At 56.7% G+C, this 66,915-nt stretch overlaps 6 protein-coding genes across 24 annotated transcripts; 3 read left to right on the forward strand and 3 right to left on the reverse strand.

Moving 5' to 3' along the window:
- Positions 1-300: 300 nt before the first annotated feature.
- PAOX (polyamine oxidase) lies at positions 301-9,381 on the forward strand. 2 transcript variants are annotated; one of them, XR_002338879.2, is made up of 7 exons: positions 301-529; positions 1,037-1,523; positions 2,235-2,434; positions 4,269-4,521; positions 6,507-6,619; positions 7,046-7,280; positions 9,039-9,381. XR_002338879.2 is itself a non-coding variant. In XM_021073958.2 (7 exons), the coding sequence occupies exons 1-7, from the start codon at positions 346-348 to the stop codon at positions 9,180-9,182; spliced, it is 1,539 nt and encodes a 512-aa protein (XP_020929617.1). In that variant the 5' UTR covers positions 301-345; the 3' UTR covers positions 9,183-9,381. The 2 variants fall into 2 exon arrangements, 1 of the variants encoding a protein (XP_020929617.1); XM_021073958.2 differs by having other exon boundaries at positions 7,123-7,280.
- Positions 9,382-12,032: 2,651 nt separating this feature from the next.
- MTG1 (mitochondrial ribosome associated GTPase 1) lies at positions 12,033-24,048 on the forward strand. 18 transcript variants are annotated; one of them, XM_084997674.1, is made up of 11 exons: positions 12,033-12,326; positions 13,198-13,262; positions 15,289-15,393; positions 17,766-17,846; positions 18,103-18,387; positions 18,547-18,637; positions 20,254-20,315; positions 20,705-20,801; positions 21,094-21,175; positions 23,325-23,437; positions 23,626-24,048. In XM_084997674.1, the coding sequence occupies exons 1-11, from the start codon at positions 12,065-12,067 to the stop codon at positions 23,757-23,759; spliced, it is 1,377 nt and encodes a 458-aa protein (XP_084853800.1). In that variant the 5' UTR covers positions 12,033-12,064; the 3' UTR covers positions 23,760-24,048. The 18 variants fall into 18 exon arrangements, with proteins under 18 accessions (XP_084853800.1, XP_084853801.1, XP_005671644.1 ...); XM_084997675.1 differs by having other exon boundaries at positions 18,331-18,387; XM_005671587.4 differs by having other exon boundaries at positions 12,033-12,176; positions 13,198-13,336; positions 15,204-15,393; positions 18,547-18,742.
- A 139-nt stretch (positions 24,049-24,187) lies between these two features.
- On the reverse strand, positions 24,188-28,047 carry SPRN (shadow of prion protein). Its single transcript, XM_021073966.2, has 2 exons — positions 27,937-28,047; positions 24,188-27,084 (listed from the first exon to the last, which is right to left on the reverse strand). The coding sequence occupies exon 2, from the start codon at positions 27,067-27,069 to the stop codon at positions 26,623-26,625; it is 447 nt and encodes a 148-aa protein (XP_020929625.1). The 5' UTR covers positions 27,070-27,084; positions 27,937-28,047; the 3' UTR covers positions 24,188-26,622.
- LOC146397162 (uncharacterized) lies at positions 27,390-32,346 on the forward strand. The gene is made up of 3 exons (XM_084997510.1): positions 27,390-27,400; positions 27,551-31,769; positions 32,213-32,346. The coding sequence occupies exons 1-2, from the start codon at positions 27,390-27,392 to the stop codon at positions 28,473-28,475; spliced, it is 936 nt and encodes a 311-aa protein (XP_084853636.1). The 3' UTR covers positions 28,476-31,769; positions 32,213-32,346.
- Positions 32,347-32,836: 490 nt separating this feature from the next.
- On the reverse strand, positions 32,837-33,772 carry LOC100620717 (olfactory receptor 6B9-like). Its single transcript, XM_021073722.1, has one exon. The coding sequence runs from the start codon at positions 33,770-33,772 to the stop codon at positions 32,837-32,839; it is 936 nt and encodes a 311-aa protein (XP_020929381.1).
- Positions 33,773-64,574: 30,802 nt separating this feature from the next.
- On the reverse strand, positions 64,575-65,666 carry LOC100154128 (olfactory receptor 6B1). Its single transcript, XM_001926646.3, has one exon. The coding sequence runs from the start codon at positions 65,664-65,666 to the stop codon at positions 64,575-64,577; it is 1,092 nt and encodes a 363-aa protein (XP_001926681.1).
- Positions 65,667-66,915: the final 1,249 nt, after the last annotated feature.

Genomic DNA, 66,915 nt, shown 5'->3' on the forward strand with positions numbered 1-66,915 from the left:
CCTAATCCCTTTCCTCCTCTGGCTCCGCCCCGCAGCCCTAAACTCCAATTCGCGACCGGCCTTCCGCCCGGCCTCGCGCCCTCTTCCACCTCGGGCCCCGCCCCGAGTCCAGTTCCTCCTCTGGCCCCGCCTCGCGCCCGTAGCTCCACCCGCAGCCCCGCCTTCCTACCCGCCCCGCGCCCTAGCTCCACCTCCAGCCCCGCCTTCCGCCCCAGCCGCGCGCCCCACCCACTTCTGGCCCCGCCCTGCGCTCCCGCCCCGCGTCCTCCGCCCGCCTCACGTGTCTTCCCTGCTCCCGGCACGTCGGAGCGGCTGGGCAGCGCGGGAACTCCCCGGGACGGCGCGATGGAGTCGAGTGGCCATCAGGCAGAGGCCCCAGGCCGCGGTCCGCGGGTGTTGGTGGTGGGCGGCGGCATCGCCGGGCTGGGAGCGGCGCAGAGGCTCTGCTGCTGCTCCGCCTTGCCGTCCCTGCGGGTTCTGGAGGCCACAGCCCGTGCCGGTGGCCGCATCCGCTCGGAGCGCAGCTTCGGTAACAGCCTGCCCCGGAGCTCCTTCCCGGAACTCCTTCCCGGAACCCCTTCCCGGAACCCACTCGGTGCTGCGGGAGCTCTGCCGTCTCCTGGCTGGGCCTGCTTCCAGGGTTATGCGACCCGGAACCGTTATCTAGCCCCGTGATGGAATCCTCGCCGCGCCTCCCTTAATTAGCCAAAGTTCAGTGGTCCCGAAACTCAGCTGCCGTCATTGAGCAGGGGCGAACGGGGCCCAGGGCTCTACGCAGTTACTCTGGTTCTGTCCCTGCAGGGAGCTCCCCCTGTGGCCTTCGTTCCCCCATAGGCACTACCTCCAGGTGTTCTCCCAAGGCAGGTGCAGGCCAGCCCCTACCTCTTGGGGGTCTGCCTGGAGAGTCCGTTGTCCTTAGGGACCGTGTGGCCCTTTGGCTGATTTTCAGAGCATGTTGGGAAGGGCAGAGCTGGTGTGGTACTTGAGAAGGGCTGGGGGAGGGAGCCTCGAGGTGGCATCTCTTGCCCTCTCCCAGGTGGTGTGGTGGAGGTAGGTGCTCACTGGATCCATGGGCCCTCCCAGAGCAACCCCGTCTTCCAGCTGGCTGCCAGGTATGGGCTGCTGGGGGAGAAGGAGTTGTCCGAGGAGAACCAGCTGGTGGAGACCGGGGGTCACGTGGGCCTGCCTTCTGTGACCTACACCAGCTCCGGGGGAAGCGTGAGCCTTGAGCTGGTGGCGGAGATGTCCAGTCTGTTCTACAGCCTCATAGACCAGACCAGGGAGTTCCTGCACTCGGCCGAGGCCCCGGCGCCCAGCGTTGGGGAGTACCTCAAGAAGCAGATCCGGGAGCACGTGGCCAGCTGGGCAGAGGGTGAGGGGACCAAGATGCTCAAGCTGGCCATCCTGAACAACCTCTTCAACGTGGAGTGCTGTGTCAGTGGTACCCACAGCATGGACCTGGTGGCCCTCGCGCCTTTTGGAGAGTACACAGTGCTGCCTGGGCTGGACTGCACCTTTCCTGGGTATGTGCAGGCTCCACGCACCTGGACAGCCCTCCACGCCCCCAGGGCCCCCCTCCCTGTAACTCAGTCAGTCTTTGGGTAGAAGGGGCTGGGTGGGAAGTACAGGGAGCTGTTTGTCTTCCTGTTTCAGAGATTGGTCATTTATGTCCCTGTTTTGCTGATTCATGAAAAAGAAACTTATTTTCAAGAAAAAATGGGTAAAAGAAGGAAACATATCTTGGAATCTTCTGGTGCTTTGTCCTCCCACGTTTAGGTGGCCTCCTGCGTGCGTGTAAGCGCTGTGTGGAGGCTTCAGCCTCAGGCAGGCGGTGTCGGGGGAGCTGCTCCCCCACCAGCACTCACAAGACTCTCCAGGACTGTCCTGCTGGACTTACTCTGGTGCCACCTCTGGGCCTGTGGCCCCAAGGCTCCTGCACAGGGGCTGAGGGTGGGCACGGTGACTCAGTCGACCCAGACCTGGGGCCCAGGCCAGCCGAGGAGGGACCTGTTCTCCACCGTGACCCGGCCCGCTTTGCATCCCTTCGCCCACTTGACCCTCTGGGGGACCTGGAGGCGCGAGACCCCTCTCTCCCTGCCCCCCTCCGGGGCTGAGCCGAGCCCTCGGGCCGCGCCAGAGCCCCTGCAGCTCTGACCTGGTGTGAGCTTGGAGGGCTTGTTGCAGAGACTCATCTCCAGGCCTGGTCCTAAGCAGGCCACACCTCTCTCTCCCAGGGGCTACCAAGGACTCACGGACCGCATGGCGGCCTCCTTGCCCACGGACGTGATGGTTTTCGACAAGCCCGTGAAGACCATTCGCTGGAACGGGTCCTTCCAGGAAGCCTCTGCTCCTGGGGAGGCGTTTCCAGTGCTGGTGGAGTGTGAGGATGGAGGCTGCTTCCCAGCGCATCACGTCATCGTCACTGTGCCCTTGGGTAAAGCCCCCCCTGCCCGGCAGCGTCCTCCAGTTCCCGTCCCAGGGCCCCCCTCTGGCTTTCTCCAGGCTCTCTGGCTCTGGGGCGTTTTGTAAACCCATGTTTTCATTCTGAATTTTGGGTGGAGTTCCTCTGTTGTGCTTTGTAGCAGTCGAGTGCTTTGGAATTCCGTCTCACAAAGAAAACGCGGATCAGTGGGTGTCTTGCTCTTTTTGGAGGTAGTTTATGGAAAGGTCGGGAGCCTCCGGAGGCTCGCCAGGCCACTTGCTTAGAGGTGGGAAGGGCGAAGGCCAGGCATCAAGTCTAGGTCTGGGGGGTAATTGAGGAAGGAGTCCTGTGTAATCCTGTGCAATCCAGACCCGATGCTTTAGATGGAGTCTTGGCGTGGGAGCTGGCTGTCTGGTAGAAGGTGGAGGTGGCTGAAAGCAGGTTGGGCTGCTCAGCTCATTCGCTCCTCCTGGGACACACCTGCCCCATCCCCTGAATGACATATGCAAACAGACACAAGTCACTTCACTGCCCAAGTTCACAAAGCCAGCAGGTGCCAGAGCAGAGGTAAGGTGAAGGCAGGGAGTTCCCGTCGGGGCTCGGGGATGGATGAATGAATCTGACTAGCGTTGATGAGACACAGGTTCGATCCCTGGCCTCACTCAGTGGGTTAAGGATCTGGCGTTGCTGTGAGCTGTGGTCACAGACGTGGCTCAGATCCCGCGTTGCTGTGGCTGTGGTGTAGGCCGGAGGCTACAGCTCCAATTCATCCCCTAGCCTGGGAACCTCCATATGCTGGGAGTGCGGTCCTAAAAAAAATAAAAATAAAAGATGAAGGCGGGAGTCACGGCCCCACCCCCCATGGCCTGTGGGTCCCCGCAGAGGGTCCTGGGTGTAGGTAAGCTTGTTTAATGTGCAGCTCCTTTTTCCCACGACGGAACCACACCAGACGTGGTAACATGGTTCTGCTGCTGCGTGGTCTCTGGATCAGCGCCGACAGGTCCAGCCTGGCCTTCGTTCTTTCCCACGGGTGGCCCCATTCCCGCACGGCTGTGCGCATGCTCACGAGGCTGCTGCTGGCAGCAGGGGCGTCACTGCGGCTGTGGCGCCGTTGTTCACAGGGCCAGGCACCTGTCATGTTTGTTTTTACAGCTGCCCCGTGTCTTCTCCATGGAGGTGTCGTGACGATATTGATGGCAGTTTGGGTTGTTGCCAGGTGTTCTCTCGCACGCAGTGTGTGTGTGTGTGTTTGAACACGCTCGGGGCTATAAGTGCAGGATTGATTCCAGCAGCAGGAACTGCCAGGCTGAAGGTCTGCCCAGAGAGGGGGTGGCTGCGGGCGGCTGGCCCTCTCCTGGACCCTCACAGCCGGTGTCTAGTTTCCTGGTGGGTTGATTGTCCTTTTCTTACGGGCCTGCAAGATGGGCTTGTGCTGTGAGTTTCGTCCCCTTGTGGTTTGGCTTTGGGCTCAGCACCGATTCTTTTTTTTTAATTCAATGAATTTTATTATGTTTATAGTTGTACAGCCGTCATCACAACACAGTTAGTTTTCATGTAGCTTCTGGATAAAGCCTGTAGATTTCACTGCTCCTCCAAACGAATCCTGGGCAGGCTGAGAGGCAGAAGGCCCAGGAGTGAGCTCTGTCCCTGCCTGGCCAGGTGTGCAGGGGCCCTGTCGTGTCCCTGCACCACAGTGCTGGCCTCCGAGGCCTGGAGCCCCGGCGGCCAGCCCGCCTGGGTCCCAGATGCCTCTTTCTCTCCCTCCTCTGACGGGGTTGGGGCACGTCTGGTGCTGTCGCTTCCAGCAGAAGAGGGTCACGCGGTATAAGTCCTCTTATGATTCCAGGTTTTCTTAAAGGACATCTGGACACCTTCTTTGAGCCACCCCTGCCCCCTGAGAAGGTCGAAGCCATCAGGAAAATAGGCTTTGGGACCAACAATAAAATCTTCCTGGAGTTTGAAGAGCCCTTCTGGGAGCCAGGCTGCGAGCGCATCCAGGTCGTGTGGGAGGACCTGTCTCCCCTGGAAGACGTCGCCCCTGAGCTGCAGGACGCCTGGTTCAAGAAGCTTATTGGCTTCTGGGTCCTGCCTGCCTCTGGGTATGTGCGCATCTCGAGTCTCTCCGAGGAAGCCTTGGCTGTGCCCCCTGCACGGGCTCCAGCACTGTGTCGGTTTCCTGTAGGGTGCTTCTGGAGGGGGTGAATGGGTGGGGATCCCAGGGCCCCCTAAGGCGCTGGGGCGGGTGCTGGGCCAGCCCGTGGGGCAGGCGGAGGCCTGCCCAGTGCAGCTTGTTTGCGTCACCGGGGCTGGGAGCGCCCCGGAGCTGAGAGGCAGGTTCAGCCGGTAAGAAGGTACTTGCTGAAATCCTCAGAAAGTGGGGCCGTGTAGTCACAGAAGAAATGTGAAGCGCGGGTGTGTCTGTGATTGCTGTAACAGACACACCCGCTAGATTGTTTGGCCAGCCGCACAGCACAAGTGAGGAGGCGCTTGGTGCTGAGTCAGACGGAGACCTGGGTGGTCTGGGGAGGAGAGCGATGTTTCCGGCAAGATGCCTGTGCAGCGTCTTGTGCTCAGCTGGCAGATGTGACTCCAGGTTTCCACTCAGAGGCGTGGCCGGGTGGAGACCCGTTGTCAGCGTGGAGGGTCAGGGCAAGAGGGAGGCCCAGGCGCCCGCCAGCACGGCTCATCCCTGACAGCCACAGGAGCAGGGTGTGTGGCTCCTCCAGCCTGTGGGAAGTGAGCAGTGCCTGGCTTGGCCACCTGCTCTGGGCTCTGGATGTCAGTGGGGAGGATGGTCCCGGGAACCGTGGGTGCCTTCGTGGGACACCCCATGGCCCAAGGCAGTGGCTCCCACGCGGTGGTTTTAGGACGCTCTTCTCAGACTCTTAAAGGTTATAGAGGAGTTCCCGTCGTGGCTCAGTGGTTAACGAATCCGATTAGGAACCATGAGGTTGCGGGTTTGATCCCTGGCCTTGCTCAGTGGGTTAAGGATCCGGTGTTGCCGTGAGCTATGGTGTAGATCTCAGACGTGACTCGGATCCCGAGTTGCTGTGGCTGTGGCGTAGGCCGGCAGCTACATCTCTGATTAGACCCCTAGCCTGGGAACCTCCATATGTTTCGGGAGTGGCCCAAGAAATGGCAACAAAGACAAAAAAAAAAAAAAAAAAAGGTTATAGAGTATCTTGGAATTCCCTGGTGGCTCAGTGGGTTAAGGATCTGGCGTTGTCACTCTTGTGACTCAGGTTACTGCTGTGGTGAGAGTTTGATCCCTGGCCATGGAACTTTTGTATGCAGTGGGTATAGCCAAAAAAAAAAAAAAAAAAAGAAAGAAAAATAAATTGTAGGAATTCTGGTCATGGCGCAGTGGAAGCCAATCCGACTAGGAGCCATGAGGTTGCAGGTCCTATCCCTGGCCTTGCTCAGTGGGTTAGTGGGTTAAAGATCTGGCTTTGATGTGAGCTGTGGTATAGATTGCAGACGCTGCTTGGATCTGACGTGGCTGTGGTTGTGGCTGTCGCCGGCAGCTGTAGCTCTGGTTCGACCCCTAGTCTGGCCTGGGAACCTCCATATGTTGCGGGTGCGGCCCTAAAAAGCAAAAAAAAAAAAAAAAAAAGTGTCTGCCAGATACCCATGCCCGAATACCAGTTTGTCTGTCCCCCGTTCTCTTGAGAGAAGAAGCGGCGGTTTCCGGCAGCCTTTTCGGGGTCCGCGGGCTGTGCCAGGTCCCCTCTGGCTCCCACACGGGGTGTTAGGAAGACATGCACTCCGGGTCAGGGCTTGATCTGATTAGTGACCTGCTGCCTCTCGGGGACACCGTCCGTCGACGGGGCGTTTTCCCACAGGTGGCCGGTGGGGACACCACCGGCTCCGCCCTAGACTTGTGCGAGGCCCTGACTCTGCTGGGGGCGCCCTGCCCGCCAGCGCTCCTGAGACACGGCAGGGGAAGCAGCCCAGCGTGCTGGCCTTGCAGACGCCGGGCCGAGGTCCCGGGGTGTCTGCGGCCACACTGCCGGAGCCGCTGGCCCGAGGGGAGGCCGCGGGTGGCGGCAGGGGGCTGGTGCCAGCACTGCTCCTGTCCGCGCAGGGCCTGCCACGTGCTCTGCGGCTTCATCGCCGGGCTGGAGTCCGAGTTCATGGAGACGCTGTCGGATGAGGACGTGCTCCTGTCTCTCACCCAGGTGCTCCGCAGGGTGACAGGTACTGACCCAGAGGGCCGCTGCTGCTCCCACCCCGGTGGCCGGTCTGTGACGGGAACCACACCTCCCACCAGCGAGGGGCCGGGTTCAGCTCTGAACCTCCAGGGACTTCCCGCGATCTCGTCTCGGAGGGTCTGCGATGACTCCGCTCTTGTAAAATCTGCCCGGACGGGCATCTGTGCGGTTGTCCCCACCCAGAGCTTTACAGACAGGGTGTTGGGCCCCGGCAGACAGCGGTGGTGGGCGCATAGCACCAGTCACAGCTGCTGACATCCCCACTGATCCCACGGGGGTCTGTGTTGGGGCCCATTGAGCGCTTGGCGGCAGACACGGGTTTTCTAGACAAGTTGTGAGCGGAGGGCGGGAGCCGCCTGGCCACACTCTCTGGGCCTCGCTTTTCCTCCCACGCCGTTTCTCCCACGTCCAGCTGCTCGGTCTGGAACGCGAGAGGCTCCTCGGGCCATTCCGGCGGGATGCGGGTTAACGTGCTCGTCTCTGGTTCAGGGAACCCTCGGCTCCCCGCGCCCAGGAGTGTGCTGAGGTCTCGCTGGCACAGTGCCCCGTACACCCGGGGTTCCTACAGCTACGTGGCCGTGGGCAGCTCCGGGGACGACTTGGACCTGCTGGCTCAGCCCCTCCCTGCGGATGGCAAGGGGGCCCAGGTAGGACGCCCAGGGCCCTGCCAGGGCGGGGGCTGCTGGGTGCAAGGGACCCTGTGACTCAGAGTCCACTTTCTTTTTGAAACCAAGGGTAACTTTAAATGTGTTATTTTTATCAGAATTATATCTACACGTAGCTTAACACATCAGAAGATTCTACGGGCCGGCTAACAAAATAAAATAGGAACAAAATATAGCACTGTGGTGGGGGGCCCTCCGCCGCCCCCTTCCCAAACTGTTCTGGCAGATTCTGATCTGTAAATGACGGGCTCACGCTACTACCTAAAGAATTTTTTAAAAAATTGAACTACAGTTAATTTACAATGTTGTGTTAGTTTCAGGTGTACAGAAGAGTAGTTCAGTTATGCACACATTCTTTCTCAGATTCTTTCCCATCATTCATTATTATTATTACTATTTTGTCTTTTTTGTGCCGTACCCGTGGCACATGGAAGTTCCTCGCCGTCGGAAGCCCATCCAATTCCTGGAGCCGGATAGACCCCTTTCCTATGAGGAGTGTCCGAGAATTCAGAGCCGTGTAGAAGCACACGCCGGGCGGGCCACGCGCGAGCTGGAAGCCACACCCTCAGGGCTTCGAGGATGTTCTCCATCGGCAGGGCTGGGACTTTCATTTTTCTTTTTCTTTTTTTTTTTTTTTTTTTTCGGTCTCTTTGTCTTTTTGGGACCGCACCCATGGCATAGGGAGGTTCCCAGGCCAGGGGGAGAACTGGAGCCGTGGCCGCCGCCTATGCCACAGCCAAAGGATTTTCTTGAATTATCATTTTTGTTTTGTTTTTGTTTCTTTCCTTTTTTGGCCATCTCTGTGGCATATGGAACTTCCTGGGCCAGGGATCGAATCCAAGCTGGAGCTTTGACCTACCTCACGGCTGCAGCAGTGCTGGATCCTTAATCCACTGCGCTGGGCCCGGGGATTGACGTAGCATCTCCACAGCAAGAAGCCGGACCATTTACCCACTCCGCCACAGTGGGAACTCCTCATCAGTTTTCTATTTTAATTTCCTCTTTTTCTGGATTTCTGTCGTTTGGATGGTGGACTTCTGAGCTGGCCCTTGAATTTTCTCTTTTCCCTCCTAATTTCCTTTGGTTTTCTTTTGCAGTGATTTTATTAATGATAGCAATGTAGTGGGGGGTTTTTGTGGTTTTTTTTTTTCTTTTTTCTTTTTCTTTTTAGGGCTGCATGTGCAGTATATGGAAGTTCCCAGGCCAGGGGTCCAATTAGAACTGCAGCCGCAGGCCTATCCCACAGCCAGGCAATGCAGGATCCAAGCTGTTTCTGCAACCTACACCACAGCCATGGCAACACCAGATCTGAGCTGCATCTGTGCTCTATGCTGCAGCTCATGGCCATGCTGGATCCTTAATCCCCTGAGCAAGGCCAGGGATCGAACCCACAGGCTCGTGGACATTATATTGGGTTCTTAACCCGCCATGCCACAGTGGGAACGCCTTCTCTTCATTTTCTGCTCTGTGTTTTGGGCAGTGTTCTCAGTGTTGTCTCCCGAACAGTCTGATGAGTTTTCCGTTTCATGGTCATGCTGGAGTCCAGCCGTGCCTGCTGTCTGAGGGGTCTTCACTGCTGTTGCTCTTTTCTGGGGCAGCCGCTGTGGTGCTGCCCTTGTCTCCTTGTCACATCAGGATGCAGGGTGCAGGAGGACCAAAGCCGGCTCTGCAGCTGGGTGGGAGGGGCGTGACGTTGTGGCCGTGCGCTGGCACCCGCCCTGAGCCCACCCTTCTTTGCAGCTCCAGGTGCTGTTTGCGGGGGAAGCCACACACCGGACATTTTACTCCACCACGCACGGGGCTCTGCTGTCCGGCTGGAGGGAGGCCGACCGGCTCATCAGTCTGTGGGACCTGCAGGCACAGCGGCCCGGGCCCAGGCTTTGAGCCTGGCTCTGCCCCCCTGGTCCCGGGGAGGCTGGCACCACCCTTTCCTCTGACGGACAGGTTCAGCTGGGTTGGAATTTGGGGTGTCAGTGTCACAGGGGTCAGGTCGCTGCAGTACAGCCAGGGCTGATCGCGAAGTCTTCCTGGAGACACCGGATGCCACTGATGGGCCTGGCGGAGCATAAAGTGTGGAAACGCACCCCGTGTCCAGTCATCCTTGTGCCTTGGAGCTGCGGCAGGCTCGCTCTGTCCTCGTTCCGCCCCAGGCCCCGGTCACTGCAGGGCCCTGTGCCCCCAGCATGACCTGCCCCCCCCACCACCACCCTGTGCTTGCCTCTTACCCTGGGGGCGATGCCCGGGGCTCTGAGTCCTCAGGGCGGGTGGTGATGCAGCCCACAGACCGCCCTTTGTTCATCCATAGACACTTCCATCAGGCACTGGCTGCCCCTCGGGGTGGGGGGTACCCTGTTCTAAATTGAGGGCAGAAGGAGGAAGTGAACAGTGAGGCCTGAGGGTGCAGAGGAGCAGGGTGCCCTGGGCGGTGTTGGGGTAAGCATGATGGGGTGCGCTGGGGGGTGTGGGGGTGTGGGGGCCTGGATGCTGCCCCGTAAGCATGATGGGGTGCACTGGGGGGTGTGGGGGTGTGGGGGGGCCTGGATGCTGCCCCGTAAGCATGATGGGGTGTGCTGGGCAGTGGGGGGTGTGGGGGGCCCGGATGCTGCCCCCATCTTGCCTCACTGTGTCCTCAAAGCGTCCCAGGGGATGGGTTGCATGGCTCTCATCTCAGCTGAGGAGAGGACAGAGGCCTCGAGGTGAGGCAGGCAATGCCAGGGCAGAGCTTGGGCCTCTTTCTAGGACCTCAGGGAGGCAGTACAGTTGGCGGGAGGTGCAGGAGCCGCAGAGACTTGAAACTGCACATGGCAGGCATGGGGCTCACTGGCCTGGTACCCACCTTGAGGTCAGTGGCTCCTGTCCCTCCTCAGACCTCAAGCTGCAGTCTGTGTCCTGCTGACTGAGGAGCATATGTGTGCCTGGAGAAAGGCCTCTGGGCTCCTCTCCAGCTTCAGGAGGCCAGATTCTTGGCCGTGGTGCCTACTGGACCATAGCAGTGCTCCAGCCTGGCACCTTATCAACTCGTCTTAGGTCAAAACGCCCTCTGACCTCAGAAGTCGTGTGTCTGCTGCTTTGTGTCCCTGGAGTTATCTTGTTTGAGGCACCTACCGGTCAGACAGTTGTGAGAGGAATCCAGAATTCAGCAGAGGTTTTTTTTTTTTCTTTCTTTTTTTTTTTGTCTTTTTGCTATTTCTTTGGGCCACTCCTGTGGCATATGAAGGTTCCCAGGCTAGGGGTTGAATCGGAGCTGTAGCCACTGGCCTATGCCAGAGCCACAGCAACATGGGATCCGAGCCGCCAGTCTGCAACCTACACCACAGCTCATGGCAACGCCGGATCGTTAACCCACTGAGCAAGGGCAGGGACCGAACCCGAAACCTTATGGTTCCTAGTCGGATTTGTTAACCACTGCGCCACGACGGGAGCTCCCTCAGCAGGGTTTTTTAAAATTTCTATTTCTTTTTTCTTTTTAGGGCCACACCCAAGGCATATGGAAGTTCCCAAGCTAGGAGTCAAATTGGAGCTACAGCTGCCAGCCTACGCCACAGCCACAGCAATGTGGGATCCAAGCTGCATCTGTGACCTACACCACAGCTCATGGCAGCACTGGATCCCTGACCACTGAATGAGGCCAGGGATTGAAACCGCATCCCAGTCAGATTAATTTCCTCTGAGCCACAGCGGGAACTCCAGCAGGGTTTTTTTCAGTTCTTTGGTCCTAGGACCATGAACGAGGGTAGCTTCTCTCGGCACAGAGTCTGTGTTGTTGGCATCCAAGGGTTCCTGAGTCAGGTGCTCTCTAGGTCAGAGGGATGGTCTCCACCCCAGGACAGGTTAGCCCTGAGTACGAGAAGGTTTAGGGACTTCAAAATGACCGTAATAACATCCTCGTGCTGATAATCTGAGCATCTTTGGAATTTTGGGTGGTGGTTTTAGAGATTCCATTCGTGTGGTATTCTTGTAACAAAATGCAGTCAAGTAACTGCTCAGACTTCCAACTGAAAGTTAAAAGCCAACCACATTGATATGGAGCATTGGAACAGGGAAGAGAATAACAGGCATTGAGCATTCACAGGCCTAATTTAGCAGAACTGCAGTTGGCATTTACGAAAGGTTTGTAACATTAAAGCCCAAAGTACTTGAAAAGGAAAGAGAATACTCCTTTATAAGTTTAAAAATCTGAAAAATTTTAACCAAGTTTGTAAAAGGAACCAAACATTGACAGCAGACTGCTAAATTTTGTTACTTAGCATAGGCTTAAGGAAGAACTAGGAGCGTTTTTTTTTTGTTTGTTTTGCTCTTTAGGGCTGCACCTGCAGCCTATGGAAGTTCCCAGGCTAGGCAGCCAATCGGAGCTGTAGCTGCCAGCCTATGCCACCGCCACAGCCACAGCAACGAGGGACCGAGCCGCAACTTCGACCTACAGCACAGCTCAAGGCAACACCGGATCCCCCACCCATTGAGCGAGGCCACGGATAGAACCCGCATCCTCGTGGACACTAGTTGGATTCGTTTCCGCTGGCCACAACAGAACTCCCCGACCGAGGAAGTTTTAATTTAAGGAATGTTATTGAGCTCAAGACCCCTAAAACCTCCCGGCATCCCACAAGCCCACGCCTGGCTCGGAGCCCGCCCCCGAGCTCCGCCCTCCGCCGGCGGCAGCGCTGTGCGCACGCGCGGGCCGCCCCCGGAAGCTTGGAGCCCGGAACGCTTGTGCCGGGTCTCGGGCCGGCCGGAGGAGTCCGTCGCCGGGAGCGGTCCGCGGCGCCATGCAGTTGACCCCGCGCGCGCTGTGCGCCGCCGGCCGGGCCGCCTTTCGGGAGAGCTTTCCCGTGGGCGGTCGCGACGTGGCGCGCTGGTTCCCAGGCCACATGGCCAAGGGTAAGGTCTGGCGGGCCGCTGCGGGCCGCACCGTCTACCCGGCTCTTCGTGGATCTCCCTGGAGCGGGGCGGGCGGGGGTTGCGGGGACCTGGTGCCTGGTGCCCGGCAAGGCCCTTCTGCCGCTCGGTTCCCGAAGCTTCGGTTCCCAAGTATGCGCTTAAAGATGTAATTTCCTGAACATTTTGAGAACTAAATGAAGTAGGGGTGCGAAGGCACTTTCGAAGTTGTAGTCAGCTTTTTAATCACCCAACACCTTTGAGACTTAGGTCGAGTCGTTGTTGTCCTCTACCTAAATCCCTCTGGGAATACCTTTCCGTTCATTTGTCAGAATTTGGCCCCAGGAAGACGTTTGGCAGGGGTCCAGCCGGTCTCACCGTGTCGGATTGCCCGCTCCTTCTGCGGTTTAGTGTGTGCGTTGTGCGTGATTCCCGGCGCGCCTGCTCTGCAGGGCTCGGTGCTGAGCGCTCCGCGCAGAGCTTAAATACTGCACCCAGCGTCGCCCACTTGTGGAAGCGGTGGAGGCGGACAGGCTCTGGCCCCACCCTGTGATGTGCAGCTGCCCCTCAGGTCCGGACCTGAGCAGCTCTCCCCCTGCCCCCGAGCCCCTAGGGTTGAATTTGAAGGAGGTGCTCAGCAAATAGTTATAAGTTATTGTTTCTTAGAGCACTGCACCGAGATGTATTCTTTTTAGGTCGTTTATGATGGCGTGTCATTCTTTTTTTTTTTTTTTTTTTTTTTGTCTTTTTAGAGCCGCAGCTGTGGCATATGAGGTTCCCAGGCTAGGGGTCGAATTGGAGCTGTAGCTGCTGGCCTAGGCCACAGCTTAGGGCAACGCTGGATCCTTAACCCACTGATCGAGGCCAGGGATCGAGCCCACGTCCTCATGGATACTAGTTGTGTTCTTTAACCACTGAGCCATGACGGGAATTCCTGATGTGTCATTGTTGACAGTTCGACTTAATTCCTCTACTGGTGTTAAAAGGCCATGCCTCCCTTAAGCGTCCTCTTTCTCTTTCCCAGGGCTGAGGAAGATGCAGAGCAGCCTAAAGCTGGTGGACTGTATCCTCGAGGTCCACGACGCCCGGATATCCTTTGGTGGTTGTGACATTGCCTTTGTCCTGTTCTGGCCCAGAGCTCTTAAAACTCAAGGATTTCCCAAGTGAGGAGCATAGAGTGTCTTTTCTTATGTTAATGAGGTGATTTTGAGAAGATCCTAGGTCATCCTAGAGGGGGAGCTGGTTGCGGGGGGAGCCAGCCTGAGGTGGGAGGGTTAGAACTTCGATTCTCACCCCCTGACCTCAGGGCAGGGAGAGGGGCTGCTGATCGAGTTCACTCACCAAAGGCCAGTGATTCCTTCTGTCGGGCCTACAAGATGAAGCTGCCGTAAACCCCTGACGAGTCAGGTCCTGGATGCAGGTTGGCGCCTGGGTGGAGATGCAGGGAGAGTGACACGTGGACAGCTTGGAGTCTCTGAGTGCCCTCCCCATGTCCCCACCCCTTCCATCTGACTGTTCCTGAGTTAGGTCCTATTATAATAAGTCTAATCTAGTAAGGTACGTCTTTTAATTCTTGAGCCCTTCTAGCAAACTAATTTGGCTAGAAACCAAGGAAGGGGTTGTGGGAACCCCTGATCTAGTCATTTGGTCAGAAGTGACAGGTGACAACCTGGACTTGTAACTGGTGTCCAAAGTGGGGGATGGTGGCAGCCCTGAGCCCTTAACCCGTGGGAGGAAATGGCATCTCCAGGTAGGTGGTCAGAATTGGGTTTAAGAGTGGGACAGCCACCTGGTGGTGGGGGGAACCCCCCAACCACACCGAAATTGGGTGCAGAACTGTGGTGGGGAGACCCTCCTGAGTCAGGCAGCGCTGGAGACACAGTAGGAAGCATCATTGCCTTGTTGCCATCAGTCTCTGCGGGTCCTTTGCTCTGGTCCCATCAGTACTGCAGGTGACCTGCAGTGTCACCTGTCATGGTTATTGGCCTCGGAAGCCACGGTTCTCAGTTCTCAGTTACACACGAGAATTCCCCAGGAGGATTTTGTAAATACCAATATCGGCGCCCCTTTCCAGGCCAGTCCATCGGAAGCTGCCCAGTGACACACAGGTAGCATCGTTTGTCTCAGACTTCCGCCTGGCAGGCCAAGCCTTCCGACCCAGGCCAGCAGCAGGGTTCTCCATCGGGATACGAAACCTCAGTTACAGTGTTCCTGCCAACCAGGCTGCGCCTGAGGCATGAACTGGCCGCAAGCAATGGCCCCGTTCGTGATGCGTAGTCTCTTCAGACCTGCTTTTGTTGTATCTGTTTGAGTTACACACTCAGATTCTCCTCACATGACGAAGGTGTTGGTTGGGTCGAGGGTGAGGAGCCATTTCAAAGGCTTGTTGGAATTTCTGTGAAAGGTATTGAGTTTCTCTACCTTAGGCTGAATATATCCATTCCTGGGAGATCTCAGGCCAGTCCGAAGGCTTTACTGGCAGTTATATGTCTGACTATTGTAAGCAATGAAGCCTGCAATTACTGTCCCATGTCCCGTGATGAGAGGCCACTTCTCCTCCTTTTGGTGTCTAGATGTTCTAATTTCTCACCCAGGGTGGCCCCGTGAGATTCAGGAGGCCTTTGATTAACCTCTGAGAGTAGTGCTATACACGGGACGTCCCTTTAGTGTATGGGTGGGGACATAGGGGCTTAACTGGGTGCCAGGACCCAGAGCTTGGGAATGTCACAGCTGGACACGTAGGAGACAAGCACCAGGTTGGAGCTGAGTGCTCCCTGCCTGCTTGTCTGTGTGGGTGTCATGGAGACAGGACCCTTCAGTGAGCCCCAAGGGCCCCTGGCTGGGGGTCTCCACGGGGTCTGCAGAGGGTGGCAGTGGTGGTTTGAGATGGTATCAGGCAGGGCTTGAGAGCAGGCATTCCTTTTGAGTCATCAGATCATTTTGAACCTTAGCAACTAAACGATCTGGTCGTAAAACCTTCCACCGAGCTTTGTTTTTTGTTTTTGCCACCATCTGTTGTTCCTGCTGAAGCCACGCGAGGGCCACTGCCTTGCCTGTCCTCTGCCTCTGGTCCACAGGAAGCAGCTGGGAAGGGATTTTGCCTTAATTTTGCCACATCCCACTTTCGGGCCGAAACCCTCTGTTTCAGGAAACTCTTGGGCTTAAGCCGCACTTGCTAGTCCTCAACAAGATGGACCTGGCGGATCTGAAGGAGCAGCAGGTAACGCCCTTTGCTCTGTGGGGGTATCTCACTTAATTTATGATCCAAATGAATCCGGACCTGTGCCTCCCAGAGGAGGTGACCAGGTCGTGCCCTGCCTGGTGGCCGTCGGACTCGAGGCTGTGAGCACTTGGAACACGGCTGCTGCTGTAGAACCGATGTCCATGTGTTATTTCATGTTCATTCACTCTTTTTTTTTTCGTCTTTTTTTGCCTTATCTGGGGCCGCGCCCATGGCATATGGAGGTTCCCAGGCTAGAGGTCGAATCGGAGCTGTAGCTGCCAGCCTATTCCACAGCCATAGCAACGAGGGATCCGTGCCATGTCTGCAACCTACACCACAGCTCACGCAACGCCGGATCCTCAACCCACTGAGCAAGGCGGGGGATCGAACCCGCAACCTCATGGTTTCTAGTCAGATTCGTTAACCACTGAGCCACGGCGGGAACTCCATTTACTCTTGATTCAATTGCCTCATGAGGCTAGTGGCCGTCACCCTGGAGAGTGCGGGCGGGGAGACCTGACACGGCTGCAGTTGCCCCCTGGGTGTCCTCGCTGGTCAGTTTCTGCCCTGGCCCGTGGGCTGCCTTCTGCTCAGGGGTGTGGCAGCTAGAAGGCAGGAGGCCCAGGCAGCGAAGGGGCTGCTCCAGGCCACGCCAGATGGACAGTGGCCGTTTTCCCCGAGGAAGAGAAGCACGTGGGCTTGGGACGCCTTGCTTGTAGGATGTTCCGCTCTGCTTTTCTTTTCTTTTCTTTTCTTTTTTTGTCTTTTTGCCTTTTCCAGGGCCGCCTCCCGCGACATATGGAGGTTCCCAGGCTAGGGGTCTAATTGGAGCTGTAGCTGCCGGCCTACACCACAGCCACAGCAACGTGGGATCCGAGCCGCGTCTGCAACCTACACCACAGCTCATGGCAATGCCAGATCTTTAACGCACTGAGCGAGGCCAGGGATCGAACCCGCAACCTCATGGTTCCTCGTCGGATTCGTTAACCATGGCACCACAACGGGAACTCCCTGTCTGCTTTTCTTGCTCTTGTCAGATCCTTCGTAGACAGGTGTCAGAATCTTGATTTCAAGCTTTTTTTGTCCTTACAAATTGTTACCGTGGAGCTTTTCCTCTCGCAGCAGCAGGAATGCATTGTTAGGTTCTTAGTGGGCCGTGGCGTGTGGAGGTATTTCAATCCCAGCCACAGGCCTGTACCATGAGGTTTCCAGGAAAACGCAAGTGCTGAAGCCGGAGTCTTTGTCTGTTGAGATCCAAGAACAAGGCACTTCCTGTCAGCATCCACCTGGCCGCGCAGGCTACACACCTGCTCCTTTGAGTCCGTCCTGCCGGCCGTGAGCCTCCTGAGAAGCACCACGGGTCTCACCCCGCGGGCGGCGTCCTCAGCGTCACAAGCTTGCAGTTGTTCCAATGAGTTGAGACTCAGGTCTTATCCACCGATTGCTTCTGCTCCGAAATGCTCATTTTTGTGGAACGCTGGGCACATTAGGTGACCTAACATGGGGACATGGGGTGTCCTGGTGGGTGGCAGCTGGAGTGTTTGCCCTCCTCTCAGGGGCTGTGGCCAAGGGTTGGGGCGGAGAGGGGAGGAGAAGCCCCCAGCCTGGCCTCCGTGTCTGCCTCTGTGGAGAGGTGGGGCGTCCTGTGCGAACGACACACTTGAAGTGTGGCTTCTCGTGTGTCTTTGCGATGGCCTGTGCCTTGCTCTACATCGTCCTCACAAATAAAGTAAAACTAACGGAATTAATAAATGACTTCCTTGTGGTAAATGGGTCGCAGATCAGACAGTACGGTGTTGGTTTTAAAAACACGAGTCCTATTTAAGGCAGTAAATTGATAGTAACCTCAATTTACTTTTGAGCTTTGTTTCCTTTTGGGCCACGCCTGTGGCATGTTGGAAGTTCCCCAGCCAAGGATCCAACCTGCGCCACAGCAGTGGCCCAAGCCACTGTAGGGACACTGCCGGACCCTTAACCCACTGCGCCACGAAGAACTCCTCCCCTTAGGCTTTTAAACTATATTCCACCTACCCTGTAATTGGATTGGGTTCAAACCTGGCTTTAAGTGGAGCTCAGCCCGCCAGAACGCACGGGCAGTGGCAGTGCTAAAGAAGGCCACGCCTGTGGCGTTTCAGTCTGTGGTGACTGAGTGACCTGGTTTGGCCTCCTTCCCCTGGTGCTCACATGGAGCTGGCTGCTCAGGGCCACCCTGGGGCCAGGCCGCCCTCCGATGGCCCCTCAAACAGCCTGCGCCATCCGTGGTGCTCTGCTGCCCGGAGGCCCTGCTGCAGTGGCCCTGGGCCCGCGAGCGCATCACACAGCCCCCGTTTCATTTCGTGTTTAAAACGGAAGTGTCTCGTCTCTTTCAGAAAATTATGCAACATTTAGAAAGAGAAGGCCTAAAAAATGTCATTTTTACCAACTGTGTAAAGGATGAAAATATCAAGCAGGTAGGTTTTTCCTGTTTTGTGCTCTAAAGCGTCTGCATCAATTCCTTAAAGAGAACCTTGAACCACTCTGTGCTTCTGTAAGAAGCAGGGTTCTGGATCCAGCCCGTATCCACTCGGGTTCCGGGCACACGCACCTGCCGGTGCCAAGAGCAGCCCGGGCCCTGGACGGCGATGCCGGAGGGAGGAGAGGCAGGCTGAGGCGGGGATCTGGGGCCGCCTGCCTGGTTTCTTCCGGGTGATTTGAGAATTTCACCAGCTGCTGTGCGTCGCTGTTAGAAAGTGGTGGCCATCAGAGCTGCCTCCCTCTGGGGGCTCTCCTGCCCGGTCCTGGTGGAGGGAAGGGCACCCCCGACGCTCGTGCAGCCCGAATCGGGGATGTGCTTGGAGCCGAGCTGTCTGGTTCTGGATGCTGAGGCGTCCACCTTGGACGCGAAGGGGGGCTGGCCTTACAGGACAGCGTCCTCCGGCGGTTGACTGGTTGCAGATCATCCCGAAGGTCACGGAACTGGTCGGGAGCAGCTGCCGCTATCACCGAGGAGAGGTTGGTGGGCAGGGCCCAGCTGCTGGGCCGCGGTGGGCCGCGGTGGGCGGGTAGGCGGTCCCCCAGCGGCCCTTGGTTCTCGGCAGGTGGGGTGGGCGGCCTCGGTGCGGGGCCTGCCCTCCTGCCCAGCTGGCCTGAGCCCCGCCCTTGCGCCGGCAGAGCGTGGAGTACTGCATCATGGTCATCGGAGTCCCCAACGTGGGCAAGTCCTCGCTCATCAACGCCCTCCGGAGGCAGCACCTCAGGAAAGGTACTTCCCCAGGGGCACGGCGGTGGCGCGCTCAGCCCAGGCCCCTGCCGCCGGGGTCTCCATCATCGGGAGGATCCAGCCGCCGGCCTGCTGTGCAGGCTGCCGGTGAGACAGCCCTTCCTTCATACATTCCACGCTCAGCTGCTCTCCCTTTAAAATTAAATGCTTAGTTACAATGTTCAGTGCGTAAGATGACTGTCCTAGACGCGGGCCGTCTTGTCTTCTCACGTCTCTGTCTCTGACCCACGGCGCTCAAGGCACGTCGTGTGCGTGGGGCGAGCGGCTGGGCTGGAGGCTGGGGAAGGAGCCCCAGGGCCGCGTCCTCCATGCCTGTCCTCGGCTGCCGGCACCCCTCACCCGGCCTTCGCTCTCCCCCGGCGTGTGATCGTTCAGCACCGAGTCTGTGTGGGCTCGTTTTCTGCGTGCGCTCGTCCTTCGTGCACCAGCCTGAAGACAGGGCTGTGCTAAACCGTCATTTCTCTGGCGGTTTTGCGCCACTTGGATTTGCCGTTACAGTCGTCTGTTCTTTTGTTTATTTTTCTTTAATCGTGGCTTTAAAAATCATCATTGGTGGAGTTCCCATTGTGGCTCAGTGGTAGTGAACTTGACTCGTATCCATAAGGAGGATTTTTGCTGTTTTGTTTTTCTGATTTTTGCTTTTTAGGGCCACACCTGCGGCATACGGAGGTTCCCAGGTTAGGGGCTGAATTGGAGCTTGCAGCTGCTGGCCCATGCCACGGCCACAGCAACGCAGGATCCAAGACACGTCTGCGACCTACACCACAGCTCACGGCAATGCTGGATCCTAAGCGAGGCCAGGAATTGAACCCACAACCTCATGGCTGTGAGTTGGATCCATTTCCGCTATGCCACAATGGGAACTCCAAGGACGCGAGTTTAATCCCTGGCCTTGCTTAGCAGGTTAAGGATCAGGCCTTGCTGTGAGTTGTGGTGTAGGTCGTAGATGTGGCTTGGATCCCGCGTTGCTGTGACTCTGGTGTAGGCCGGGCTGTAGCTCTGATTGGACCCCTTGCCTGGGAACCTCCACATGCGGCAGGTGCAGCCCTAGAACAAAGACAAAAACCGAAACATCGTTGGCATTGAGGGCATGTGCCACGCAGGCGTCACGCCTTCTGTGTAGACGTTTCCATTCTCTCAGATGGAAGCTGCAGGGTGGATAGTAACTTGCCTCCCAGCCCTGGCCCCACTCTCCACTTTGTGTTGTGAGGCTTTGGGTGCCTTGGAGCCCCAGTTCCCCAGGGCTGGCCTGCTGGGTCAGGCTTGTCTCACCGAGGCCACTCTGAGGGTCCCTCCGTGTGCGGCACGAGGCACAGTTTCCTTCCCTCCGGAGGATGAAAAATAAGCCGTGTGCACGGACCACACTTGGTGTGTCCATCTGCACCGAGGGATGCGTGTCCCTTTACGTCTGCGTGGATCCGGCAGAGGGCGGACAGTCTGCCTGGACCACCCTGAGCTGGACCTGGGGCGGCCCAGGCTCGGGATGAGAGCGAGGGTCTGGCCTCGGCCCTCCTTGCTTTGCACATGTCTTGTGGCTCATTCGTGGCTTATCTGCCTTTGTATTGAATCGACACTGACACCCCCCTCCCGTCCTGCAGGAAAAGCCACCAAGGTGGGCGGCGAGCCTGGGATCACCAGGGCTGTGATGTCCAGAGTTCAGGTGGGCCTCGCCGCCCCTTCCCTCCGCGCTGTCCGTCCTCACGCCAGCCTGGGGGAGGGCACGTGTCTCCCTCTTAGAGAGGAGGAAGCAGGTCCGGGGCTGCAGCCCCGGCTTGAGGGCCGCTGGGGGGCGGGGCGGGGCCGGGGCGGGGGGTGGTCAGGCGAGCCCGTGCTCCTGAAGTACCTTCACTTCCTCCTGCAAAGAAGACCCTGGGCCCCTGCTGTCGCTCGTTCTCCACGTCACGTGGGGTGGGGTCCTCTGGGAAAGCCAAGAGCTCGGTGGCAGTGACAACACCTGGCGGGCAGGTTCCCGGGGCCCAGCCGATGGCCTGGCAGGAGGGGCTGCTCGAGGCTTCTCACACAGCTACCTGAGCCCCTCTGTGCCCACAGGTGTGCGAGCGGCCGCTGATGTTCCTGCTGGACACCCCCGGGGTGCTGGCTCCTCGGATCCAGAACGTGGAGACGGGCCTGAAGCTGGCCCTGTGTGGTGAGCCGGGCCCCCAGACCCCAGGCCGGGTGGGCTGGGCCAGCCTTGGCCAGGCTGCTGCAGAACCATGCAGAGCTGTGGCACAGGACATCTCGGGCAGTGCCAATGGTCCTGGTCCACAGCGGATGCCCTGGCACCCTCCGAGCCCAGCAGAACCCTCGGCCAGCCCTGGAGGGGGTGTCCTCTTCCCATTTGACAGGTGGGGCTGGGAGGCCAGGTCTGGCAGCCTCAGCAGGCTTCCCCAGCGACCCACCGGTGCGCCCACCGCTCACCCTCGGCTGCCTGTTCCCAGGAACCGTGCTGGACCACCTGGTGGGGGAGGAGACCCTGGCCGACTACCTCCTCTACACCCTCAACAGGCACCAGCTCCTGGGGTGAGTGCGCGATGTGGGGCCTTCCTCTCCCGCCTTCGCCGCATGTAACGGGGCGCCGGCCGGCAGCCTGCCTGTCACCAGAGTGTGGGATCTGAGACTCTGCCGTGCGGGTACATCTGTGAATCCGGTGCCCACCCAGAAACCCCCGGTTCTTGTGGTTCTTGTGCTGCGTTGACAGCGCTGCTCGCTGTCGTCCCTGAGCGTTTCACAGGAGCAGAGCCAGCTCCCTGCCCGGCTTTGTTCCGGGAGTCCTCCGCGTTCTAACCCTGCTCCCTGCTGAGGGCGCATCCTTCTGCTCCTCCACTGCCGAGGGCAGTGTGAGCGCCGGTGGCCCCGGGCCCAGGGTGTCCTTGGTCACCTTGAGGTCGTCAGTCCCTGATTTTTCCCACAGAACCAGCTCTTGGTTTCACTGACTTTCTCGTCCTCGCTCTGCCTTTTCTTTCATCTGGACTCTCGCGCCTGGATCTCTCCCGTGTCTGCGCTCTGCAGACTCTGCTCCTGCCTGTACTGTCCCGGGGAGGAGGCCCCGCCCCAGGATCTGTGTCTTGTCGGCAGCCCTGGCAGGAGCTGCTTCTGCTTCCAGGCTCTGCTGTTGGGCGCAGAACCCTGCAGGAGGTTGTAGGCTTCTCCTGGGGACTCGAGGACCTGGCCTTCTTTATTCTTAGAATATTCTCTGCTCTGAACTCTGCCTCGTGCGTTCAGCTTTCCTGTCGCCTTACGCTGAGCATATGTCTTCACACTTAAAATGTGTTTATCGGCTGCCTGTAGGTGGGCCTTGCTTTGTGCCCAGTCTGGCCCTTTCTGCGTTTATTGTAGCATCCAGACCGTCGGCACCCGGTGTGCTCGCTGCCGTTAGGGTTGCACTTGGCATCTTGCTGTAGGCCCGTCTGTCCTTCCCGTCGCCCGCTCTTTCTCTTCAGCCTTTCTTAGATGAATCGGGAACTTCTTAGGATGCCCCTTTGGTAGTTCGTCACCTGTAACCAGGCAGGAGGCTGCTTTAGGCTTTGGAGCGCATCTCAGGCGATACCTCGCCCTCCTCGTCCTCAGCTTTGGGCTGCGTCCTTGTCACACATTTTGCTTCTACGTAGCAGACATGCTGCCACGTTTTCTTTGTACGGGGAGGCCAAGTGCAGGCTCGGTGCCACCATCCGCTCTCGGCCTCACCTCCCTGCTCCTCGTTGTGTGTGGGGGCTGGCTTTTCCTCGGGGTATCTTCTGTCCAGGGATCGCCTCTGTCACTGACTGGCATGCAGGCCTGCTGCTCGGCTGAAGATGTGTGTGTTTCACCTTCATCTGTGGAGGCTGCCACCCTGTGTGCAGAATTCCAGATGGACAGCGGTCCTCAGTCCTGCAGAGAAGTCTGGTGTTTCTGGCCCAGTCCATGGCACACGCTGGTTCCCAGGCTGGGAACTGAACCCACGCCACAGCAGTGACCTGAGCCGCTGCAGTGACGCTCCCTGCCTGCTGTTTGTTCCCTGTGTTTACGCCCCTCTGGCTGCTTTGACGACGTGTCTTTGTTAAGTTCTGAGCAGTTTCTGATTGCAGGCCCTGGTGTGTTTTTCTCTTGTTGCTGCGTTTAGAGCTCCTCGCGCCCCCATGGCTCGGGTTGTGCCTTTTACAAATTCTGATGATTTGTAGCCATTCGGCGCAGGGGGACTCTGTCCCCCAGGGTCTGGCTGGCGCCATTTGTCCCCATTTTCTGCAGGAGGCGGGGCTCGGGCACGTGTGGGCGGGAGGCTTCCCCAGGGCCTCTCGGGCTCCTGGGCACAGAGGGGCCCGTGGAGCTGCTGCTCTTGGAACTCTGATTGTGGACCCGTGTGCCTTTGGCCTGTCGTTCCCCGAGCCGGGGGCTTTGCTGCTCGTGCGGTCCAGGCACTCGGCCCGAGGGCCCGTCCAGCCTCTCCCTCCCCCTTGCCTGTCTGGACGTGCGACTGGCTTGCCTCGGCAGCACACACTCGGCTGGGCTGCTGACCCGGGCCCGGGCCGCTCAGGGGTGGAGGGGACGACGCCCGTGGGCACAGCCGTCCGGCTGCTGTGCCCAGGGCTGCAGCGGCGGAGCTGGGTCACCCAGGCCCACGCGGGGAGGTCGGGGAGCAGGTGTGACCGTGCCGGCCGCCCTGGCTCCCGCCGGCTGACTGCCTGCCTGGCAGGTACGTGCAGCACTACGGCCTGGGCCAGGCCTGCGACGACATCACGAGCGTGCTGAAGCAGGTGGCCGTGCGGCTGAGGAAGACGCAGAAGGTGAAGGTGCTGACCGGCACGGGTGAGACAGGCCCCGGGCTGGGCTGAGGGCTCAGGGCGCTTGTCCAGGCTCTGGGGGCGAGGGGGCCGTGCTGCCCTCCAAGGGTTCTTTGTGGATGAGCGGCACAGACACCCACCCGGATGCCCCTGAGGCGGGCGGGCTGGGCCCCACGCGGGGCTCCCTGCTCACCTGCCCTCCTGCCTCCCCAGGTGACGTGAACGTCGTCCAGCCCAACTACCCCGCGGCCGCCAGGGACTTCCTGCGGGCCTTCCGCAGCGGCGCGCTGGGCCCCGTGATGCTGGACCGCGACATCCTGCAGGGCGTCCCCTCGGTGGAGCCCTGACCCTGAGGGCGTCACCCCTGCCCTCGGCTCCACGGCTACGGGCTTGTCGCCCAGGAGCCCCCGTCCGCCAGTTCCTCGCTGGTCACTGTGCGCTCGCGTCTCTGCTGCACAGCCCGGCCAACGCCTGGTGACAGAGACCGCGCCTCGGCCCTGGACGTCCCTGCCTGCCCGGCCGGGGGAGGACGCTCACTCACGTTCAGGGAGAGCTGCTGTTTCTCAGGAGTTGAAACTGTAGCCTGTAATTGTGGAATTTTAAATTAAAGGCCCGTCTCTGCGGTCGGCCCCTTCATCGTGCACCTCCGTACCTCCCTGGGCCCCTGTGTTGAGGCTCTTCTCAGGGAAAAATGCGACCCGAACCGCTTACGCCGGAGGATCTTGTGTTAGTTCCAGACACAGTGGCCTGGGTCCTGCAATAAGGACCAGTCTCATTGCCAGCACAGTGTTTATTTCACGACTGAGACGTGCGCACACACAGACATGAGGTCCCGAGTGGCTGTGGCAGAACCCAGGGACCTGTCCGCTCGGTGCCTGGGGCCACTCTGCTCACAGCCCAGCTGGCCTTCCCACTGCCTCCCAGCACCTTCTAGCTAATGGGACAGCGGGGTCATTCCCCCAGGCAGCGCCCAGCCTCGTGCCTGCATCTGAAGGGCTCAGGAGCGTTACCCACCCCGTTCTGGAAGGGTGGCGGGGGTGGGCGGGCCGCATCTGGTCAGCAGCTGCAGCCCGTCTGTGTTCGTGGCGGCACAACCTTCCTAGAGTCTGCAGGGCACCTCCCCTTCCTGTAGGCGCCCTCCCAGGTCCCGCTGCCCCCATGCTGCCCCAGACCCCTTGCGCTTGCCTGTCCTGAGGTGACCCACCCCCAGCACCGCCTGCCTCTTGCTGGAACCCTGGCCAGTGCAGGTGGGAAGTGTTGCAGGCTGGCGTGCGGAATAGCTCGATGCGAATATTTCTGTAACATCCGGAGCATGCCAGCAGCTCACACGGCAGGGTGGCCTGAGGGTTGGGACCAGCCGCCGTTTGTCTGGGTGGGTGTCCGAGGCAGAGCATAGCCAGGCTGGGCCCGCCAGGGAGACCTCAGTCGCCTAAGAAGCTGCCCTGACGGGTCCCTTGTTCAAGACTCTGATGTGGTCATGCTATATCTAAGGCCCTGGCCAGGGCTTGGCCACTGGCCGCTGGTCTTGGGAGCATTGAGCTTGGTCTGGGGTACGGAGGGCATCTGGGCGCCCCACCCGAGAGTGCTGGCAGTGTGGACACAGGCTGGTGGGGAGGCGCTCTGCAGCTTAGCGCCTGGCGCTTTGGAGGAAAATGTTTGGTCCAGGTCGCGAGGACAGCTCGAGACCCACCTTAACTGGAGCCATGTGCCACCTGCGGGGGCAGAGGTGGCAGGGCTTGCAGGGGATGCCGGTCCAGAGGCCCTGCAGCCTGGCTAGCTGGTGAGGGCAGATTCCAGGAGGCAGCCCAGCTGAGGGTGATGCTCCGGTGAGCACAGGGGAGCCAGGCCCCGGAGCAGAGCTGTCCTGCTGACCGAGGCTCTCAGGCCGGAGGGAGCCAGCAGAGGCCCCCAGTGGACCAGGCTGGCCTTGAGGGGAAGGCACCCGAGAGGCAAAGAGCTGGCCTGACTGGCACGCAGGTTGGCGCTGGATGCCAGAGGCAGACCCTGGTCAGAGGCTGCTCGGGGCTGTGTCCTGACGGCCCTCGGGGCTTGGGGGACACTCAGCTGCTCTTGTGCTGTCCTCTGGTGGACAGGCGCCCTCCCCTCGGGCAGTCCTTGCTGGTCGCTGGGCCCCGGTGTGGCTGGCCTGCCTTCGGGACCTTCCTTGGGGCCAGGCCTGCTGTGGGCCTGACTGGAACCCCAGGTCCTCCGTGGCACCTTGCCCTCAGCGGAGGGGCCGCCCACCACAGCCGCTCTCCAGGGAGGAAGCAGCTGCTGCCCGAGGACAGGCAGGCGCTCAGCTGAACAGGCAGGCGCTCCGCTGGGAACGTGGACCTGGAGCTCAGAGGAAACGGAAAACTTGAAGTTTAAACAGTGTTTTGTTTTGTTTTTCCAAAATAGGTCCAGGAAGAGTGAAGTGACTTGTTTCAAGTCAGGGCAAAGTGGCTCTAAGGGAGCCCCTGGCAGTGGGTCTTGCTGAGTGTCTGCCCGGAGGGGGTCACTGCCTCTGGGCTGAAGGCGGGCGGCAGTGTTCCAGGCAGTTCCTATGGGCGAGGGTGTCCTGGGAGCCATTGGAAAACCACGGGGCCATGCTCGGGCTCTCAAATCCACACGCTGGCCTCTGCACAGGCGGCTAGCACGCTCCGTCTCCCCCCATCCTCAAGTCCTTTGTGCAGGGGGGCCGCTTCTGCGGGAGAGGCCACCATATCCTCAGGGCTGTGGCAGAAACAAGCCCAGCTTGAAGGCCCACCTCTCTGCCTGGTGGTCAGCACTGTCCACACCTCTCAAGTGTCCAGGGTGGGGTTAGGGGAGCTGAGTGGCCCGAGCAGCCTGGTCCTGGCACCTCTCCTTGACCAGCTCTGGACGGAGGTGGGCAGCTGGCAGGGCTGGTACAGGGACTGCAGAACACCTGCCTTTCGGCTGGGGGTGACCCTGACCTCCGGGGGTAGGGGGGGGGGGGCTGGTGGCCTGGGAGGTGGGAGGTGGGAGGTGGGGAGGGGCTTGAGCAGAGGTTTAGACAGGAGGCGGTGGTAGGAGAGACTGCAGCTCCCAGGCAGATGTGGACAGGGGTTGCCCACGCAGCACCTCTGGGCTTAGGGGCCGCGGGCAGCGGACAGAAGGCACGGCCTTTGCGGTGGACCTCAGGGCCTGCCAGGAGGGCGTGGGCTGGGCGGCAGATCTGCCCTGGGCCCCAGCCGGCCCCAGCTGGGTCTAGGGCCGTAGCAGCCCCAGGGCGCCAAGGGCACCACCCAGCAGTAGGCAAACGGGGGCGCCGCACGTGCGCCCAGTGCCCGAAGTCCATGCCCGGTAGCTGTAGATGCCGCCACCCGTTCCGTTGCCACTGGGTGCCCCGTCCTCGTCGTCTTCCAGGCCACGCTCCCCAGGCCCCGAGGCCCTCCTCCAGCTTGAGCCCGCAGCCAGGCCGGCGGCCGCCCCTGCGGCCGCCCCCGCAGCCGCCCCCGCGGCCACGCGCAGGGAGGAGCCGGCATAACGGGGAGCCGGCCTCACTCGCACCCTCGGGGCCCCGCGCGCACCCCCGCGCAGAGCTCCCCGGGCGCTGCCGCGAGCCCCACCCCTGCCGCCCTTGGCCGCGCCGCTGTCGCAGAGGAAGGCGGCGGCCAGCAGCAGAGCCCAGCACGTGGCGGCCGTCCAGTTCATCTTCGGGAGCAAAACCTGCGGGAGGCCAGAGGAAGGGACCTCAGCTTATGCGAGGACCAGGCCCGGGGGCCGGCAGCCCAGGGCTTTAGGGACAGGGGTTTTGGGGACGAGGGGTAGGGCTTGGGGCCTGAGCCCAGGGGGCTTAAGGCTTGGGGACAGGGGTCAGAGCCTGGGGACAGAGGGCTCAGCATCTTGGAGGACTGACCGGCTCAGGGCTGGAGGGGACTGGGGCGAGGGCATTTTAAGCCTGAAACTAGGAAGGACGGGTGGCTGCCAGGAGAGGTTCAGCACCTAGAGGGCATTCGGAGTGGGGGCCAAGGATGGGGGGGAGGTGAGCACCCTGCGGTGGGGGGCGCGCAGGCCTGGGGAGGGGGCTCCATATTCTGGACTGCTCTGGAAGGACCACCTCAGGCCTCCGAACTCAGCAGGACCAGAGGCCACGAGGGGTGGGGCTGTGTCTCAGGGACTGAGGACCCCCGAGGACTCAGATCGGGTCTGGAGAGGGGCTCAGCCGGCGGCCCAAGCCCGGCTCTCACGGCCCCCTTTTGGGGCCGTGCAGATGCAGAGCTGGGGGTCTGGGCCCCGCGGGCTGGTCACGCTGTGCAGACCCCACACCTCGGGACCCAGCTTATGTCCCCTCCCGCCGCCTTGGGCCGCCCGCTCCCTCCCTGCCTGCTCCGGCGGCCTGTCGAGCGCTGGGGCGGGGACCGAGAAGGCACCAGGCCGGCTCCGGGCGCGGCCGTTCGGGCGGCGCCTCGACTCTCCTCCCAGGCCCCGCCCGGCGGCTCGCGGCGCCTCCATCCAGGGCCCCGCGGGCGCCAGCCCCCGCCTCCCCGTCTGCTCCCGCAACCCGCTGCCCGGCCTTACCAGCCTCGGGCCTCGGTCGGAACCCGGGCCAAGTGGCCGCTCCAAGGACCGCAGCTGATCAGGAAGGAGGGGCTTGTGGTGGAGACTCCGCAGCGAGTGAGGAGCCGCGGTGCCGGGGCTTTGCGTGGGGCCTCCGCCCTAGCATTGGGGGCGGGCAGACGCGGACGCTCTTCCCCCGGGAGACGGGAAGGGAGGGGACAAAGGCAGGCTTCTCGGAGGCGCAGCCCCTCTTCCAGCCAGCACCCCCATCCTCGCTGCACCCCGTCTTCCTTCCCACACCGCCCCCCAGCGCCCATCCTATTTCTCAACAGTCTGTCCGTCGTCTTCAGCACCCAGTGACCCCAACCCCTCTGCACCCCGAGCCCCACAGCACCTACCGGTCCCCCGGCTTTCCACACGCCATCCCATCCTACCCGCCCCAACCCCGACCTCTCCCACGCCACCTGCTCCCGTTGCTCATCTTCATCCCTTCCCAGGTGGATGTCCCAGACCCAAGAACCGCCGAGTTCAGCATCAGAGCCGGTTGCACTGCCCAGTGAGGAGAGGCCGGCTCTCCGGGGCCCCCTGGTGTCTGAGCCCCAGAGCAGCAGTCCCCCTGCAGGTCTGGGAGTCGGGAGAGGGGCCCCCTTCTCCCACCCGCTATGCTGCCGCAAGGGGACCTGGAACTTCCCTGCTCAAGCCGGTGGACCTCCCCAGCCCCTGCCGGGGCCACGTCTGAAGTGATGCCGTGCTGCTTTCCAAGGTTGGTTTGTTGTCTGGAACCTGCTCCCCTCCGACCCATGGACATTAGGCCTCCCCCGCCCCCCGCCTCTCCACCGGGTCCTCAGGATGGTGTCAGGCCGGGCATGGGGACCTCCTGACCTGCAGAGGGTAGTTCATGTGATCCCGTCAGGTCCTCAAGGCCCCAGAGGCTCCGCACCACGGCCCCACGCCCTCTCCTGGCAAGCTCAGTCCCTGTTGGCCTCAAATGCTGGCCGCGCACGAACCCCTGCAGCTGCGGGAGACCGGCCACTCAGGAGGAGCCCACAGCCCACAACAGAGCATGCGCTTAGGGCATGCTCCCCAACCCACCCCCACCACCAAGAAGAGGGGCTGGGCAGAGCCTGCACACAGCCTCCGTTCCCTTCATCCAGCCTGGATTGTGGGCGTGATGCTGGGAGTGGCTGCTGCCCTCTGAAGACTGCAGGCTGGACATGTGGGCTAGTGGGTGGGGGGGAGGTGTGGGGGGGGTCCTGGCTCCTGGACGCTGCGGACCGTCTGACTGCTTGTCCCTGTTGGGTTAAGCGATTGCTACCTGGATATTCTGTGGCTGCAGCCACGAGCATGTCTGAAGAGTTGCTAAAATGGAATTTCTCTACCAGAACAAGAAAGAGCCAGAAAATAGAAGATAAAATGCCACTCACAGTAACAACCAACTCTATAAATAACCGCCCACAATGCAAAGATCTCTATGCCAAACATAAAAATTATTAAGGAACGTGAAAGAAGACCTGCAGAGACGAGGCAGGAGGCAGCGGAACGTGGTCCTGAGAGTGACCTTGCCCCGCAGGTAAACCACAAGCTCAGAGATTCCAGTAAGAACCTCGGCGGAGGTTTTAAAGGAAGGTCACTGACTGGATTGTGTTCCTCCGCCAGCACCTCCTGATGTGACTGTGTTTGGAGATGGGCCTTTACCGAGGCGATTAAGGTAAAATGAAGTCATTGGCTTGGTTGTGACTGCCGATCAGGTCACAGACAGGCACCTGGGGACGACCACATGAGGACACGGGGCAAGATGGCAATTACAGGCCAAGGACAGTGGCCTCAGAGGAAGCCAGCTTGGTGACACCGTATCTCAGACTTCCAGCCTCCAGAGGGGTGAGAAAATGAACTTCTGGTGTATAAGTCGCCCAACCTGTGGCACTTTGTTACTGCAGCTCCAGCAGAGTAACACAGAACCCAAAGGTTTCTGAAGTCTGTACGGAAAATAAAGGTCAAATATAACCGATGTTGAAAAATAAGGTCAAAAAAGAAGTACTTCCTGTGCCAGCTATTAAGGTGTTGCCGAAGCCATGGTGAGGAAACAGCCCCATCTTGGCGGGACAGACAGGTCGGAATGAGAAGAAGGGTGTCCCTGACGACACACGAAAACATACATGTGGCCTGGAATGAACCCAGACCAGGCATTTGACAGGGAATGGGGAAAACTATGAGAAGAACCAGATGGAAATTCTAGAACCAAAAAATACATTAGCAAACAGATTAGATGGATAGAGTTAGTAACCAGGTCAGAAGGAGACCAAAGAGCAAAACAGAGCATGCAGAGCAGGCTGCTGAGAGGCAGGGACCCTGCAAAAGGCCCAGCATCCACGCTCTTTTGGAACCAAAAGGAGAGGAAATAAGAATGAGGCAGGTGAATGTTTAAGGAAATAAGAGCTGATAATTTAAAAAAAACTGATGAGAGAAAGCAAGTTGAATTCTAGAAGCATAGCAAACTTCAAGCATGATACAAAGAAAAGCCTACGCTGGGCACCCAACTCCAGAAGGAGGCCTTGAAAGCTCCCAGGAGTGGGGAAACCCAGTTACCTCAAAGGAGTAAAGACCAGACCCACAGATGACGTGCGAACGGAAACAAGGAGCAGCAGGCCAAGCAGAGATGGGGCTTTCGGAATTCCAGCTCTGGCTGCAGGGCCGACGGCAGAAGGCTGCTAAGAGGCAGCAGATCAATAACCGGGGCAGATTTAGAAAATCACTCAAATGGGTGTTGAAAAGGAAGCTGATAGAGCTGCATTACTGCAGATAAAGTAGACGTAAAGCCTTAAAGATTAAGCAAGAAGCATTCCTGGAGAGAAAAAGTAATAGTTCTTTTTTGGGGGGATTCTACTCTTATTTTGTTAACACTTAAAAATTTCGCTGACAATGCTGGATTCTTGAAATAGACATGGATGGAGCTAGAAGGGTGCGGTGTGAAACAGCAAGACATGCTAACAACATGGAAGGGTGCTGTACCCACACCTCTGAACACAGGTCTGGGGACAAGCCCCGCAAGCGGAAGGGACGCTCAGGACGCGGCAGAGGTCCTTGGTTGCTGACAGACTCCCCTTGACTTCAGAAGCAAGGCACACCAAGGAGTCTGCCAGTTTACAAAAGCCACTGACTTCAGGACCAACAAACAGGATTGGAAAGAACTGATTCAAGACTGGGGGGCCAGTCTGAAACCGACTAGGTTAGCTGGGGGCCATTGCAGCTGAAGGCCAGGGTCAGAGAGACTAGCTCATGAATTCTGAAATTGCTGGTTACCAGACAAGTTCCTAAGACGCTTTTCTCAAACAGAGGAAAGGTTATAATTCTTAATGACAAAAAGTTAAATTTACTAAGGTGATAAAACAATTCTAAATTTCAGGCACCAATGACATAACTTCAAAGTATAGAAGAGAAGGTTTACAGTGCAAAATCATTTACAGGGTTTAAAAGACCCACCAAGCACCGTGACACATTTGTTGATAAATACGTATATTCCTCCGAGGAGACACTGGGCACCAAGCCCTGGTGCTGTGGCGAAGGGAACGGTCTTGGCGTGTGGAAAGCAGTGCAGTCAGGAGCGAGTCAGTAAGTCAATGAGCAGGGCAGTGCTGGACGAAGTGCCAGGGAAGACCAAGAAGGCAGACAGACCAGGTAAGGTAACCCACATGCCACATGTAAGCGAGACCCAACAAGTTTTTTTTTTTTGTTTGTTTTATTTTTTTTTTTGTCTTTTTGCCTTTTCTGGGGTTGCTTCCGCGGCATGTGGAGGTTCCCAGGCTAGGGGTCTAATCGGAGCTGTAGCCACCGGCCTACGCTAGAGCCACAGCCACGTGGGATCTGAGCCACGTCTGCAACCTACACCACAGCTCACAGCAATGCCGGATCCTTAATCCACTGAGTGAGGCCAGGGATTAAACCTGTGTCCTCATGGATACTAGTCACATTCATTTCTGCTGAGCCACTGTGGGAACGCTAAGACCCGCCAAGTTTTAAATAAAAGGACATTTTTTGGGTCATGCCTGTGGCATGTGGAAGTTCCTGGACCAGGGATTGAACCCAAGCTATAGCAGTGACTTGAGTTGCTGCAGTGACAAAGCCAGATCCTTAATCCGCTGCGCTGCAAGAGAACTCTTAGAAGGACATTCTTGGAGTTCCTGTTGTAGCGCAGAAGAAACGAATCCAACTGGGAACCATGAGGCTTCGGGTTCTATCCCTGGCCTTGCTCAGTGGGTTGAGGATCCGACATTGCGGTGAGCTGGAGTATAGGTTGCAGACGTGGCTCGGATCTGCTGTGGCTGTGGCTGTGGCTGTGGCTGGTGGCAACAGCTCCGATTTAACCCCTGGCCTGGGAACCTTCACGTACTGCAGGTGTGGCTTAAAAAGAAAAAAAAAAAAAAAAAAAAGAAAGAAAAGAAAAAAAGGAGGCCATTCTTGTTTTGGAGGAAAGTTGGCAACTGCCTTTGGTGCCGCCTGGACGGGCTGGGAGCCCATAGTCCCCCATCTGGCTGGTTGAGGCAGGACTCAGGGAGCGCTCTGAGGAGCCGGGACCTCAGCGAGGGAGGCCTTCAGGGGGCTCAGGGACAGGGCACACGGAGCCCAGGGAGCCTGGCAGAGGGGCTGGCCGCCACAGAGACCAGCCAGGTCCCAGTTGGCCAGGGGTGAGACGGTGGAGAGGGACCTTCCTGTGAGCGGCCTCTGGGCCGGGGCGCTGTCCCCTGCTCGGGTGCTGAAGCTCCCCGGGAGAGGCGGCTGGAGCCTCTGGAGTTACGGCCTCTGCCACCTGCTCTCTTCTCAGGGTGCGGCTGCACTGGTGGGAGGGAGCCATGGCCTGCCTGGCTGGGCCGACGGCTGCGAGCAGACGACAGGGATCTGAAGTTCCTCGCCCTGCGGCCGGTGCTCAGGGGGCGCAGGGGGCGCGGCGGAGTTGGGCCAGGGCCTCCCTGATGTCGCGGTTCCGCAGGCAGTAGATGATGGGGTTGAGCAGCGGGGTCACAAGCGCGTAGACCACAGACACCAGCTTGTTGAGGTCGAAGGAGCTGACGGCGCGAGGCCGCGCGTACATGAAGGTGGCCGTGGTGTAGAAGACGGCCACCACCACCAGGTGGGAGGCACAGGTGGAGAAGGCCTTCTGGCGGCCGGCCCCTCCCGGGACCCTCCGCACTGTGACCAGGATGCGAGCGTAGGAGACCACGGTCACCAGCAGGGAGGTCGTGAGCACGGCCAGGGCCGCCATGAAGTCCAGCACTTCGATGGCGGTGGTGTCATCGCAGGAGAGCTGCAGCAGCGGGGAAATGTCACAGAAGAAGTGGTTGAGGACATTGGGGCCGCAGAACCTGAGGCGGGAGATGAGGGCCGTGGACACAAAGGAGGCTAGGAAGCCGCCCAGCCAGGCGCTGAGGGCCAGGTGCAGGCAGAGCCTCGTGTCCATGACGGCTGGGTAGCGCAGCGGGTGACAGATGGCCAGGTAGCGGTCACAGGCCATGGCGGCCAGGAGGAAGCACTCAGAGGAGCCGAGTGAGAGGAAGAGGAACAGCTGGGTGAGGCATCCTGAGAAGGAGATGCTCCTTGCCCAGGCCAGGAGGCCAGCCAGCAGCGTGGGGCTGGTGACCGAGGTGTAGAGGGTGTCCAGCACCGACAGGTTGGCCAGGAAGAAGTACATGGGTGTATGCAGGTGACGGCTGGCTCCGACGGTCACCACGATGACCAGGTTCTCCAGGACGGTCACCACATAGATGGTGAGGAATGACCCGAAGAGCAGCCCTCGCAGGTGGCACAGTTCTGGGAAGCCCAGCAAGATGAACTCTGTCACCAACGGGTTGGTGGCGTTGCTCATAGCCCTCCTTGGCAGGGAGGGCACGTCTGAGCACCTGGAACAGTAGAGAGATGCAGGTGTGATGTGTGCTGGGCAGGGGCCCAGGTCGTGGGGGCCGGGTAGGTGTGCCGTAGCCCCTTCTCAGAGCTGCAGTCACATGGACCTGTCCCCGCTCTCAGCCCAGCAGGCACCTCACCCAGGGCCAGCCCCTGGCGAGGGCCCTCGGGGCCTGCACACCAGGCGCATGCTGTTCCCTGCCGCAGTACTCAGGGCCAGCGCCAGGCGTGGGAGTGCGAGTGCACGCTCATCCAGGTGCGCTCACACGCACAAGCAGGACACCAGACCTGCTGTTGTGCCTTCCTGGCTGTGTCTCTGGGTGCTTCCCTGGCCTCCTCCATGTGGGTCCCCAGGGACTGTTCCTCCCAGCTGCTCTCTGGAAGGCCACCACGTCCATCTGATGGCCGGCAGCTCTCCAGGGGTGAGCAAAACCTGGGCCAGGGGTTTGCAGAGTTAGGGGTGGGGGCAGGGTGGGAGGGGTCACACCGCCTTTGCTGTCCCCACGTGGACCTGCCTTGAGCTGGCCTGGTGTCTTTATCCTGTGCGTTTTCTTTTCTTTTCATCTTTTTAGGGCCGCACCCACGGCATCTGGAGGCTCCCAGGCTAGGGGTCTAACCGGAGGTGCAGCTGCTGGCCTACACCACGGCCATAGCCACGCCAGATCCGAGCCGCATCTGTGACCTACACCACAGCTCAGGGCAATTTCAGATCCTTAACCCACTGAGCGAGGCCAGGGATCCAGCCCGAGTCCTCATGGATCTCAGTCAGGTTCATTAACCGCTGAGCCATCATGGGAACTCCTATCCTGTGGTTTCTGAGAGACGAAGTGGCCCTTAGGGCATGGGCGGAGGCAGTCCATTCCGCCTCTGGGGCGGGCGCCCTGTGTGGTTTAGGGCTTTTGTGCCAGGACATCCAGGAGGTGGACGTCTGTCTGCAGGAAGGACGGGTTGCGGAGCGGCTGCGGGCTGGGGTGGAGCCAGGCGGGGCTCCCCGCTCGTGGGGGCGGGGCTCCTGGGGCCTCTCGCTCCTCCCGCACCCTGCGCCTTGGTCGCGGGGAGGGCGCGCCGGAGGAGGACGGAGGTTCCGGTGGGCAAGTGCAGTTCTGGGGCGCCCCTCCGCGGGTTACTTCTGCATTGACCCTCCCTGAGCTGGGACGGAGCTGACGGTTGCGCCTGGCTCACCTCGAAGGGCCTCGGAAACCCGCCCCCCGCCCGGCAGTGAACGGTGCTCAGCCCTGCAGGAAGGGGCTGCGGGGGGTTCAGAGCTGGTGTGGGGCGCGGCCGAGGTGCAGAGCGGGCTGAGGGCTCTGCCCCAGTGTCTGGCGATGTGAGACCAGTCAGCAGTGCGGCGGAAGAGCCTGAGCCTGGGCCTGCGCAGGGTCCGCGGCGCCTGTGTGGGTGGGCCGGCTTGGAGGGCACCAGGGTTGCGGGGGTCCCCGGAACTCTCGGCCCGCTGTTTGTGCTGCCCCCAGCAGCTTGGTGGCGGATCTGGCGGCGCCCGGAAGGGGCTACCTTCCAAGCACCCCTGAACCTTTTGCCTCAAGGTGGGGGTCACCGCCAGCCTTTTCTGCAACCCCCTCCTCGAAGAGCTGCGCCTGGGCAGCGTCTCTGCAGGTCTCGAGTGAGGGTCTGGGGGAAGCGCGCCGCATCTCCCTGGGTCCTGCTACCTCAGGACCCCCGGTGGCTTTTATGGGGCTCATTAGAGGCCTTGCCCTCCCACCCTGCCCGTCTTCTGGTAATTGCAACCTCTCACCCCTGCGGGACTCGGAGCAATTTGCAGGCCCCACAGAGGGAGTGCGCGGTAACCACGCGCTCTCCTCCGGGACCTTCCCACCCACCTGCCCTCCAGGTGCCCTGGCCCTGGCGACGCCCATCCTGAGACTGGCTCCCAGCCTCGAGGCCCTTCCCCTGAGCTCAAAGGGGAGCCCGTGCTCCCCAGTAGCTTTCAGAAGCCTGCTTCATTTGATTTCTTTTCCATGCATGGCAATTATTTATTCTTCTGGTTGTAAAATAACAGACGCCCGTGAACCTCCTCACAAGTCAAGACCCAGGCAGCGGCTAGTAAGTGACCCCTCTTCTCCCTCCCATCCCTCCTCCCCTCTCAGAGGACCACTCTTGGGGATCCCCTTGCTGCCTGAAGCATTTTTTTTTTATGGTCAAAAATATTCATTCTTTTTTAAAAAATTTTTTATTACTCAAATGAATTTATCACATCTGTAGTTGTATAATGATCATAACAATCCAGTTTCACAGGATTCCCATCCCACAGCCCAGGCACATCCCCCCACCCCCCAAACTGTCTCCTCGGAGACCATAAGTTTTTCAATGTCTGTGAGTCAGCATCTGTTCTGCAAAGAAGTTCCGTCTGTCCTTTTTTCAGATTCCACATGTCAGTGAAAGCATTGGATGTTGGTGTCTCATTGTACGGCTGACTTCACTTAGCATGATAGTTTCTGGGTCCATCCATGTTGCAAAAAATGCTGGCATTTCGTTCTTTTTAATGGCTGAGTAATATTCCATTGTGTATGTGGACCACCTCTTCTGGATCCACTCCTCTGTCGATGGACATTTAGGTGGTTTCCGTGTCTTGGCTCTTGCAAATAGTGCTGCAATGAACATCGGAGTCCATGTGTCTTTGCGAGTCGTGGTTTTCTCTGGGCAGATGCCCAGGAGTGGGATTGCTGGATCAAATGGTAGTTCTATGTTTAGTTTTCTGAGGAATTGCCTGAAGCATTTTAATGATAGATGATGCATTGCTTGGTTGTGCTCGTATTCAAATGTTATAACAAAGGGTATTATGCTATATGTTGACTTCTGGATCTTGCTTTTTTTGTTGCTAAGATTGTTATTTTTCGGAGTTCCTGTCGTGGCGCAGTGGTTGACGAATCCGACTAGGAACCATGAGGTTGCGGGTTCGGTCCCTGCCCTTGCTCAGTGGGTTAACGATCCGGCGTTGCCGTGAGCTGTGGTGTAGGTCGCAGACGCGGCTCGGATCCCGCGTTGCTGTGGCTCTGGTGTAGGCCGGTGGCTACAGCTCCGATTGGACCCCTAGCCTGGGAACCTCCATATGCCGCGGGAGCGGCCCAAGAAATAGCAACAACAGCAACAACAACAACAACAGACAAAAAAAGACAAAAGACAAAAAAAAAAAAAAAAAAAAAAAAAAAAAAAAAAAAAAAAGATTGTTATTTTTCTTGGCAGCTGTACTGCTTTCCTTTTAGCAGCTGTGCAGTGATATTCCATCTTGTCTTCATCGCAATTCATGACTTTGCTTTTTGTGCACAGCTCCCGATCGCCACATGCCAGTGTTTGTCTGGGAGCTGTACCTAGGAAGGGGGCTGCTGATGCTGCACTTTACGTGCAGCCTTAGAAAGAAGATGGGAAGTCCTTCCTCAGAGTGGCTGTATTGACCACACCCCTGCCTTTGAACTACATTCTGTCCAGCAGATGGTGTGCTGGAAATTCCGAATCTTTGCCAAATTTAGTTGGTAAAAATAACAGCTTACGGTGCTGGTGAATTGTCTTTCTCTGCTTCTCTTGATCTGATTGGTGTCAACCAGTGTTTCTGCTTGTGTGTGTGTGTGCGTGTGCGTGTGCCTGTGCGCGCGAGCCCTTTGCCCATTTCCCTCCATGGCGCTGTGTTACTTATTGCTTTGCAGGAGTTCTCTGTATATCCTTCTCTAAGTATCTTTACTGAGGTGTAATTCACACAGTAAAGTGCACAGACCTCAAGTGTCAAGTTTGATGAGGATTAGCCTGGCCCCTCCCGCCAGGGCGTGGGGCAGGTGGGCTTTCTGCGCATGTGCTGTCTGTGGTCAGCAGAAAATGCACCCCTTCCCCAGAACATTCCACACCGCACTTGCTGGAAGCCGTCAAACTGCTGCAGCTCGGGGAGCGGAAGGTCGGGCTGCAGACAGGCTGGAGGCTCTGAGCAGGTGCTCCGGACTGGCCGTGGCGGCCCAGTGTCATCCCAGGGCCCCTAAAGGTGGCAGAGGAGCAGGAGGCCCAGTAGGAGGCGATGGCACTGCTGCCCGGCGGGCTTTGGAAAAGGAGGCGGGGCCGAGGGCCAAGAGCACAGCGGCCTCTAGAGGCTTGAAGAGGAAGCCCAGGGCCTCTGTCCGTCGGGTTTTCTCCTCCCTAACTCGGGAGTGGCTCTGCCCTCGGGGGGCCGGGGCGGGGGGGGGGGGGGGGGGGAGACGTGGGAAGGTGCGGGCGGGGGTCCCGGGAGGCAGCGCTCACCGCTGGCCCGGCAGTGGGCGGACCCTCCGCGCCCCCTCCTGGTGTCCCCAGGCCCCTCCGTGGCCCCCCTGCACCCCAGGGCGTGCTGAGGAGCCGCCGTTCACCGCCGTTTCCTCGGGGGGTCCTGGCACCCTGGTGTCTGCATCTGGCCCAGAGGGGCCCCCTCCCTTCCCTGGTGGACGCCCTCAAGTGACCGCCCCTCCTCCCCCACCCCAGGGCTGCTTGGGGCCCTCCCTGTGCTCCCCAACTCCAGGGCTCCCACGACAGCCGCCCGTGTACCGGCAGACCCCTCCCCCTTCACAAGGAGGGTCTGCAGACCCTCCCCTCGTGGCTCCTTGGCCGGTTCTTAACCTTCGCCAGCCCCCCTGAGGCCCAGCCCCAACTCCAGACACCCCAGGTGTGCCCCTCACACCTGCGCCCGAGTCCAAGGCTGATGCTCGCAGAGGGTGGGACCCTCCACCGGGCCCACAGCTTCCGCCTGTCCACACTGGGCAGAGGGTCCCCACCCAGGGGAGCAGCCTGGTGGGGCTGGGGGGATCAGGTAGGAAACAGCCCCCAGCCTGGGTCAAGCCTTGGACAGGGCTGAGGGGGGCTGACTGTGGCTTGCTGTCAACCTGCTGGTCTCACGGCCCCTTTGGCGGAGGGGACGCCAAGACCACCCAGTGTCTGGGGTGCGGCCAGACCACACCAGGTGCTCTTGCTGTGTGCCGGGCGCGGGACTGGGCCCTGCAGTAGATGCAGTTGGGCTGGAAGAGAAGCGGCTGCCAGGTGGAGCCCCAGGACAGGAGGCCCTTCAGGATGCTGGGCACCGTCTGGGACCACACTTGGGCCTCCTCAGATCCCAGGGCCAGGCTCTTGCTTCTCCACCTGCTCCTCCCATCTCACCGCGGTCCTCCTCTGGTAGGTTCCGCCATCCTCCTGCGTGAGGACCTCGGTGGAGAGCTCGATCGACCTGACCAAGGCCGTCAGGTGCTCAACACCCTCGTCACCCCAGTGCTGAACCGCCTCGTCTGCACCCTGAGGACAAGGATGTCAGGGAGGCTCTGCGGAGGCGGGTGCAGGGCAAGCGAGGCCCTGTGGACCCCTCTGCAGGCGGAAAGTGGCCCCCAGAAATCGCCAGGTGCTGGAAGTCCCTGGCCGTCCCTGGACGCAGCCCGCGTCCTGGCCTCGGGAGTTCCTCTCGCAGGGCCTGCCTGGGGGCACGCAGGCCCTGTGGCTTCCACACGCGGATCCTGGAAGAGAAAGGGAGGCACGCGGTCCCTGAGAAACCCCACACGTACCTGGAGACACCCATGACCCACCCCGTGCCAGGGCCTGTCGCTGGGGAGGAAGGGCTGTCCCACCCTTCAGACTTCTCCCCACTCCCGACCCCTGCGGTCTCCTGAGTGTCCCTCACTGGCGGCCGGGGGAGGTCACCCACCGAGGAAACTCAGGGAAGTGGGGTGTAAAGCTTTGGAGAAGCCGGCAGCCTGAGGGGGCTGCTGGGGTCTGTGTGCGGGTTTGCCTCACTTTGGGGGACGTGAGAGCACACTCACCAGGCCTCGCGCCCTCCTGGGGTCTCCACCGTGGGACCTGCGGGCCTCAGAGGGCGGGGGACTTGGTGTGCTCTCTGAGGGGTCAGCCCCTCGCGGTCCTCGGGGCCCGCAGCCTCTGTGAGTGGCCTGGTCAGGCCCAGCAGCTCAGCAGGACTTATCCCTGGAGCAGTGCGCAGGGGCCAGAAACGGCTCCGAAGCCGGGGGTCTGGGCCTGCGGGGCCGGGCGGGTCCCGGACCTCTCTGAGACTCTGTGTCTTCCTCTCTGTGTGGGAACGTGGAAGTGCCGTCGCCCGGAGCCCTCTGAGTGTTACATGAGTGCCGTGTCTCAGTGCTGCGGACAGGGCCTGGCCACAAGCATCATGCTGTTCCTGTTGCATCCTTAGCGGATGAAACGGTGCGAGCTGTCGCCTTGTCTCTGTCCTTGGACTTCGCACCCCGCTCAGGCAGAATGATGGTCCGCTGTCCTCTGCCCAGGGTCCACCCTGCCCGCCCAGCACAGGCCCCCAGAAGACTAGACTCCCGCCAACCAGGTGGAGAACGAGGGTAGCTGCCTGGACTTGGCGGGCCGGTGTGTCACTGAGTCATCCAGGAGGTGTGGGCTCCGTGGCCTCTCAGGCCCACAGGCCTGCCCACCTGTCGCCTGGGACAGGCACGAGCCGATTAGTTCAGCTGGGTGGTGCCAGTGTGCCCGGAGGTGTCTGCAGGCATCTGGGGGCTTTGGAGCCCACCACAGCCGGAGCCCACCAGCCTGGGCATTCTACTGGGTGTGCTGCCCCTCAGTCTTGGCCGAAGCAGCCCTTCTGGAGCTCCGGGAAGAGGTCCCATTTAAAACCGCCCCCGGCCACCTGCCCCCGCCCGGTTCCCTCTTCACTCCTCCGTCATCTGCTTTCTTCTCCAGGAAGAAGCTGGGCAGGGGGTTTGGTGGGTTATTCTTGCCCTCATCCAGGGCCTACAGCAGGCAGGTACCCACAGGCGTGGGTGAAGCTGCCCAGCTGAGGAGCAGTCTCCCACCGTGGGAAGAAGTTGGGGCTCCTGGGGGCCCCCTTTCCTGGGGCCAGAGCAGAAGGACACTTTCATCTCTGTCATTTATAGCTAATGTCGCTGGTGTTGTCTTTGTGTTTTCGTAAAGTTATTTTCCAAAGAATGAATGAAAGAACATCCAAATTTAATGGGTTCCTGTCCTTGCTAAGCTGATAGGCTAAATTAGGGGTACCCCGTTAGCACGGCGGCCCTCCCCCGGCCCAGCCCCCGCCCCTCACCTACATCCTCAGCCAATCACAGAGGGCTTCTCCAGAGGCCCCACTGCTGGGGGCAGGCAGGGAGGGGGTGCGGTGGGCCTCGGGTCCCCTCTGGGTGCGGGCCAGGGCTGGGAAGCGGCCAGGAGCACCTGTCTGCCCCACCCTGAGCGTGGCCTCCAGGCAGAGGTCCTCGCCCAGGGGACCCGTCCTGACCGAGCCACCTCCAAGTGCTCCCAGGCCCTGAGGGTCTGGGGCTGAGGACCGGGAGTGGTGGCAGGGCCCTGGGCTTCCTCCCTCTGAGTTCCCAGGGAGCCCCGGAGGCGCCTCTTCCACCCCCCCTGCTTCCCTTGTCGTATTGGGAGGACCTTCTGGGGTTTGGGGGTTGGGTGGTTGTTTTTGAAGGCTAAGGGGTGCCTTAGTGTAGGTGCAGGCTGCGGGCCTCGCCCTGGTCCCAGGATGCTGAGTCTGGGAGTAGGTGAAGCCTTTTAGCCCCTATCCCGCCCCCCCTGCGCCACAAAAGGGGTCTGGGAACCAGCGAGGCGGGCACGAGTGGGTTTTCTCATCTCAAGTGGGTGGTGACACAGGGAGCACCGCAGGCCTGATGCGGGTGGGGCTGTTGTGTGACCTTTGTGTCTAGTTGGTGCACGCCAAGGCCAGGCTGCCGGGGCTGGTGCTGCACGTGCAGCTCCCTTTGACGAGTTTGGCTCCAAAGCGGGTGATGCTGGACCGAGCAGGGAAAAGCGGCAAGTCCGCGAGGCTCGTGTCACCTTCGATTTGCAAACTGTGCACTTGGAATTGCGGAGGTGACCGGGTGAGCCCTCCGACTGGGTGGTAAGCGCATCTCACCGGCACCTGGTGCCCTGGGCTTCCTGCTGCAGCCTGAGGATAGTTCCAGGCGCTCAGGCCCCAGCCTTGGCTCTTGGGGACTTCTGAGTCCTCAATAAGTCAGTGAAAACAAATGAAACTCTCACCATTTTAGCTGTTTTCATCCTCTCTCTTTTTAGGTGAAAGAATTTTTAATGGTGATTTTTAGATTAGTAGACTTTTAGAGCAGTTACAGGTTTCTAGAAAAACCGAGCAGATTTTCCATATTAGCGTCTTGCATTAGTGCACGGACACTAGTTACCATTGATGCGCCAATCTGGGTACATTTTTATTAACTAAAGTCCATGATATACATGAAGGTTCCCTCGGAGCCACGCACAGTGTGCAGCTCTGACCAGTGCAGACGTCGGGTACCCGCCACCACGCGGCGTGTGAGCCCAGCATCCCACAGAGCAGTTTCACTGCCCTAAAAATCTCTGTGCCCCGCTGTTCGCCCTCCTCCCCGCCAGCCGAGCCCCTGGCGGCCTCTGATCTTTCCCCTCTCTCTCTGGTTTTATCTTTTCCAGAACATCCCCTCAGAACCATACGCGGTGTACTCCGCTGACAGTAGGCGCTGAAGTTTTCCGCATGGCGTTTGCTTCCTGCTGGTGCACTGCTCTCCTGTTACTGAGTAACGTGCCGCTGTCTGGATGGACCAGGTCAGGTCACCCGTCGCCTGGTGAAGGGCATCTTGGTTGTCCCCAGGTTTTGGCAACCGTGAATAAAGTGGCCGTAAACATTTGTGTTCAGGTTTTGTATGGGAATGTTTTCAACTTACTTGGGTGAATAACTAGGAATGTGGTTGCTAGATAATATGGGAAGACCTTGTTTAATTTTGTAAGAAACCGTTACGGTGGGCGTATCGTTTTGCATCCCATCAGCAGCGAATGAGAGTTCCCTCTGCTCCATGTCCTCGCCAGCACTTGGCATTGGCAATGTTGTTTTTTTCCTGTTACAGTTATGTTGTTCTGTCAGTTTCTGCTCTACTGCAAAGTGACGCAGTCACGCACACACATATAAACACATTCCTTTCCTCTCATTGTCCTCCATCATGTTCGCTCACAAGTGACTGGGGATAGTTCCCTGTGCTCTACAGCAGGATCCCATTGCTTATCCCCTCCAAACGCAACAGTTTGCGTCCACTCACCACAAACTCCCAGTCCCTCCCACCCCCTCTCCTTCCCCCTCGGCAACCACAAGTCTATTCTCCATGTCCATGGGTTTGTTTCTTCTCTGTAGACAGGTTCATTTGTGCCGTATATTAGATTCCATATATAAGTGATGTCATATGGTATTTGTCTTTCTCTTTCTGACTAACTTCACTTAGTATGAGAGTCTCTAGTTCCATCCATGTTGCTGCAAATGGCATTAGTTTGTTCTTTTTTATGGCTGAGTAGTATTCTGTTGTGTATGTGTACCACATCTTTATTTATTTATTTTGTCTTTTTGCTATTTTTTTGGGCCACTTCCGTGGCATCTGGAGGTTCCCAGGCTAGGGGTCGAATCAGAACTGTAGCTGCCAGCCTACGCCGGAGCCACAGCAACGCGGGATCCGAGCCGCGTCTGCAACCTACACCACAGCTCACGGCAACGCCGGATCGTTAACCCACTGAGCAAGGGCAGGGACCGAACCCGAAACCTCATGGTTCCTAGTCGGATTCGTTAACCGCTGTGCCACGACGGGAACTCCGTGTACCACATCTTAATCCACTCATCTGTTGATGGACATACAGTTGTTTCCATGTCTTGGTTATTGTGAATTGTGCTGCAGTGAGCATACAGGTGCCTGTGTCTTTTCGTGTGAGCCACATGGGAAGTCTGATGCATCATCTTTTTGAATGAAAGTTTCATTTGGATATATGCCCAGAAGGGGACTGCTGGATCATATGCTAGTTCTCTATTTAGTTTTTTGAGGTACTGCCATACTGTTTTCCATAGTGGTTGTACCAATTTACATTCCTACCAAGAGTGTGTGGGGGTGGAATGTGTGGGATTTTAGACATTCTAGTAAGTGTGTAGTGGTATCTCATCTTTTTTTTTTTTTTTTTTTTTTTTTGTCTTTTGTCTTTTTAGGGCCACACCCACAGCACATGAAGGTTCCCAGGCTAGGGGCCTAATCGGAGCTACCGCTGCCGGCCTACACCACAGCCACAGCAATGCTGAGTCCTTAACCCACTTATCGAGGCCAGGGATTGAACCTACGTCTTCATGGATACTAGTCGGGTTCATTACCACTGAGCCACAATGGGAACTCCTCTTTGTATATTTTGGATACAAGTCTTTTGTCAGATGTATGTGTTGCAAACATTTTCTGGTCTGTAGCATGTCTTTTCATTCGTGTAGCTGTGTCTTTTGCAGAGCAGAAAATTTTAACTTTGATAAAATCCATCAACTTTTAATTTCATGAGTTGTGCTTTTGCTGTTTTATCTTAGAAAGTCACCACCAAACCCAAGGTCACCTTGATTTTCTCTTATGCTACTTTCTGGAAGTTTTATAGTTTTGCATTTTACATTTAGTTCTGAGATCTATCTTTGGCGAAAAGTGTAAGGCCACTGTCTAGATCCTTTTTTTTTTATGCAATGTCATTATTCCAGGACCCTTTGTTGAAGAGATGATTTTTGCTCCACTGTGTCTCCTCTGCCCCCTTTTCCAAGAGTAGTTGACTGCGTTTATGTGGATCCATTCCTCGGCTCTCTACTCTGCTCCGTTGATCTCTTTGTCTCTTCTTTACCAATAACACCACACGGCCTCGATAATTTCAGCCTTAGAGCAAATCTTGAAATTGGCTAGTGTTGGTCCTCACTTTGTTGTTCTTTACTAGTGTGGTGGCTAAACTTTAGAATCAGTTCGTTGATATCTACAAAACAACTTGTTGGGGTTTTTTGCTTAGGACTACATTGAACTTGTTTATTTATTTATTTATTTGCTTTTTTAGGGCTGCACCCATGGCATATGGAAGTTTCCAGGTGAGGGGTTGAATTGGAGCTGCGGTTGTCAGCCTAGGCCACAGCCACAGCAGTGTGGGATCGATCCAAGCTGTGTCTGCAACCTACACCACAGCTCATGGCAATGCCAGCTCCCCAACCCACTGAGTGAGGCCCGGGATTGAACTTGCATCCTCATGGATACTAGTTGGACTCATTTTGGCTGCACCACAGTGGGAACTCCCAGGACTACATTGAATTTATAAATAAAATTGAGAATGGAAATCTTAATAATATTGAGTCTTCCTACCCGTGAACATACACTGTCTCCTCTCCATTCATTTAGATTTTCTTTGACTTCACTCGTCAGAGTTTTCTGCCTTCCCCTCATGTAGTTCATATATATCATGTTAGATTTTTGCTTGAGTATTTCTTTTTTTTTTCGCTGTGTAAATAGTATTGTTTTTAGTTTCAAATTCTATTGTTTATTGTTGTTACATAGGTATGTATAAAAGCAGTTGATCTTGTTATTAATCTTATATCTTGCCACCTTGCTGTAATTATTAGTTACAGAAGGCTTTTTTTTTGGTCTTTTAAAAAATTTTCCTCATAGACAATCATTTCATCTGAGAAAAAAGGGGTTTATTTCTTCCTTCCCAGTCAATATACTTTTACTTCCTTTTCCTGTCTTATTGCATTGGCTAAGACTTCCTGTCTGACATTGACTGTAAGTAGCGAGATGGGTGGTCTTTGCCTTTTTTCCAGTCTCAGGATGGAAGGCATTTAGTTTTTTACACGTAGGTATGACATTAGCTGTATGTTTTTCATATGTGTTACTTATTGAGGTGAGGAGAGTCCCCTCCACTCCTAGTTTGCTGAGAGTCCCTCCAGCACCCCAGGATCTGTGACATGTGGAAGTTCCTGGGTCAGGGATAGAACCCACACCACAGCTGTAACCAGAGGCACAGTGGTGGCAACACCAGATCCTTAACCCAATGAGCCATGAGGAAACTCCAGGGTTTGTTTTTTTTTTTCTTTTCAGGGCTGCACTTGTGGCATATGGAAGTTCTCAGACTAGGGGTCAAATTGGAGTTGCAGCTGCTGGCCTGCACCAGGGCTATAGCAAGAGAGGGATCTGAGCCACATCTGTGACCTACACCACAGCTCATGGCAGCACTGGATCCTTAAGCCACTGAGCAAGAGCAGGGATCAAACCATCATCCTCATAGACACTAGTCCAGTTCATAACCCACTGAGCCACAACAGGAATTCTGATTTTTTTTTTTTAAATGATGAACAGGTGTTGGGTTTTGTCAGAATTTTTTTGTATCTATTTATATAATCATATTATTTTCTTTTTTAGACTTTTTATGACAGATTACATTAGCGGATTTTCAGATGTCTAGGCTTGTATACTTGGAATAAATCCCACTTGGCTGTAATGTATAGTTTTTTAAAAGATATTGTTGGGTTCGATTTGCTAATATTTTGTCTAGGATTTTTGCATCAGTGTCCATGAAGAGATTGAGCTGTAGTTTTCCTTTCTTGCAATGTCTGTGTCTGGTTTTGGTGCTAGGGTAATGCTGGTCGTATAGAATTTGGTAGGAAGAGATAAGGCTTTGAAGAGATGGTGGCTGTGGAGGTGGAGGTGCAGCAGGGAGACAGGGGGCAAGCATTTAGGAAGAGACCTGAGGGGTGGGGACACGTCAGGTGTGGAGTGAGGAGAGGCGGGGGGGGACACTTTCTGGTTGTGGTCTGGGACTGGTGGGTGGTTCTGAGTGTCTCTCATTACCTTGGTGGCACCAGCACACATACCAGGATGTGGTTGCCCCAGTGCTGGCCCCTCGTGGCCTGTGTTTCCTCACCTCTATGTGCCCTAGACATGCTCTCCCCACTCTTGGGAACACCTTCCCTTCTCTGCTGACTCCACGTCCTTCATTAAAACTCGGCTCTTGGGTTGCCTCCCACACCTTGTGCTTCCCGGAACCCATGCCCATTCCCGGGGCACCTCAAGAATCCCAAAGCCTCAGCATCACTGGTGCTCACCACCTGCCCGCTGCCGCCCCAGTGGATGGCCTGTGGCTGCAGGATTCACTGGCTTTTGAGGCACCCCCTCTCCCCAAGTGCAAGTTGGTGACTCAGGTTTTGAACTGGACTCTGGCTTGTGCACTTGACTGTCTGGATGCGGTTTCTCGACCATCTGGTCTGAATGGCCATCTCTGAGCCTGTGATTAAGATCCTCCATCCCCTAAGCTGTTTCGGGTGACTCCCGATTTTATCCCAAGCCCCCATGGGGTGAGAAGCAACGCTCAATGCATCTTCCCAGCAAGAGGGTGCCATGCTATTTCTCTGTCGTGTCAGTTCCCCCAGACTGCGAGTTCCTTGAGGGCAGCCATCAGTGGTACGTATTTGTGTCCCTACCATCAGCACTGCCACCCACCAGCCTAATCACACACCTATCCACCCATTGTCCCCCCATCCATTCACCATCCACCCACCTGTCCACCCATCTACCCAGTCACCCATTCCTTCCTCTTCTTCTTCCGTTTCTCTGTGACTCCCCCTCTCCCTCTGGCTCCCCATACAGGGCAGAGGTGTTTCTGGGGTGTTTGGGGAACTGCTGAGTCCTGTGTCTGGAGTGAGGTGACTGAGGAGTATGTCAGGAGGAGATGAGGTCGGAGTGGGGGCGACGCAGGTTATGTGGGCCCTCTGGGTGGTAACGAGGCCTCGGCTGTGCTTTGCGTGGGATGGGAGACTCTGGGGCTGTGCGTGGAGGGGTGTGGTCCCTCTGCGCTGAGAAGGAGCTCTCTGGCAGCGACCCTGAGGAGACTTGAACAGTGGGGACCATTGCGGCAATCTAAATGAGCACTGTGGTGTGCAGGGCAGGAGGGCAGCTTCTGCAAGTAGGTACAACAGGACTGCTGCTGCTGGGTTGAGAGAGAGAAGAGCTGGCATGACCTGGATTTTGGCCTGAGCGGCTAGAAGCTTGGGCTCCATTCACAGAGAAGGAAGAGCTGGGGACAGAGCAGGTTGCGGGGATACTCCTGGAGTTCCGCGGTGGACACATCATGCCTGAGAGGCCAGGAGATGTCTGCATGATCTGATTGCAGGTGGGGAGGGAGCAGCCGGGGCACTTAAGGGGCATTTTAGAATGTCGCAGTGAAAGCCATGGGACTGAGTGAGACCCCAAAAGAGGGAGCATAGAGGAAGAGACCTTGGGTGAGGGGCCTGGGCCCCTGATGCCAAGAGGTTGGGGGCTGAGGCTGGGGAGAGCAGCCCCCAGGGAGGGGACAACCAGGGCCAGGAGGAGGAGGTGCTGCTTTCGGTGCCACCCCTCCTCGTCTGACGGCAGAAGTGGGTCACCTGGCGGAGACGGAGCAGCTTTGGTGAGGTGGGGGGCTGGGGCTTGTGAGCAGGTGTGAGGAAATAGCATATCGACGCCATCTAAGGGCAGGAAGTGGTGAAGCTGGGGTGGGGCACCCAGGAAATCTCGGCGCCTTGGGGACAAGAGGGGATATGTGCTGGTGACATTTTGGGGCCTGTTTCCCCTGATCTGCAGACCCAGAGTCTCTGCTCTCATGCCCAGAGGGCTTGGACTGAGCGGGTGCAAACCCACAGGCTGGAGCTCAGCTGCAGGTGCTGGCCAGGTCACCAGGACGCACCTGCTGGGCCAGGAGGCAGCAGCCTCTTGCTGGCAGCAGGGCCCTGGCCGTGCCTGGCTCTTTGCCTGTGATGGATGTTGATGTTTGCATCCCCGCCTTCCTGCAGAGGTGTGTCCAGAGCGTCTGGACAGGCATCTCCAGGCAGCAGTGCCCCCTCAAGGGCCCAGGGCCAAGAGTGGGCTGCTTTCCAGCCCCGCTCAGTTGCTTGTGCGGTGCGCGCCGGGCCATCCGCTTATCCCTCGCCCCTTTCCTGACCTGCTCCACCCAAGGGAATATCTTTTATTCTTAGTCCTGTTTCTGAGAAAAGTTTATGTCTTCAGGCAACTGGGGAATCCTTCATAACCCTCTTGGTACCCAATCAATTCACTGTTTATGAAGATTCCAGCCAACGTCGTCGGGAGAAGTTTTAGGAGTCGACGGGAGAAGTTTTAGGAGTCGACGGGAGAAGTTTCAGGAGCGGGGCCCCATGTGTTGGCTTCCCTGGGGCATCATTAAAAAGAAGGCGGGCGGGGCTGCGGGGAGCTGAGAGGCCGGGGTCAGCAGGTTGGGTGGTGCCGGCTCATCAGGCACAGGGCAACGTTCCAGCGTGTCACCCCGGGGATGGTGGCGACTGTCCCAATTAATAGTGACATCACGATCCCTCTGGGTTCAGCTCAGAGGAGATGATTAATTTCCAACACGCAATTATGTATCCGGCGGTCGATGTGCCTCCTGAGAACTGGGGTGTCTGCGGCTGGAGGGGAATTGAACAGGAAACCTGGGCGGGGTTTCCTCCTCCCAGCCTTTGAGCCTCAGGGGGCCGTGGGGCTGGGGCGCGCGGAGCTTCCCAGCCTCAGCAGCCACCCGACTCCCTGGTCTTTGTGGAACTTTCCTGCAACATCTAGCTGCCCCTCCCGCCGCCCCGCCTGCCAAGCTCTGACAGGTCTGCAGGCTGCCCTAGGGCACACCCGGGACCAGACGCGGAGACACCAGTGTTTGCAAATCACACCTGTCTCAGCACCTCCTCCACCTGTAGCGAGAACCCAGGGCAGTTGTTTGCCATGTGTTGATTTCCCTGCGCTAAGGGACTGAATTGTTTGGGGGTGTTTTTTGGTGGGTGAACTTGAGCAGATTTCTAGTAGACTTTTTTATAAGCAAATATATGACAACACAAAACTTTGGCAGTCTTTTGCACTTTTATTAATTAATTACCGTTGAGATATAATGACATATATTCTTGTAGTTTTATGCGTACCACACAATGACCTGACTTTTGTTTGCGTTGTGAAGCGGTCAACACAGTGAGTCCAGCCGTGTGAACAGCCGTCACCCAACATAGCTAAACATTTTTTTTCTTGTGGTGAAAACTTTTAAAATCTACTCTTTTAGCAAATTCCAAATCTACAAGTCGGGGTTATTAATTACAGTCACTGTGCCATACATGAACCTGACGCATGAAGTTATTAAAATGTAAAATACATATGGAAAAGCGCCCAAATCTTGTGTATAATTTGATGTATCTTCATGAACTGCACACGTCTGACCAAAACTCAACGTGGCTGGAGCCTCAGATCCAGAGCTGCCTCTCCCGGGGGCCAAGGTAGCTATAGTCTTGACCATCTAATTGGTTCATTTTACCGGTTTTTGATCTTTTTTATGTGGGATCACACAGAACCTGCTCCTTTGTGCCTGGCATTTCCTTTGGCACACGTGGGGGCTCTCCTGCAGAGCCGTGCGTGGCTGGGATCCTCATTGCTGGTTGCCCCACAGATGGGCCACGGTTCATCCGCTGAGGGGGTGTCTGTCTTTGGTGACTATAAAGTATGCTGCTCTGATAATTCTCCTAATGCCTTTGGGAAGAACACGCACGCAGTCCGTAGGGTCTGCATCTGGAAGTGGATTCTGTGTCTCAGGTCAGCGTGGGTCCCTCTTCCCAGCGACTGTCACACAGTCTAGGCCCTTCAGGAGTGTAGAAGGGCTCGCCACCCTCCACAGCTCTCGGCACTGTCTCTTCGTTTTAGCCCCAGAGGGCGCGTCTCGCTCCGTGGTTTCAATGTGCATTTTCCTGATGACTAGTGACGTTGGGCATTGGGTCTTGCTTGTTTGCTGCTGGAACCCAAGTCAGAGCTCCCTTGATCTTGGTTCAGGGGAGCAGGACAGGACTGCTGTGGAACCCGCTTATTCCCTCTGGCCCAAGGGACAGCACTCGGGTGGTCCTGCGGATGCTCAGCACCGCCTGGGGCCGAGCGTCCCCTCCGAGGTGTGGACCAGGCCATCGCCTCTGTCCCCAGCACAGTCCCCCGCCTCTCCATCTGAAATGCACGTGGTCGGCGAACAAGCTCCCCTCGAATGGGAAAATGTGCCGGGTGGGGCAGAGTCGCTGTGAGCTGCTCACTCTCACCGCGAGTGCCTCTTCTGTGCTGGCCCCTGCGCTGTCACTTGTCAGCAGCACCGCTTAAGGCAGCACGGGCTTTGCCAAGAGCTGGGGTGAGATCCTGCTCCTCCTCCCAGTGGCTCTGTGACCCTGTGCTCAGGCCCCTTCTGCAGAGGGTGTGGGACCCACGCCCCTGGAGCACTGGGAGGACTGGGGGCGCCGTCTCACCTGCCTTCTTGGTAGGATGAAGCAGGGATAGACCCTTCTTTGCAGAAGAGGCTCATGGTCACAGGGTGAGCCCACCAGACCCAGGATCCGAGCCGCCGTCCACCCACCTCCTCACACCTGAATGAAGGGACTCAGCCTCGCCACGGCGAGGCAGCTGGGCAGGATGCACGGTCCCTGCGGGGGAGGCAGTGCCCCCAAAGGGTGGGCCGGGTGTGCTTTTGCTGGCAGTTTGCGGTGGGTCCCAACTGTTGACTCTTTGTTTTGCCTGCTGCTGGGGAAGCCGTCCACAAGGGTTTCTGTTCTCAGGCCCCCTTTTCTGCTCCGAACATAATTCTTTAGGGAAAAGCCCTCCTTTTGGTGGGAGCTTTCCTTTCCCCACAGTTATTACGCGGGTCTATTCCATCACCATCCCCACGATTTCATTCCTGCCAATGTGAGCGAAATATGTGTGGGCCTGTGCTCAGTGAGCGGATGGTGAGCCCTGTCCCAGGGCTGGAGACCTGCCCATGTGGACGGGACCCCAGGTCACAGGCATGCCACCCAGCCCTGCCCATGTGGATGGGACCGCAGGTCACAGGTGTGCCACCAGCCCATGTGGATGGGACCCCAGGTCACAGGTGTGCCACCAGCCCATGTGGATGGGACCCCAGGCCACAGGCGTGCCACCCAGCCCTGCCCATGTGGACGGGACCCCAGGTCACAGGTGTGCCACCAGCCCATGTGGATGGGACCCCAGGTCACAGGTGTGCCTCCAGCTGGGCCATGACAGGTGCTGACAGTGTCCTACAGGCAGGGGAGGAACCCCTGCTCATCCCCTGTTACTTTGATGTCAGCTAGTGCCCCGCCCAGTTGACACGCAGGCTGACTAGTCCCCCAGTGACCCTGCTTGTCAACCCTCCTCAAATCGCAAAAGTTTGCTGTGGAACAGAGCATGACCGTATCTTACAAAGTTAAACACATACTTACCATCTGACCCAGTGATTCCAATTCTAGGTATTTACTCGCAAAAAATGGCACTCTGTGTCCACACAGGCACATCTGTGGGTTTGTCTACAGCAGCATTTTTCATAATAGTCTCAAACTGAATGTAACCCCAGGTCCATTAACTGGGCAAACGCTTGTGAGATATTCACATTATGGAAACCACCCAGCAGTAAAGCAAAAAGGGAAATGGATGTGCACAGCAACAGGGTAGACTCAGGGACATCACACTAAGTGAGCTCAGTGAATCTGGGACTAGATGAGTCGGTGGAATGACATGCCAGGGAAGGCAGATGTAGAGAGGCCTGCGAGCTGTTAGGCAAGAGGAAGTGGTTCTGCGTCTCGACTAGTGGTGCCACACTCTTTCACGCGGTTACCAAGATGTGTTGAGTGGTCCACTTTAGATGAGTAAATTTCATCATATGCAAATAGTGCCTTCATATAAACCTCAGTGGCTTAAACCTAAAAGCCCTTAATTACGCCTCATGAGCCTGCAGGTTGCACAGTTTTTCTGGTGTGGCTGTGTTATTGGAGGCATCTGTGGGTGGTGAGGGGGTGGCTGGGCTCTCTCCCAGCTTTGGGGGTTGGGTGCTGTCTGGAATTCCCTTGCTCTCCTTCAGTTCTGAGGTCATTTATCATCCAGTATTTTGTAGGACTGGATGATGGAAAGGGGCTGTTGTCAATATTTTACCTTTCATTTTGTTAATGTGTCCCAGTAATTGATTATTGTGTATTGAACCATCCTTGCATCTCAGCAATAAATCTCACTTGGCCATGGCATACGATCCTTTTGATGTATTGTTGAATTTGGTTTGCTAAGATTTTGTTGAGAATTTTTGCCTCTGGGATCATCAGGGATATTGGACTATAGTTTCCTTTTCTTATAGTGTTTGGTTTGGTTTTGGTATCAGAACAATCCCAAACTTCATGTGGGACCACAAAAGACCCTGAATAGCTAAAGCAATTCTGAGAGAGAAGAACAAAGCTGGAGGCATCACATTTCCTGATTTCAAAATATATTACAAAGCTATAGTAATGAAAACTTACAGTACTGGCAAAAGACCCAAACCAAATCAAACAAACAAACAAACAAAGCAAGGAACAAAAACTGGACATATAGTCCGATGAAACAGAATAGAGAGCCCAGAAACAAACTCATGCGTATATGGTCAACTGAACTGAACTTTGACAAGAGTGCTAGGAATACACCCCAGGAAAGGAGGACTGTCTCTTCAACAAATGGTTTTGGAAAAACTGGACACCTACATGCAAAAGAATGCAACTAGACTCCTTTTTTGGCTACACCCATGGCATGTGGAAGTTCCAGGGCCAGGGATCGAACCCACACCACAGCAGTGACCTGAGCCACAGCAGTGACAGTGCTGGATCCTTAACCGCTAGGCTACCAGGGAGTTTCAGTCAGACCCTGATCTTACAGCATACACAGAAACTCAAAATGAATTGAAGATTTAAACACGAGACTTGAAATGGTAAAACCCCTAGAAGAAAACCGGGAGAAAGCTGCTTGACACTGGTCAGGAAGTCACATGATGTGACATGAATATGACACCACAAGCACAGGCAACAAAAAGTGGAAAGAGACAAGTGGGACCACATCAAGCTAACAACTTCTGCACAGAAGAGGAAATAATCAACAAAATGGAAAGGCAACCCACAGCAGAGGGAAAATTTTTGCAAACCATATATCTAACAAGAGTTCAATATTCAAAATATATAAGGAACTCATACAAAATAACAAGAGCCCCGAATACCTGACTGAAAAATGAGCAAAGGACTTGAATAGACATTTCTCCGAAGAAGTCACAGACATGGCCAACAGGTACCTGAACAGATGCTCAACATCGCTCACCGTCAAGCAAATGAGAATCAAAACCGCAGTGAGGTATCCGTTCACATCTGTTAAGAAGTCTATTATCAAAAAACACAATAAAAACTCTTGGCGAGGCTAAGGCAAAAGGTGCACTGTTGGTATGAATGTAAATTGGTACCGCTACTGTGGAAATCAGTTTAGGGTTGCCTCAAAAAGTTAGAAAAGAACCAGCGATCCCACTTCTGGGTATGTATCCAAAGGCAACAAAATCAGGATCTTGGAAAGATAGCTGTGCTCCCAAGTTCATTGCAGTAACAAAGACATGGAAACAGCCTAATTGTCCATCTGTAGATGAATGGAGAAAGAAGACGTGTTGTCTCTGTCATCTGTCTGTCTGTCTGTCTATCTATCCGTCATTCTACAATTCTATCTAAACACACACACACGTATATATTGCGTGATGAAATGCATGTATGTATTGAAGTGCAGCTGATTTACAGTGTTACGTTCGTCTCAGGTAGACACGCACAGTGTTTGAGATTTTTATGGATTGTACGTTTAAGGTTATAAAAAATATTGGCTGCACATTCCATCCTTATGTCTTCTTCATTTTACACCCAGTAGTTTGTACCTTGGAGCCACCGTCCCCCCTCTCGTTTGTCCTCTTTATGTTCAAGTCTATTTCTTTTTTTGGTTGTATTCATTTCTGTTATTTTTCAGATTCTATGTACGAGTGAAACATACGCCATTTGTCTTTCTCTCTCTGACTTACTCCACAAAGCGTAATATCTCCAGGTCCATCCCTGTCTTTGCAAAGACTGTGAGTTCCTTCCTCCTTATGGCTGAATAATCGTCCGTCACATGTGCACACCAGCTATTCTTTACTTATTCATGGAGGGACCCTTAGCTGGCTTCCTGTCTTGGATGCTGTACATAGCAGTGCTGTGACCTTTGAGGTGCACGCATCTTTTTGAATTGGCATTTTTGTTTTCTTTGGATATATACCCAGAGTGGGGTTGCTGGACCATATGACAGTTCTAACTTTAAGTTTCTGAGGAATCTCCACGGTTTTCCTAGTGGCTGCACCAATTTATATTCCTATCAACAGCGTGCTAGGGTTCCCTTTTCTCCACGTCCTCTCCAACTCTTGTTACTTCTTGTTTTTTTGATGATACTTCAGGTGTGAGATTATACCTCATTGTGGTTTTAACTTGCATTTCTCGAATAATTAGCAATGTTTAGCTTTTTTCATGTGCCTGTTGACTATTGGTATGTCTTTGGAAAATTTCTATTCAGGTTTTCTGCCCATTTTTAATTGTTTGATTTTTTTTGATATTGAGTTGTATGCACTGTTTATATATGCTGAATATTAACCTCCTATCAGTCTTATTATTTGCAGATATTTTTATCCCACCGAGTAGGTTGTCTTTTCATTCCATTGGTGGTTTTCTTTCCTGTGCATATGACGGACTATCATCCAGTCTTAAAAAGAAGGGAATCCTGCTGCGTGTGACAGTTTGGATAAACCTGGAAGACACTATGCTGAGTGAAATAAGACACAGAGGACAAACACTGCGTGGTTGCACTTATGTGTATACGAGGCGTCTCGAAGAGTCGGGCGCCTGGAGCTGGGCTGGGGGAAGGGGGAATTGTGTTTCAGGGGGTATAAAGTTTCCCTTGTACACGATGAGTAAGTTCGGGAACTCTACTGTACGCAGGGCACTTCCAGTTAACAATACTGTATTTGCACCTATTTTTTCTTTTTTTGCCACCCCTATGGCGTATGGAAGTTCCTGGGCCAGGAGCTTATGCCATAGCGGTGGCAATGCCAGTTCCTTAACCCACTGCACTACAGCGGGAACTCCCTGCACCCACATTTTTAGGACGGAGGAATGGTGTTTGGCGGAGTCTGGGGTGGCCCCATGTCCCCCTGCTGCCCAGTTCTTGAGGGTGAATCAGAACCTCCCCTCCCTCCAGGGCACGCTCTTATTGTCCAACAAATCAACAAGTGTTTGATGAGGCCTCGCTCTGTACCAGGAGACAGTACAAAAGCACAAGACACAGTCCCTGTCAGGCTGAGGCTGTCATCTAAGTATTTCTCAGGAAATACACCACGGCTAAAAATAAAATCTGGACTTGGTTGCCAGTAATGCGAGGAACTTTTTTTTTTTGGCTCAAGCACGACATGTGGAAGTTCCTGGGCCAGGGATTGAACCCCCATCACATAGGAACATTCTCTAAAGTCAAGATTTTACCCCACCTTTATCATGGTATGAAATTTCTTCCTAGTAACACCAACTTCACTGTTATCAATAAATAATTTACTTTTGTTAAAATTCACCTTTCATTCCCCTCCTCTGTAATTTGAATAAAGATTTTTTTGAAAGGGGAAATTTAAAATGTTCGGTAATGGGAGGGCTTATGTACAGACCTGGTCAGCAGCCGCCTGGGCAAAGGAGCTCCAGACCATGGAGGGAAGCAGCGCATGTCCAGGCCGCTCTTGCTGCTATTCTGAGGACAACGTGAAGCAGCAGGAGGCCCTTGAGAGTGGATGGGGGACCAGCAAGCGTGTGAAGGTGAGGACGTGCTTCTGTAACCACGCAGGTTAAGACTTTGACCCTGCTGGCCCCGAAGAAGCAGGCTGCTGTTGGTGAGACGGTCTGTGGGAGCAGGGAGCTACGGAGCCTCAGAGCCGAGAGCAGCCAGAGGAAAGGGGGAGCTCGGTCCTACAGCTGCGAGGAGGCGACTTCTGCCAGGACCCTGAGGGTCCCAGCCAAACCTCAGCGGAGGCACAGGCCTGGGGAGAGGACCCAGCTCAGCGGTGCCAAGACCCCTGGCCCTAGAAACAAGAGGTAGTAAGTGCCACTAGTTGGTGGTGATCTGTTGCTCAGCGCAGAAAACAAATATAGACGGTGAAGGAAAAGACGGTGGGATGTAAGACTGAATTTTTTCTTTCTTCTTTCTTTTAAGGGCTGCAAGCGCAGCATATGCAAGTCCCAGGCTAGGCGTCGCCCCGGGTCAAGTGCACGTTGAGGGCCCCCTGCGAGGGACCACCCAGCCAGGACGACGAGCACACCTGCCCCCCCTGCGGTCCTTCCGCGCGGTCCCTCAGCCCCGGGCAACCGCAGATCTGCTTTCTGCTGCATGGGTCATTAACGTCCCCTATGATTGTATGTAAATGAAATCCTACGGTGTGGACTATTTCCATCCGCTTTTGTTGTTGTTGTTGTTGTTCAGCAGAACTACTTTGCAATTCGTCTATGTTGTTGAACACACAGTGGTTCATCCAGCACACGGACACACGGTAATCTGGGCGTCTGAGTTGCTTCCAGTGTTTGGCTATTACCAATAAAGTTGCTATGAACACACACCTAACACTCGTTGCAAGGACATACTTTCATGTATCTCGGGTAGGTGTGCGTTTAACTTTTTGCCAACCCCCAACTTGTTTTCCAAGTGGTCGTGACAGCCCCATTCCCACCAGTCATGTGGAAGCTCCCAGCTCCTCAGCATCTTTGCCAAGCGGATGTTGGTCTTTTTAACTTTAGCTGTTATATTCAGTGTGCAGTGTTTTTTTTTTTTTTTTTTTTTTTTTTTTTTTTTTTGGCCCTTTTAGGGCTGCACCTGAGGCATGTGGAGGTTCCCAGGCTAGGGATCGAATCAGAGGTGTAGCTGCGGTCCTACACCACAGCCATAGCAACATGGGATCAGAGCCGAGTTTGCGACCTACACCACAGCTCACAGCAATGCCAGATCCTTAACCCACTGAATGGGGCCAGGGATTGAACCTGCATCCTCATGCTTACTAGCCAGATTTGTTTCTGCTGAGCCATGACGGGAACTATTATTTTTTTAAAAAATTTTACTTTAGGAGTTTCTGTTGTGGCTCAGCAGAAATGAATCTGACTAGTAACCATGAGGATGCAGGTTCGATCCCTGGCCTCACTCAGTGGGTTAAGGATCTGGTGTTGCTGTGGCTGTGGTGGAGGCCAGCAGCTATAGCTCTGATTCGACCTCTAGCCTGGGAACCTCCATATGCTGCAGGTGCGGCCCTAGAAAAGACAAATTTTTTTTTTTTACTTAAAAATTTGTTATTGGACTATGGTTGAGTTACAATGTTGTGTTGACTTCAGTATACAGCAAAGTGGTTCAATTATACATATGTTTCAATTCCTTTTCAGATTCTTTCCCCCATAGGTGATTGTGAAATACTGAGGGCAGTTCCCTGTGCTCTGCACCAGGTGCTTGTGGTTTATCTAGTTCATAGATGGCCGTTTGTACCCGTTAATCCCAAACTTCTAATTTAGCCTCCCTCCCCCTTTCACAACCATCAGCTTGTTTCTTATGTCTGTGGTTCTATTTTTGTTTTGTATGTAAGTTCATTTGTATCTGTTTCTTTAGATTCTACATATAAGTGATATCATATAATGCTTGTCTTTCTCTGACTTACTTCACTTAATATGATAATTTCTAGGTCCATCCATGTTGCTGCACATGGTATTATTTCATTCTTTTTTATGGCTGAATGATATTCTATTGTATGTATATCTCACATCTTCTTTATCCGTTTACCTGTCAGTGGTGTTGATATTGCAAAATATGTTGTTATTTAGAACATGATGATCAGTCACAATGATTGATTTTTGGAGGCTAAGACCCCCCACACTTGGTCATGATGGGTTATGCTATGTTGGGTCCTATGGGCTAAGATATGTTTAGAGTAGCTATATTCCTCAGAAATAGGGTCTGTAGCTTTCTTTTTTTGTACAACCCCCCCCACTTTATTTCCTGTGCCCAAGCCATGCAGAAATTCCCAGATCAGGGATTGAACCCATGCCGCAGCAGCAGGCTGTGGATTCTTAACCCCCTGCTCCACTGGAGAAGTCCCGTTTTTCATTCTGAATCAAGGTAATGCTGGCCTTGTAGAATGAGTTGGGAAATGGCCCCTTTGCTTCAGTTTTCTGGAGAATTTTGCGCTTTATTTTTCTGTACATGTTTTGCAGATTCCACAAATGAAGCCATTTCTCCTCAAGTTTTTTTGTCGTATGGGAAAGCTTTTATTTGCAAATTTAACAGATTTAGGGCTATTTAGATGACCTGTTTCTTCTTAAGTGGACTTTGGTAGTTTGTGTTTTCAAGCAAGTTGTTTATTTAATCTAAGTTGTTAATTTGTTGCTATGAATCTATCGTACTTTCTGATCTTTTTAAGCTCTGTGGAATCTCTGGTGATACCATCGCTCTCCATCTTGATACAGGTGTTCCCGTCGTGGCTCAGCCGTAACCGGTCTGACTAGCATCCCTGAGGATGCAGATTTGATCCCTGGCCTCGCTCAGTGGGTTACATGGCTAGTGGGATCTGGTGTTGCCATGAGCTGTGGTGTAGGTTGCAGATGTGGCTCTGATTTGACCCCAGCCTGGAACCTCCATAGGCCATGGGTGTGGCCCTAAAAAGACAAACAAACAAACAAACAAACAAACAAAAAAACAGAATCTTGGTGTTCCTGTCGTGGCGCAGTGGTTAACGAATCTGACTAGGAACCATGAGGTTGCGGGTTCCATCCCTGGCCTTGCTCAGTGGGTGAAGGATCCGGCGTTGCCGTGAGCGGTGGTGTGGGTCGCACACGTGGCTTGGATCCCACATTGCTGTGGCTGTGGTGTAGGCTGGCAGCTGTAGCTCCGATTCGACCCCTAGCCTGGGAACCCACATATGCCACAGGTGCGGCCCTAAAAAGACAAAAGGCAGAAAAAAAAAAAAAAAAGGAGAATCCTGATATTTGTAATTTGTGTCTTATTTTTCCTGATTAGCTTGACTAGAGAAACATCAATTTTATCGATAATTTCAAAGAACCGCTTTTGGTTTCACTGAGTTTTCTCTCTTTTTTTCTGTGTTCCATTTCATTTCACAGATTTTTTTTCGCCCTGACTTTTATTATTGCCTTTATTTGGCTTATTTTTTGGCTTGATTTATTATTACATTTCTAGAGTCCTAATATGGAAGCTGATACTATTGATTTAAAAACTTTCTTCTTTTCTAACTTAGGTGTTTGATGCTCTAAATTTCCCTCTATGTACTGCTTTAGTAGGATTCCGCAGTTTTTACATGTTGTGTTTTTATATTTATTTAAAAACGTTTTCTTATTTCCCTTTAGACTTCTTCTTTCACGAGTAGGTTATTTAGAAGTGTATCGTTCCCCAGTATTTGGAGATTTTCCGGATATCTTACTCTTTCATTGATTTTTGTTTTAATTCTCTGGTGACCAGAAACATGCTTTGTATTACTATTACCTTTTAACAATGATTTTTATTTTCTCCACCATGGCTGGTTTACCGTGTTCTCTCAATTTTCTACTGCGCAGCGAGGTGACCAGTCACACCTGCATGAACACATTCTTTTTTCTCACTTGATCAGGCTCCAGCCTGGGTGACTAGATATAGTTCCCAGTGCTATGCTTTGTATTATTATTATTATTATTATTATTATTATTGTCTTTTTGCCTTTTCTAGGGCCGCTTCCACGGCACAAGGAGATTCCCAGGCTAGGGGTCGAATGGGAGCTGTAGCCACCGGCCTACGCCAGAGCCACAGCAACACGGGATCCGAGCCGCGTCTGCGACCCACACCACAGCTCACGGCAGCGCCGGATCCTTCACCCACTGAGCAAGGCCAGGGATGGAACCCGCAACCTCATGGTTCCTAGTCGGATTCGTTAACCACTGGGCCATGACGGGAACTCCTATGCTTTGTATTATTTTTAATTCTTTAAAACGGGAGACTTATTTTACGGCCTAGGCTAAGGGCCGATCTTGGTAAGCACCCCCGTGCCCTTGGGAAGAATGCGTATTCTGCAGTGGCGTGGAGGGGGCCCTCCAAGGGCCGCTGCGGCCAAGTCAGAGGGTGTTCAGCCCGCTCTGCCCTCCCCGCTCTGTCGCTCTCCCTCCTTGGGTCCCGTGAATTCAGAGTTTTTCTGTCTGACACTGGCTGTCGCCCGTGGTCCTTCATTTCTTCACACGCCTGGGTATTTCCGGTTTTGTGCTGAAGACTGGATGTGAAGCATTATTTGAGGGAATCCTTGGTGCTTATTCTGCTCTCTTCCTCTGAGAGGGATGTTTCGCAGGCTTTTGCTTCTTCCAGACACGTGGTGGTGCTAGTTGTGTAGAATCCTGAGACTCCAACTTCAGCGTCTGCAGGGGATGCTCTGATCGATAGCTCGCAGCTGTCCTGGGCCGGGGAGCTGGGTCTGGTCCGCTCACCCGCATTCCCGGGGCAGCCCCTCCCCAGGCAGGGTGTGCGTTTCCAGGGTCCCCTGCTGATGGGGCCTGCAGGGTCTCAGCCGCCCCAAGGCCCGAGCCTGGGCCCACATGCTGGGCACCGGTGATGTCTGCCCCTCAGCCTGGCACTGCCTCCCTGACTCTTGTCCCCTTTGCTGCTGTAAGATGAGAACACGATTCACTTCGCTTATCCGATGTCCTCCAGGAAAGGGCTCATCTGAAGTGCTCGGGTCTCCAGCCTGGCTCTGGAGCTCTCCCCGTTTCCTGAGTCTCTGGAACTCTTGCTTAGATGTCGGCGCCCCGGGCCAACCCCCTGACCCTAAAACGTGGGTGACATCCATTTTCATGTCCCTTTTTGATGTTTGTCGCCGGGTGTTCGGATGATTTCTTCCGTTCGCTGCCCATCCGCACGGGCTTTTACTTCTGCATCACCCTCCCGTTTGCAGGGTGTTCTTGCTCACCTTCGCTGAGTCTCCCTTTCCTTCCGCTTCTGTTAATGTCTGCTGTTGCCAGGATGCGCTCGTGCCCTCGGGGATGTCCACGGGGCTCTTCTCCCTTGGAGCTCTGCCTCCTCCGACTCCCTCTCGTTCCTTGGCTTCGCTCCGTCTTTCCTGCGAGAGGCTCTCGTCAGCTGTCTGGTGACCCTTGGCTCTCAGCCCCCGGCGGAGTCCGAAATGCCGACTGTGCCCAGGAAGGGCTGTTGGGCTGAAGCGCCCCACTGTCTGTGTCCTTGGTTCTGGGCCCTCCCGGGATGCCCAGGTCCCTCAGAGAAGTTCGTCCAAGCCCCGTCTAGAAGGGCCCAGTGTGCAGGGCTGGGGGCTCGCTGCCTCCACGTCCTCCGATAGCTGGACCACATCCTGGTCCCAGGCCCCTGTCTCTGGAGTTCCGGGTGGTGGTGGTGGGGGGGTCAGGCTGGGCTTTGCCACCTTTTGCAACCCCCCATCTTCAACCCCACTAGCATCTCACTTTCAGAGGTACCTGGAGCCGTGGCCAAACCTGAGCCTGGAGCTGGTAAACCCCTGGCTGCCTGCCTCCACTTCAGGCCCTGCTCTGCCAAGCCCACCTCTTTTTTCTGGTTCTGAAGTGTTGTCGTTACCGTGGGGGCCTCATTACCCTCACTCTGGCGGGATTTGAAGTGGGAGTATGCTGTGTTCAACCCACGGTCTTTACCTGGAAGCCGGTCTTCTCAGGGACGTGGGAGGAAGGAAGACGGAGGAGGCCTTGGGGAAGGGCGGTGGTCCCAGGCAGAGGGCGGCGCCTTCGGTGAGCACTGGCCCAGGGAAGCTCTGCCAGGGGTGTCCTGCCTGGTGGAGTGGGCACCGGGCACCCCCTCCCCTGGCCCTGCAGGCCTAGGGCGCCCTGGCCTCCGGCCTCTGCTCTGACAAGCAGGGGTGGGGGCGAGCACACAGGCCCCCTCCTCTGCTGAAAGGAGGAGCCACTGGAAACACACGTGATTCCAAAGTCCCAGAAAAGGGGAGACGGGGCATCAGCCGAGGCAGGCGGCTCTGGCCGGGCTGAGGCGGGGCTGCCTGGACCTGAAGCTCCTTACTCCGTTTCTCCAGCAGCTGCTGGGAGAATACCAGCCTCCGCCCCCCGGGTGGGGGCGTCCTCCCTGCAGTGGCCTCCAGCTCCCAGAGGGCCCTGACCATCCAAGGGCCACCTTCATCCTGCCCACGACCCGGGGTGGTGGGAGGAGGTGTGGCCCCAGTGGGGGAGGGGCATGAACACATGGACACAGCAGATGGACAGACACACGTGGGGACAGTGCTGGGAACTGGGGTGGTTTGAAAGGGGGGCTCCTCTCTGTACAAGTCCCGCTTGGAGACAAGCTGGTGGGAGGGGTCAGGGCCGAGGGGCCTGCCTTTCTCAAGAGGGGACCTGGGGACAGGGCTGGGCTCCGACAGGATAGGGAGGGAGGGAGCGCAGAGAGGGGACACGGGCTGAGAGTGGTTACTATTGGATCACAGGGTCCTGATAAAGATTTGCGAATTTATCTTCTGGACAATAGGAGTTTGATGAGGATCATGAGTGAGGGGGAGGGGACAAGGGTGGTGGTGGGGGGTCACCATGGGGCGAAGTGCGAGAGAGGCAGGGGAGGGGCCAGGGCCTGGGCGAGGGGTGGAGGGTGGTGCTTCCCACCTGGAGGAGGGTGTCGTCACCAGTGGGCGTGGCCGGGGCGGAGTCGGGACTCCAGAGACCCCAGCAGGGGCAGTCGGGGGGCTTAGAGCTGTGGGTTTGGAGCCCAGAGGAGGGTCCTGCGGCGGGAGGCGCTGGGATGGGAGCTTAGGCCGAGATAGGTCCCCCCCCAGGTGTGGCCTGGAGAGGGCGGACGCAGAGAGGCCGGGAGGCGCTGCTTGCAGCTCTGGACCGTCCAGGAGGGAGACTCCCGCCGGGGTCCTGGGCTCAGAATTGCGAGGACTTCGCAGCCTCAACAAGCTGGTTTGAGGGCTGCGGCCACCACCCGCGAGGTGTCCTGCTCCTCAGCTGACACCGCCCAGGTTCCCCGCTCCTCATTCACGCCTGAGCCGAGGTCTGCATGGCCCCCACCCTGCCCTCCGGTCTCTGAGCTCGTTCGCATCCGTTCGCAGGGCCAGCTGGACAGAGGGTGCACAGGGGGCCTCCCGCCCTCCCCCAGCCCTCCCCCAGCGCCCTCTCCTCCACTTCCCCCAACCCAGTTTCCCCCCGACCCCGGCCCCCCCGCCGATGTCCAGCGGGCTGTTGACAGATTCGTTGGAGACCCTTCAGTCCTCCCTTCGCGTGGTTCTCGCAGTGGCTCTGCCTTGAGTCTCGGACCCGCTCCCGCATCCTGCCTGCCTGCGCGTTTTCTGACGGCTGCGTCCGGCCTCTTGCGTTCTCACTGTGTCTTTTTCTCTCTCCCGTTCCTGACTTTGCAGACCTGTTATATCCTAGTGACCCCTTCTCTCCGGAGTCCTAGGAGACTGCACCCCCTCCCCCGCCCCCACTAGGGTCTCCTCCCTCCTGTCCCTGCTGTTCCCCGGCAGGGCCCTCCCCTTTCACTGGATGGGCATCGCCACACTCTTCAGAGCATCCGTGCCCCAGGTGTGTAAGCCAGGTGTGAGTTCCCTGACCCACCTGGCCTCTGCGAGGCTGAGGAGCACCGGGCACGCATCCCTTGCTTATTAATTAAATGACAAATTGGTTACCCAGTATCTTCATTCTTTTAAAAATGACCGCTTTATACAAGTTGGCCTTGGAAGTCTGCCCGTTTTGAAAGAGGGACAGGGCCATCATTTCAGATGTACAAGCTCCTCTCATGGGACATCTGTTCCACTGCAGCGGCTGCGGTGGCAGCTGAGCGGCCGGACAGTGGGATCCTGGAGCCCCTGCAGCGCTGGGGCAGTCAGTGCCAGGTCGCCCCACAGGAGGCCCTCAGATTAGCTCGCCCACAGTCCTGGCCACAGGGGCGAAGTGTGGGCTTTCCCCCCCAACCCGCCAGCATGGAGGCTCTGTTCCCAGTCGCCCTTTCCTGCGGATGGCAGAGAGACCATCCCTCCGAAAAGCCCTCAGGCCACCCAGCACCGCCTCCCCCTGTAGAGGACAGCGGCTTGGACGGAGCTGCCCCCACTCCCCCCTCACACCTCGGTCCCCACATGCTCACCCTCTGAAATGCCCTGGTTGGGGGTCATCGGTCAGCACAGGGCCGGTCAGCCGCAGAGCTGGTGCACGGGTGCCGAGCGGGGGGAGCATAAGAGAGGGGTCCAGGGGTGGGTCCCGGGGGTGGTCCTGGGGACGGGCGGGAGCTGGCCCACAGCGCATCCCAGGAGGAGGTGCCCAGGGCCCCGGCCGCCCTCTGCCCCGCCCTGTGCAGGGCCGCCTTGACCTCCCGGTTCCGCAGGCAGTAGATGATGGGGTTGAGCAGGGGCGTGAGCACCGTGTAGACCACGGACACCAGCTTGTGGAGGTCGAAGGAGCTGACGGCGCGAGGCCGGGCGTAGATGAAGAGGGAGGCCGAGTAGAAGATGAGCACCACGGCCAGGTGCGAGGCGCAGGTGGAGAAGGCCTTGCGGCGGCCGGCGGTGGAGGGGATGCCCAGCACGGCGCTGATGATGGCGCAGTAGGAGGAGACGGTGAGCAGCAGGGGCCCCAGCAGGATGAGCAGTGCCAGGAGGAAGTCCACGAGCTCTGCCAGGGACATGTCGGAGCAGGCCAGGTTCAGCAGGGGGGACACGTCGCAGAAGAAGTGGTTCACGACATTGGGGCCGCAGTAGCCCAGGCGCGAGATGAAGAAGACCTTTCCCATGGAGACGGTGAAGCCCGAGAGCCAGGAACCTGTGGCCAAGAGGCTGCAGAGGCTGGGGCTCATGACGGCCGGGTAGCGCAGGGGACGGCAGATGGCCACGTAGCGGTCATAGGCCATGACGCCCAGGAGCGTGCACTCGGTGCAGGCCAGCGCCAGGAAGAAGTATAGCTGCGCCATGCAGCCTGCGAAGGAGATGCGGCGGAATTCGGGCGCCGCCAGGCTGAGCAGCATCTTGGGCACCGTGACGGAGACGTACCCCACCTCCAGGAAGGACAGGTTGCCCAGGAAGATGTACATGGGCTTGTGCAGCAGGGGGCTGGTGCAGATCACGGCCGCGATGAGCAGGTTCTCGGTGACGGTCAGCAGGTAGGCCAGCAGGAACAGCCCCAGCAGGCCCCCGTGGAGGCCCCGCGAGCCCGGGAAGCCCCCCAGGATGAACTCGGTCACCTCTGAGGAGTTGGTGCCTGGAGACATGGTGTGCTGGCCCTGCCTGGGGACACAGGTGGCAGGTTAGACGCAGGGGCTGTGTTGGCTGAGCTCCCCACGAGGAGGGGTCCTGACCCTCGTCTGCCCCCCTCAGTGCTGCCCAGGGCCTGGCCACGGCACCACGAGTTTCCCACTGGGCGCTGGGTGGCAGGAGAGCAGATGTGGGCTCTAGGAAGACAAGCAGGGCTCCTCAGAGGCCCGAGCTGGGGACCTGCAAACAGGCTTCATGGGGATTGGGGGGTGGCCAGGGCCGAGGTCATCCAGGTCAGCAGCAGTGGGTGAGTGAGCCTGGGCAGATGGGGAAGTGCCAGCTCCTGCTGTCCTCCTGGATGAGTGAGAGTCAAGGGGCCTCGAGGGGGCAAGGCTGGTGGCAGCTTCCTCCCAGCTACAGGAAATTGTTGTCTCAGGCTGGCCAGCCGGGTCCGGAGGACAGACGTCAGCCCCCCGGCAGCTTGGCTGCGCAGCTACAGGTCTCTCGCCTCCTGCCCAGCCCGTCCCCAGCCCCATGTCCGCCAGAATCCCCCTTGCGGGAGCCGGTCCTCCAGATGGCTCTGCGAGCCTCCAGGTCTCTAAACCCATTTAAAGACCAGTCTAGGGCTTTGGAGTGTGGCTGGGGTTTTAGCTTTTTATCTGCCCTGTAAGTGCCTCAGAACGTGGCCCTGAACGGGTCCACACCCTTGACGTTGATGGACCACCCAGCTGGTTGCTGAAACAAGCTGGGCCTTGGAGTGGAGACTGTATTTGGAGAACAGGAACCTTGGACTCTTATCGCTGCCCCTTTCAGCACCTGCTCCAGGTGGCAAGACCTTCCAGTGTTCATCCTGCAAAGATTTCAGGAGGCAGCAGAGCTCCAGGGTATGGGCTCTGGGACAGACGCTTGGGTTTAAACCCCGCCCTCTCACTGGCCACCTGTGCCTTGGACAGGACACTTGCCCCCTCCGTGCCTCCCAGGGTGGCAGCAGGACCGTCACCGGGTCACCGGGGGTGGGGTTGAGCTCCAAGGGCCACACCTGCCCTGGTTCCCCGGGGTGCCCAGGGATGCCATGCCTCAGGAGGGAGCCTGGTCAGACCCTGGTGGCGTGTGTCGGCTCCCAGTGTGGCCAGGGCCTGGGCAGAACGACCCCATGCTGCTCTATGGCTCCTCGTGACCCCGACCGCTGGTGTCTGCTCAGATCTGCCGCTGCCATGGGACTTGGAACAAACCTCTGTCCTTACCCAGCCCCTGCTTCTCCATCTT

The sequence above is a fragment of the Sus scrofa genome, chromosome 14 (genome assembly GCF_054392235.1).
Source record: "Sus scrofa isolate SSC_HxYL_T2T_F1_AM1 chromosome 14, Sscrofa_HxYL_maternal_Yorkshire_Landrace_v2.0, whole genome shotgun sequence".
Taxonomy (NCBI): Eukaryota; Metazoa; Chordata; class Mammalia; order Artiodactyla; family Suidae; genus Sus; species Sus scrofa.

What these genes read in the sequence shown, in the direction of transcription:
- SPRN (XM_021073966.2), bottom strand. Translation starts at nt 27,069, where the DNA reads ATGAACTGGACGGCCGCCACGTGCTGGGCTCTGCTGCTGGCCGCCGCC.
- LOC100154128 (XM_001926646.3), bottom strand. Translation starts at nt 65,666, where the DNA reads ATGTCTCCAGGCACCAACTCCTCAGAGGTGACCGAGTTCATCCTGGGG.
- PAOX (XM_021073958.2), top strand. Translation starts at nt 346, where the DNA reads ATGGAGTCGAGTGGCCATCAGGCAGAGGCCCCAGGCCGCGGTCCGCGG. An exon ending in TGGGTCCTGCCTGCCTCTGG is followed by an intron (nt 4,522 to 6,506) that starts GTATGTGCGCAT and finishes CTGTCCGCGCAG; the next exon opens with GGCCTGCCACGTGCTCTGCG. An exon ending in GGTGCTCCGCAGGGTGACAG is followed by an intron (nt 6,620 to 7,122) that starts GTACTGACCCAG and finishes TCTCTGGTTCAG; the next exon opens with GGAACCCTCGGCTCCCCGCG.
- MTG1 (XM_084997674.1), top strand. Translation starts at nt 12,065, where the DNA reads ATGCAGTTGACCCCGCGCGCGCTGTGCGCCGCCGGCCGGGCCGCCTTT. An exon ending in CCCGAAGCTTCGGTTCCCAA is followed by an intron (nt 12,327 to 13,197) that starts GTATGCGCTTAA and finishes TCTCTTTCCCAG; the next exon opens with GGCTGAGGAAGATGCAGAGC. An exon ending in AGGATGAAAATATCAAGCAG is followed by an intron (nt 17,847 to 18,102) that starts GTAGGTTTTTCC and finishes GAATTTCACCAG; the next exon opens with CTGCTGTGCGTCGCTGTTAG.
- LOC100620717 (XM_021073722.1), bottom strand. Translation starts at nt 33,772, where the DNA reads ATGAGCAACGCCACCAACCCGTTGGTGACAGAGTTCATCTTGCTGGGC.